The following is a 72,089-nucleotide window of genomic DNA, read 5'->3' on the forward strand; positions in this document are numbered from 1 at the left end:
TTGAGGGGCAGCTCTTGGGGAACTGTGTGGGGGATCTTGGAGGGCTGATGATGGCCTGTCGGTTGGGGGCTTGGGCCGGTGGCTGATGGGATGGCTGGTTCAGGTCCCCGTTTTTGACCTTATGTGAGATCTGTAGACGTGTCCTTGAGCAGAGTGTTGACCCTGGTTGCTTCAGTGTGTTGCTCTGGGTGGGAGTCTGTTAGATGACTAATGTGATGTAGTTGTTGAGCGGCTTCACTGCAAGTATATTGTATGTTTTAAATATTAATACAAAATTATAAATAAATAAATTAATGACCTTTTCCTCTGCAGCAGAGGTATCTCTGGGTCTTCATTTCCTGTGGTGGTCCTCATGAGCGCCATGAGAGCGTGTTTAGCACTAACTGAAGTTTATTTAGTGGTTCAGACAAGCATGGATTAGCTTTGCTGCATCATTTTTGGACAAAACATTTCAGATTTTTGCAATGTTATGAAGATGCTCGTCAGAAAAGATTAACGCAGGCGTCCTTCACTGTTTTATTTAAGATGACTGTACAGCCATCAAGATTAGTTGTCAGATCAAACAGCAGATGTCTTTGTTTCTTGGGACCTAGAACTATTATCTCTGTTTAGTCTGAGTTTAAAATAAAACAAATGGCTGCCATTTCCTTATGTCTGAAACACAGGCTTCCAGGTTAGGCAATTTTAGGGCTTCACCATGTTTCATCTAAATGTACAGCTGTGTGTCGTCCGCATAGCAGTGAAAGTTTAGATTGTGTTTCCGAATGACATCGCCAAGAGGTAAAATATATAGTGACAACAACAGTGGTCCTAAAACGGAACCTTGAGGAACACCAAAACATACAACTGATGTGTCAGTGGACAAACCATCCACAGAGACGAACTGATATCTTTCAGACAGATAAGATCTAAACCAGGCAAGAACCTGTCCGTGTAGACCAATTAGGCTTTCCAATCTCTCCAAAAGAATGTGTTGATCGATGGTGTCAAAGCGGCACTAAGGTTTGGGAGCACGAGGACAGTCTGGTCTGATGCCATTAAAAGGTCCCATACCACATTCACGAATGCAGTCTCAGTACTATGATGGGATCTAAAACCAGACTGGAGCATTTTGTATACATTATTTGTCTTCGGGAAGCCAGTGAGTTGCTGCACAACAGCTTTTCAATGTTTTTTTTCTGGAATGGGAGATTCGATATAGGCCAATAGTTTTTTTTTTTTTTTTCCGGGTCACGGTTTGGCTTTTTCAGGAGAGGCTTTATGACTGCCCCTTTTAGTGAGTTTGGTACGTATCCGGAGGACAGGGAGCCATTTATTATGTTCAACATAAGAGGGCCAAGCACAGGAAATAGCTCTTTCAGTTCCCTCCTTAGAATAGGGTACTAGGTCCTGGCGGTTCTGTGCCAACCCAGGACAAAACTCAGGAGTTTTGGAGAAATATGTAGATTCAAAGAGGAGTCCGTAATTTGCTTTCTAATGGTCATGATCTTTTCATTTAAGAAGTTAATGAATTCATCACTGCTGAAGTGAAGAAGAATGCTGCTTTTTAGTTATTTTTGTGAATGTATCAAAAGCACATTTTGGATTGTTTTTAATTCTCCTCAATTAGGTTAGAAAAGCAGGTTGGTTGAATTGGAACGTCGACTGTGAGCCAGGCCTGATTGCCCAACATCAGTGCCCGACCTCACTTATGCTCCTGTGGCTGAATGGAAGCAAGTCCCCGCAGAAGTTCCAACATCTAGTGGAAAGCCTTCCCAGAAGAGTAGAGGCTGTTATAGCAGCAAAAGGGGGGAACAACTCCATATTAATGCCCATGATTTTGGAATAAGATGTTTGATGGGCAGGTGTCCACATATTTTAGGTCATGTAGTGCATCATATGAAATGGGTGATGGACATCCACAAATTAATACATACCAATAAGAAACGTAACCTATCTGCTCAGATCCCAACCAAGGATTATAAAAAGCTGCGCTATAAATTCCCTTCCAGACTCCCTCCATCTACCCAGTTATCCACCTAACCAAGGATCTAAATGTAACCTTGCTTAATACCCTAGATGCAGTCACACCTCTAAAAACAAAAAAATGAATGAAAATAAATGAACAAAAATGAACAAAAAGAATGTCATTGTATGCTGTAGCATTAAGATTTCCCATCATTGGAACTAAGGGGCCTAGCTCGAACCATGGAAAACAGCCCCAGCCATTATTCCTCCTCCACCAAACTGGGGGCAAGTAGTGTTCTCCTGGCATCCGCCAAACCCAGATTAGTCTGTCGGACTGCCAGACGGTGAAGCGTGATTCATCACTCCAGAGATTGCGTTTCCACTGCTCCAGAATCCAATGGCGGCAATCTTCACACCACTAGAGCCAACGCTTGGCATTGCGCATGGTGATCTTAGGCTCATGAAGCTCTCGACGAACCGTTATTGTGCTGACATTGCTTCCAGAGGCAGTTTGGAACTCAGTAGTGAGTGTTACAACCGAAGACAGACACTTTTTATGCACTACGTGCTTCAGTACTCGGCGGTCCCGTTTTGTGAGCTTGTGTGGTCTACCACTTCGTGGCTGAGCCGTTGTTGCTCCTAGACGTTTCCACTTCACAATAACAGAATTTACAGTTGACCGAGGCAGCTCTAGCAGGGCATAAATTTGACAAACTGACTTGTTGGAAAGGTGGTATCCCATGATGGTGCCATGTTGAAAGTTACTGAGCTCTTCAGTAAGGCAATTCTACTGCCAATGTTTGTCTATGGAGATCGCATGGTTGTGTGCTCGATTTTATACACCTATCAGCAACAGGTGTGGCTGAAATAGGCGAATCCCCTAATTTGAAGGGATGTCCACATACTTTTGTATATATAGTGTGTTACAAATTACAATTCATATTATATGTTATGAATTTGCTTAGTGTACAATATGTTACGAATTTGCTAAACTTATGATATGTTACGGGTTAGCTAAAAGGGTTAGGGGAAGGGTTAGCTAACATGCTAAGTATTTGCAAAGTAGCTAAAAAGTAGTAAGTAGTTGAAAAGTTGCCAATTAGCTAAAATGCTAAAGTTGTCCGTAATGTGACTCAAACTAAGTAACCTATGTAACCATCTGTCTTATGTAACCATACTAAAAGTAATAGAATTCTTCTAAATAGAGTAATCATATTTACTTTTACTATGTTACATCTCGTCTATGAGACCAGGCTAGACTGACAAGGAGCAATGCTGCACTACGAACAAAAGCATTTTAGGCGGGAAAGAGGTGCTCTTGAAATAACTACTTTGTTACTTGGTTAAAATGACTAGTATTTTATAACAGCAGCATACCTCATCTTGAGGGAAGAAACACCATCCCTTTATTGGTTATAAGAACATGTCTTATACAAGATTACCAAACTTTAATAGCCTATAGGCTAAGGCTGCCATAGGCTGTATAGGATCTAATTGTGGGTGTATGCCATAACCTTTGTTAAAGGGCAAAAAGCATACCTCTTGTTGGCTCAAGCATCCAGAAAAGCAACAGCATCATTATCCTACTTTAGTTATTTGTTCACTATCTACCCACCAGAGGGTGCCATTCATGCACATACTCTATCTCCCCATGCAGTACCAATGTGCACCTTCCATTCATCTCCATTAAATACATATACTAAGTCACTCTTCCCCTTATTTGGCAATATTTTCATAACCCAGTCTGAGAGCCAGCACAGTCCTCCCTTAATAGGCAGTGGGTTTCTGCTAGAGTGAGGCTACAGAGACACATGGGAGGGTTACACTGGGTCTTTAACAGCTGCAAGTACTGTCTCTTTAAGACAGTGTCCGACAATTTCACCAACTGTAGTTATTTTCAATCTTCAAACTCACAACAAATTGACAATTTCAAGGAAACATTTATTGAGTTTTGATTCACATACTATTCAGACCCGAAATGCTCGAAGACAATTGCAACATCTTACTTACTAAAGCAAACTACTTGGTTGGTTGTTGGTTGTGACATACTGCAATCTAGCATTACTGTATCTGGTTCTGGCTCTAATGCAAGGACAGCTTTCTATAGAGAGTTCATTTGGCTTTCTTTTGCTCACATATTTGTTCTGCTGTCAACGATTCATTTCATAATTTCTGAGTCAGTGAATCCTTACAGGGATAAAACTTACAGTGTCTGATAATACTGAAACAATCACTACTAAAGTAAAAACATTGTCAGCTTCATTGCGGGATATTTCTGTTTCCAGTGCTAACGCCTTAGCTTTAGCTCAGTGAGATAACATTGTCTTCAAAGATGGGGGCTTCAAGCTATTGGGCTTCAAGGTTCCATTCCCTGTTGGATACAGGGTACAGTTAACATGTATCAAGATCAAAGTGTAATAAACAGCCTGCTCATGCTAATGTAATACATAAAGTAATTCAGACACACACACGTACACACACACACACACACACACACACACACACACACACACACACACACACTGGAGTTGTTCTCAGGGTCAGTGCCAATGTAATTTGAGTGGCATGAAGCACTTCTGCAGCTGACTTCCCAGCTAACTGGCCGGCCAAGATCGTTTGTGACACCAGCTGGGCATACCACGCCAAGCCCTTCCAACCACCACATCAGGTCAACGTACAGCCAATACCAATTCACTTCTTACCCATTCCCCATGGCCCTAACACTAAGATGTTAACAGATCTGAAGGATCTGTATACAGTAGGTGTAAGCAGTGTGGGGGAGCTTCCACCTTACAGACCTGTGAATGGTGTTAGGGCCAAGTACCCACTATTGGACTGATATACTGAGAGAGCTTTTAAAATCAGATGGTGATCATGCTTCATCTTGTTCATATCACGGGGAAAGATTCACTTCCTGTTTGCTTCTTTTCCCTAAAGCACACAGCATGCACGGTGCTTTCATTGTGACATTTAGTAAAGTTGTCTTTAAAGGTATAAACCTTTTCACACATGGTATCTGTTTCTCACTTTAATGCTTCCAAAATGTAGCACTAAGCTGACTCAGTTAGCTAGTACGTGTATGGCAGAAGACTCATTGAGGCCATGAATAGCTCTAAATAGTTTGGTGCAGACTGGAGGTCCCCTATTGTTAGCTCCACAGTTCTAAAAGGAGAAAGCCTTGCTCAGCAGCTGTTGTGAGTAACTAGGGGTAGGAGGGGGGATTTGCCCCCACCATAGGAACGTTGAAGCCTGTCTGCTGTGGGACATGACTGAGGCGGATATGAACAAAGCACTTGGGGTTTACAATGACTGGTTCCCTTTATTTGTTCCCTAAATAAAACTGCTAGGAAATCAAGTTCTAACCACAATAGAGGGAGAACGATTAGCAAGCTATTGGAAGTGTACTTCTCTGTATTGTCCATTACCACAGTCATACCGTAGAGTGTCTGGAGCTATATCTACTAAGCATTTACACCAGTGTTGTTCTTTATTCATCCAGGAAGTCCCTTAAGGCTTGACACTTCCAATGGAACAAGTTATATTCTAAAAGGTATTCTAAACACAAAAAGTTGAAGGTAAAAATAAAGATTAAGAGATGAATAAGGAAAAGTTCACCAAGACATTTTCATGTTTTGACTTCCATTTGCATTGCACTAGACTAGAGCAGAAGCTTAGCAAATCAGTTTCCCAATGTACTAATCAACACACATCAACCATCAAACATATCATGCCCACAACTGACCAACATGAATTGAGAAATGTACATACAGATTTGAATATACAGTTGTTCCATTTGATTTCAATCACTTTTTGAACTAAACTTTCTATACATATTTGCCCATGGTAGAAGTGTTCAGAAAGTGGCTTTCAGGACCTGAATGCAAAAACAATTAGGAGATATATGTGCTCAAAGTTGACCTGTTTTGCATACCCCACCCTCCCGAGTGTCGCAGCGTTCTAAGGCACTGCGTCTCAGTGCAAGATGCGTCACTACAGTCCCTTGTTCGAATCCAGGCTGTATCACATCCGGACGTGATTTGGAGTCCCATAGGGCAGCCACAATTGGCCCAGCATCTTCTGGGTTTGGGCGGGGTAGGCCGTCATTGTAAATAAGATTTATTTTATTTTATTTACCATGAGACATCCATGTCTTCATCACTGGAACAATTAAACGGTTAAGTTTGATATAATTTAAAAGCTTACAAACAGAGTTATATTATTATTTATCTATCATCTTTAATGTCAATTATCTAAACATGTGTAAAAGAAAGCATACTCTTGTAGACCGAGGGGGTAATTTCAATCATAGAAATAGCATTCATAGAATGGACATACAGTGGGGCAAAAAAGTATTTAGTCAGCCACCAGTTGTGCAAGTTCTCACACTTAAAAAGATGAGAGAGGCCTGTAATTTTCATCATATGTACACTTCAACTATGACAGACAAAATGAGAAAAAAAATCCAGAAAATCACATTGTAGGAATTTTAATGAATTTATTTGCAAATTATGGTGGAAAATAAGTATTTGGTCAATAACAAAAAAGTTTCTCAATACTTTGTTATATACCCTTTGTTGGCAATGACAGAGGTCAAACGTTTTCTGTAAGTCTTCACAAGGTTTTCACACACTGTTGCTGGTATTTTGGCCCATTCCTCCATGCAGATCTCCTCTAGAGCAGTGATGTTTTGGGGCTGTTGCTGGGCAACACGGACTTTCAATTCCCTTCAAAGATTTTCTATGGGGTTGAGATCTGGAGACTGGCTAGGCCACTCCAGGACCTTGAAATGCTTCTTACGAAGCCACTCCTTTGTTGCCTGGGCGGTGTGTTTGGGATCATTGTCAAGCTGAAAGACCCAGCCAACCCAGCCATCTTCAATGCCCTTGCTGATGGTAGGCTTTGTTACTTTGGTCCCAGCTCTCTGCAGGTCATTCACTAGGTCCCCCCGTGTGGTTCTGGGATTTTTGCTCACCGTTCTTGTGATAATTTTTACCCCACGGGGTGAGATCTTGCGTGGAGCCCCAGATCGAGGGAGATTATCAGTGGTCTTGTATGTCTTCCATTTCCTAATAATTGCTCCCACCGTTGATTTCTTCAAACCAAGCTGCTTACCTATTGCAGATTCAGTCTTCCCAGCCTGATGCAGGTCTACAATTTTGTTTCTGGTGTCCTTTGACAGCTCTTTGGTCTTGGCCATAGTGGATTTTGGAGTGTGACTGTTTGAGGTTGTGGACAGGTGTCTTTTATACTGATAACAAGTTCAAACAGATGCCATAAATACAGGTAACGAGTGGAGGACAGAGGAGCCTCTTAAAGAAGAAGTTACAGGTCTGTGAGAGCCAGAAATCTTGCTTGTTTGTAGGTACTTATTTTCCACCATAATTTGCAAATAAATTCATTAAAAATGTGATTTTCTGGAGAAAAAAAAATTCCTATGATGAAAATTACAGGCCTCTCTCATATTTTTAAGTGGGGGAACTTGCACAATTGGTGGCTGACCAAATACTTTTTTGCCCCACTGTATCCCTTCAGACCACTACAATTTAGCTGGTATAGAATTTAAATTGAATCGAAATATTAACTTCAAAAGATAGATTAACTACAAAGGTGACCACCGGTCAACCCACCATTGAATGTCAACTTAAATGGGAATGTATATTCTAGTAACTGTATGTCTATGATTTCAATAGGTTTCCTATAGAAGATTGACACTGTAGATTAAAACAACATTTTCTGATGTGGTGACCTCCAATAATCTTTGTGCTACCATTTTAAAGTTGAAATGTTATTCCCATTTTAGTACATTTGTCAGCCAAAACATTACACCCAACATGAAAACAATCTGATGATGTAAAATAATTGAAGTTAAAATAAATTATTAAGTTGTTAGCAAACCTTTCTCGTAAGCTTTTAAACGATACGAGACTCAACCTTTAATCTTTTCCAGAAATGAAGGAATGGATGTCTCTCGGTAGGGTCAGGTATGCAAAACTATCGACCACCTCCATCCCCTAAATGTTTTGGAATTCCAGTCCAAAAAGTTACTTTCTGACCACTTCCACCAGTGTCAAATACGTATAGAAAGTTTTGTTCAAATCAAAAAGGGTGCAGTCAAAAAGTGATCGAAATCAAATGGAACGACCCCATACATAACATATCACACAATGGAAAACTGCACTAGACGAAAACTTAACATACAACACATTCAAAGCCTTTAAACAGGCTTTATTTCCACCACTGCTTCCGAGACCTCTGGGCATAAAACAGTACACATCAAAACACATGTTAAATAATATAAATATATATAATAAATAAAATATATATTTTTTTTTACAAACAGGCAACGTTATCCTTACTCATTGAGTTCTTCTTCCTCGTCGTCGAATGTCTCTTCCCCGTCATTAGCCGTGGCCTCCTGGTACTGCTGGTACTCAGACACCAGGTCGTTCATGTTGCTCTCGGCCTCTGTGAACTCCATCTCGTCCATGCCCTCCCCGGTGAACCAGTGCAAGAAGGCCTTGCGGCGGAACATGGCCGAGAACTGCTCCGAGAAGCGCTTGAACAGCTCCTGGATGGCCGTGCTGTTGCCGATGAATGTGGAGGCCATCTTAAGGCCGCGGGGCGCAATGTCACACACGGCCACCTTGACGTTGTTGGGGATCCACTCCACGAAGTAGCTGCTGTTCTTGTTCTGGATGGCCAGCATCTGCTCGTCCACCTCCTTCATGGACATGGGCCCTCGGAAAACAGTGGCCACGGTGAGGTAGCGGCCATGGCGCGGGTCGCAAGCTGCCATCATGTTGCGGGCGTCAAACATTTGCTGAGTGAGTTCGGGCACTGTCAGGGCGCGATACTGCTGGCTCCCCCTGGCGGTTAGTGGTGCAAAGCCAGGCATGAAGAAATGTAGGCGGGGAAAGGGCACCATGTTGACGGCCAGTTTGCGAAGGTCGGCGTTGAGCTGGCCAGGGAAACGCAGTGAGGTGGTGACACCGCTCATGGTGGCCGACACCAGGTGGTTGAGGTCTCCGTAAGTGGGTGTGGTCAGTTTTAGGGTACGGAAGCAGATGTCGTAGAGTGCCTCGTTGTCAATGCAATATGTCTCATCCGTGTTCTCCACCAGCTGGTGCACAGAGAGCGTGGCGTTGTACGGTTCGACCACCGTATCAGACACCTTGGGTGAGGGCATGACGCTGAACGTGTTCATGATGCGGTCGGGGTACTCCTCACGGATCTTGCTGATGAGCAGGGTCCCCATGCCTGAGCCCGTGCCCCCACCCAGGGAGTGGGTGAGCTGGAAGCCCTGGAGACAGTCACAGTGCTCACACTCCTTCCTCACCACATCCAGCACAGAGTCTACCAGCTCTGCTCCCTCAGTGTAGTGGCCCTTGGCCCAGTTGTTCCCCGCACCCGTCTGCCCTGCAAGGACAGCAAAAAGGGATGAAAATGTTCAGTTAAATCCTACACCCCATCCCTTAGGCAAGAATGTAGGTTGAGTCTGGCATTTGTACAAGCTTCATGTTCTGTCAAATAGTTTTCCATTGTCTCCCCGTAGCTGCTAATGTAAAGGTAAATGACTAAGGCCATGTATCATGCATCTTCTGACAACTTCTGCTGGGACCGCCCCACTTGATCCATTCCAGTCTTCATTAGGTCATGCAATGGAGAACTTCTAAAAAATTAAATGAGTGTTTCTTATTGGACAAACCTAGGTAGTCCCTCCCTGTTTCACTCAGCTTTTTTACATTTGATGCCTAATGGTGCCTAATGACTATATCCACCTCCTGAAAAATACCGCTGGCACCACCACACTTGAACCCAGGTAGGAATGTTTGTACTGGGACTTCGAACAGAAGAAAACTGTCTGTGAGGGACTTCCTTCACTTGTCAGTTCTCAATTGCAGAACATTTTAAAACGTTTTCCAATTGTGTGCCCTAATGAAAACAACTGGACTAGGACAACATATGGATTGATGTGTGCTGATTGAACGATTTAATTCACAACTGTAGATCACTTAATTCCATTTTGTTTTTGTATGACAATCATGTGTAGTTTAGAGTCACGTCATATATTTGGTTTGTACTAGACAACACAAGATAGCACGCAAGTCCTTGATGTAGATTGACAATCAGTTGTTATGTCTGTAGAGGATCCCATTTTAACAGCCTCACATATTCACGTTTACCTCACATATTGCCCATTCAAGTAAGCTTAAACAGTCTGTATATGCTGCTATCAAATCCTTGAAGGATTTCCCTATCGTTACCAATTAGAGATGGGTGAAAACGTGCAACTAAAGTAAATACCCTCCTAAGAAACAACCTGCCATCCATTTTGAGAGCACTGTTCAGAACCAAAACATCCATTGCTTTGATGCCATGGCTCATCTAGGGAGCTTTCAGGGGCTTTGTGTTATAAACTTGATCAATTCTGATCCCCAGGGCCCAGTTTTTCAAAAGTTATCGGATTTAGACAATCAGACAGGATTAAACGTCAGGTTTAATTGGGTTTTTCAAAACTGAAAATGTTGATTCTGATCCTGCAGGTATGGATTTGGATTTTGTAATCCAATTTTACCTTTAATCAGGATTAAATGTTGTTTTTTTGCCTTTTTCAAATAAGTTTTGATGCCGAAAATCAGGATTATCTTGATCCCACTGGATGGCTGGTTTCAGGTTGTATTTAGAAAGGTTAAAAGCGCCTCAACCAAGACATTGCAATGAAACTAAGGAAAGGCTAAAAATAAACAGTATTACATTTGAAAACCAAAGGTTAATTGGGTTAAATTGACAGCAGTTTATGTATGTGGTCAGTTGTTATATTGAGAAGTATCAAATAAATGTATGTACTTACTTGTAAGTGATATGCAGGCTAATTTATGTTTTATTTCTATCTCAGGTACCTTTATTTGTGTAGTTTACTCCTCTCTGTTTCCCTATGACAGTGTAGAAGTAGTACCATAACCTGTCCAGTAGATGGCAAGGTGTAGGTTTGTTCGAAAGACTGAGAATCCGTATTCTGTGATCTTGATATTGTGGTATCTGGATCAGAATGATATTTCCGATTATGTTCTGAAAAACTGGCTCAAAAACAGCCAGCACGATCTGATCCTGGATTGCAAAAAAGACAAATACAGAATCTGGAACATTCTGATCCAGATTAAACGTTTTTCAAAAACTGGGCCCAGTAGACCTCACGTGACCGCCGCAAAACCTCATGCTGTGCGTCTTTGATATCGAAGAAACAATGAAAACACTTAATGGTACACATACCTAAAAACAGCCATTTTGAATCAGTAGGGAAAAAATATGTGTTTGCTACATAGAGACAAAATAAGCCATATAATAGGATATTATAAATGCTCTAAGATGCATATAATACCTAATAACAATGCATTATTTAGCTGTTGACTTTAAGTAAAGTGTTACAGTGTCCACTTACCAAAGATAAAGTTGTCAGGTCTGAATAGCTGTCCAAAAGACCCCGACCGGACACTGTCCATGGTCCCAGGTTCCAGGTCCACAAGGATTGCTCTGGGGACATACTTGTGTGCTAGAAAAAAGACAACCAAACACCAAATACAGATTGGAATACATTTCAAATGTATCTGAATGCATGGTATTCTACTGTAGGCTGTTTCACAGGCAAGACTTCGTCAGGTATGCCTATAACCTATTACCTAAACCACATTCCTTATTTTAGGCCTTAAGGAATTGCCAACAACCTGATAACATTTCCCTTTTCAATGCGGCCTGCCATCTTTCCCTCACACTGAATATTTCAGTCCTAACTAACACTAACTTTAAAGGCTGAATGAATACAAAAGGTGTACATAGATGCGTCAGAAATAATGTATTCACATCATGCTATATAAAACAGCCTGGTCTCAGACTATACTTAACATAGTAAATAACAATCTAAGCAACATAAAAAAAAGCGATAGATTTTTGCATTGGATGCATCTCAATCCACCGCATCGGCCTATATCGCACTTCCGTATCTGCGGTGAAAGGTAGTAGAGCTAGAGAGGTGTTTGTCAGGCGATCGGACGTCCCAAAAATCGGACTTTTCACAAAAACGTCTGTAGCGTCCGAACGGTTTTGCTCAACGACCCCCACAGGCGTCAGTTGACTCGTCTGACGTCGGTACCATCGATGTGCCAACTTCTGTTTGTAGCGTCCGAAAAGTTTGGGCTACACACTAATCTCCCCTAATGTCAAAGGGAGATTCTCACAAACACGATGGTGTTCTCAGTTTCGCTTTACGACCCCCATAAGTGTCACGTGAGTTGTCGAAAGGTCCCCAAAAAATATATGGAAGAATGAAGGTCGTTTTGTGCCTACCCAAAAAATGGGTTAAATAAATATCCCAGCAAAAAAAAGAAAACAACTCACTGTCAACTGCGTTAATTTTCAGCAAACTTAACATGTGTAAATATTTGTATGAACATAAGATTCAACAACTGAGATATAAACTGGACAAGTTCCACTGACATGTGAGTAACAGAAATTGAATAATGTGTCCATCAAAATAACAGTTAGTATCTGGTGTGGTCACCCGCTGCATTAAGTACTGCAGTGCATCTCCTCCTCATGGACTGTACCAGATTTGCCAGTTCTTGCTGTGAGATGTTACCCCACTCTTCCACCAAGTCACCTGCAAGTTCCCGGACATTTTTTGGGGGGGGGGAATGTCCCTAGCCCTCACCCTCCGATCAAACAGGTCCCAGACGTGCTCAATGGGATTGAGATCCGGGCTCTTCGCTGGCCATGCAGAACACAGACATTCCCGTCTTGCAGGAAATCCCGCACAGAACGAGCAGTATGGCTGGTGGCATTGTCATGCTGGAGAGTAATGTCAGGATGAACCTGGAGGATGGGTACCACATGAGGGAGGAGGATGTCTTCGCTGTAACGCACAGGCTTGAGATTGCCTGCAATGACAACAAGCTCAGTTCGATGATGCTGTGACACACAGCCCCAGACCATGATGGACCCTCCACCTCCAAATCGATCCCGCTCCAGAGTACAGGCCTCGGTGTAACGTTCATTCCTTCGACGATAAATGCGAATCCGATCATCACCCCTGGTGAGACAAAACTGCGACTCGTCAGTGAAGAGCACTTTTTGCCAGTCCTGTCTGGTCCAGCGACGGTGGGTTTGTGCCCATAGGCGATGTCTGGTGAGGACATGCCTTACAACAGGCCTACAAGCTCTCAGTCCAGCCTCTCTCAGCCTAATGTGAACAGTGTGGGTACTGATGAAGGGATTGTGCGTTCCTGGTGTAACTCGGGCAGTTGTTGCTGCCATCCTGTACCTGTGCCGCAGGTGTGATGTTCGGATGTACCGATCCTGTACAGGTGTTGTTACACGTGGTCTGCCACTGCGAGGATGATCAGCTGTCCGTCCTGTCTCCCTGTAGCGCTGTCTTAGGCGTCTCACAGTACAGACATTACAATTTATTGCCCTGGCCGTATCTGCAGTCTTCATGCCTGCCTTCACACAGATGAGCAGGGACCGTGGGCATCTTTCTTTTGGTGTTTTTCAGAGTCAGTAGAAAGGCCTCTTTAGTGTCCTAAGTTTTCATAACTGTGACCTTAATAGCCTACCGTCTGTAAGCTGTTAGTGTCTTAACGACTGCTCCCCAGCTGCATGTTCATTAATTGTTTATGGTTCACACACACACACACACACAATTGAAGTTGGAAGTTTACATACACTTAGGTAGGAAAACCTTGATTTTCAACCACTCCATAAATTTCTTGTTAACAAACTATAGTTTTGGCAAGTCGGTTAGGAAATCTACTTTGTGCATGACACAAGTAATTTTTCCAATAATTGTTTACAGACAGATTATTTCACTTATAACTCACTGTACCACAATTCCTGTGGGTCAGAAGTTTACATACACTAATTCCAGAAAATTATGTCATGGCTTTAGAAGCTTCCGATGACTCAATTGAGTCAATTGGAGGTGTACCTGTGGATGTATTTCAAGGCCTACCTTCAAACCCAGTGCTTCTTTGCTTGACATCATGGGAAAATCAAAAGAAATCAGCCAAGATCTCAGAAAAAAAATAGACCTCCACAAGTCTGGATCAATTTCCACACACCTGAAGGTACCAAGTTCATCTGTACAAACAATAGCACCCAAGTATAAACACCATGGGATCACACAGCCGTCATACCGCTCAGGAAGGAGACACGTTCTGTCTCCTAGAGATGAACGTACTTTGGTGTGAAAAGTGCAAATCAATCTCAGAACAACAGTAAAGGACCTTGTAAAGATGGAGGAAACAGGTACAAAAGTATCTATATCCACTTTAAAATGAGTCCTATATCGACATAACCTGAAAGGCCGCTCAGCAATTAAGAAGCCACTGCTCCAAAACCACCATAAAAAAGACAGACTACCATTTGCAACTGCACAAATATTGTACTTTTTGGAGAAATGTCCTCTGGTCCGATTAAAAAAATAGAACTATTTGGCCATAATGACCAGGAGGAATAAGGGGGAGGCTTGGAAGCCGAAGAACACTATCCCAACCGTGAAGCGCAGGGGTGGCAGCATCATGTTGTGGGGGTGCTTTGCTGCAGGAGGGACTGGTGCACTTCACAAAATAGATGTCACCATGATGAAGGAAAAATATGTGGATATATTTAAGCAACATCTCAAGACACCAGTTAAAGCTTAGTCGCAAATGGGTCTTCCAAATGGACAACAACCCCAAGCATACTTCCAAAGTTGTGGCAAAATGGCTTAAGGTCAACAAAGTCAAGGTATTGGAGTGGCCATCAAAGTCCTGACATCAATCCTATAGAAAAAGCGTGTGCGAGCAAGAAGGCCTACAAACCTGACTCAGTTACACCAGCCCTGTCAGGAGGAATGGGCCAAAATTCACCCAACTTACTGTGGGAAGCTTGTGGAAGGCTACCCGAAACGTTTGACCCAGGGGAAACATTTATTTAATACATTTTAGAATAAGACTGTAATGTAGGAAAATGTGGAAAAGTCAAGGGTTCTGAACACTTTTGAATGCACAGTATATTTCCGGAGCTTTCTTATATCTCCTAGATATAGGACAGACACTTCAAGAGCTTGTTTCTTATGATTTTTGTTTTTGTCATTCATGAATGGGTTATTCAATGCATTTCTCTGGGCTATAGTAGTAAAAGGCTAAATTCAATATTATATCAAATCATTTGTTCATATATATTTTTGGGTACCTAAAGGAGTCCTTAATTCAATAGCTAAATGATCCATAGTATGACCATCTTAAAATAATTCCATTGTTAGAATCCCCCCCATTGTCGTGCTATTCCTCTGCGTCATCCTTAAGTTTCAGCATGATAATGCACGACCCCATGTTTCAAGGATCTGTACACAATTCCTGGAAGCTGAAAATGTCCCAGTTCTTCCATGGCCTCCATTCTCACCCATTGAGCATGTTTGGAATGCTCTAGATCGACGTGTACAACAGTGTGTTCCAGTTCCCGCCAATATCCAGAAACTTCACACTGCCATTGAAGAGGAGTGGGACAACATTCCACAGGCCACAATCAACAGCCTAATCAACTCTATGCGAAAGAGATGTGTCACGCTGCACGAGGAAAATGGTGGTCACACCAGATGTGGACTGGTTTTCCTATCCACAGCCCTACCTTTTTTGTTAAAGGTATCTTTGACCAGATGCTTATCTGTATTCCCAGTCATGTGAAATACATAGATTATGACATAATGAATTAATTTCCATTTACTAATTTCATTATATGAATGGTAACTCATAGCATTTTTGAAATTGTTGCATGTTGCGTTTATTTTTGTTCCGTTTAATTGGAGTGTTCCGGATTTACATTTACTGTTACGTCTACCACTGAGTTCAGGTTGCAGCAAAAGTTGGCAAAAGGGTTATGGCAATTTATCAAAGCACCAGAAGTAAGGACCCTGTAGCAGGCTACGAGTGCGCTTATGTTACATGCTCTATGCCTTTAACAATTGGGAACAACTTGGAAGCATGATGACTAATTCTACCACAGACACACTTACCGGACGCTTCGTTGTAGTACACACTAATCCTGTCGATTTGAAGCGATGAGTCACCCACATAGTTTCCTGCCGGATCGATGCCGTGTTCATCGCTGATAACTTCCCAAAACTGTCGAGTTATCAACGTGAGGGAAAAAAGGTTACAGTTAAATATCCTAAAGTTATCAGGGCATCATGAAAAAACGATTGGACATTGTGCATCCTTCGGTCTTATTTGATGACTGAAGCACACTCAACTGCTGAAATTGATAGACTCACACAGCGCGAATTTCATAGCACTCCTTGGCTGAACGCTAGGGACCGTTCTGAAGTTTGTTAAAGGCTAAATAGATTTGTAATTAAGCGATGGCAATTTACATTTTCAAAAGGCAAAGTCGCAGCATATGACCCAAAGCATGGGGTCATATGCTATACAACACTGGCCTACAATTAGCCTATAATTTGTCACATCAGCTTCTAAAAATGTGGGCTAATGCCACACACGGTATTTTCGGAGTTAAAAGACATTCCGATCATTCGTCATCCGTTGTCATTCATCTGGCAACGGATGATTCCCATTGAAAAAACATTGGCGGCAGTAACAAAAAATATTGGACAAAATCCGTGTGCGATGGCATAATAAAGTTAAGAAATTGTTTTTCTACACAAAACATGCAAGGTGTTAATTCAAATAAAAAAGAAATTCTTAATGAAAAAGTAATTCAGTTCAATGGTCTCTACTTGCCTTGGTGCCAATCTGATTCCCACATTGTCCGGCTTGTATGTGAACTATTTCTCTCATTCTGTCTGTGTGCAAAGGTGTCTTAGCGGCTGGAGTGTGTATGCAGCCTGGTAAACTCAACTGATTAGCAGGCGCGCTAAATTCCTGTTCACCTCTGCCGAACTTCCACGCCCAGTAGGGCTGGACAAGTGAATGACACCCCAGCTGTGCAATAAAATAGTGAACCGTTATCTTCCATCCCATCTCCGTTCTCACAAGAGAAGTAAGTATATTATCAGGCTTAGTTTGTTGAAATAATGTATCAATTCAATTGTGATAGAGTAGCAGAGGCTGTATTTGCTTTAGGTCTTGCACCATTTCAAGTTTTAAAGTTAGAAGTTGAGCTCACTACACTCATTCATTATGAGTGTAGTTCACTTGGGTACAAAAATATCAAAATACACATAATATACCTTCAGGAGGTACACATATGATCTAACATGGTACTGTTTGGTACATTTTAGGGTACGTATGCGGCTAATCTAGTAATTGTACATTTTTGTACCCAATATTTTGAATATAAAAAAGGTATAATTATTGGGGGTGTGATTTTGTTATTTTTGACCACCCGTGAGTTGAAGTGTTGTACCAGTTTAAGTGGTCTGTTATATTGCAAGTTTGAGCATGTCTGCTGACAGTTCTGAAATCTTTATATAGACTTATGTAATTTTGTAGTGAGCTTAACCCAACACTGAGCAAGTACAGACCTCTTGGTGTAATGGTTAAGGTGTTGGCTTGACAGTCGCTGGACCCAGGTTCGAATCTGAAAAGGTACAAACTGCAAAAAGGTACAATACCTTACAGGGTGTGACAAGAAACCCATCACCCATCACACATGTTGCACATGTGAACCGTTTCAGGAAACTAGGTGTATGTCGCAAGTCACAACTCTGGAACTTTCATGGATGCCATCTGTAAATACGAATAAAATTGTTAAATTTACGAGCCTTGTTGGTTAAGCCACAGAAAAAGGTAGCTACCATCCCACTAGCCATGATTGGCTGAGATAATGAGTGGACTGGACATGTCGAAAGAGGAGTTCGGATTGGTCTGCCAAATAGAAGGCTGCGTTGGAAATCCTGTCGAACGCAGCTTTTTTTGATGTATCGTGCAGTGGAGCTGCATAAGTGTTGCTCTCCACTTTCTGGAGAATCAAATTTTGAGACGGAGGAAGAAAACAAAATGGTTACCTGGACTATTTGCATTGTGTGCCACCCCCCCACCTCAATAAGACTAACAGGTGTATATAGCCTTGCTACTCTTTTTTTTCAAATGTATTTTTACGTTTTTATTTCTTTACTTACCTACACACACACACACTTTTTCCCCCCGTACCATTGGGTTGAGCCTGTAAGTAAGCATTTCACTCACCTGTTGTATTCGGCGCACGTGACAAACTTTGATTTGAAAACATCCGTCTATGGATTACATCTTCAAACTAAGGGCATCTGTGACAGGGAGACGCGTCCATCATGCATGATATTTTATACGGGTAAGATAGTCAAGCTAGCTACATTTTCAGATAATACACATTCTAATTGACAGAAAGTGGTTTCATTTCAAGCTAAAGTGTACTGTTAGCTAGCTAGTGTATGCCATTATTATTCGTATCCCAGAGCCATTTGCTTTGCTAGTTAGAGCCTAGCAAGCTAACATTGAACCTGGTTGGTATGCTCCCAGCAGATTCATGCAGGGTATGTGTGCCAAATCATGTCATTATGTTCATTGATGTTTATCTAACTTTAGCTGGCCAGCTCATTAGCTAACATTGTGTGTGATCTTACACATTGTTTAGCTAGCTAGCTACTGGTCTTAAGCTAAAGTGTACAACACCCGTTGAATATGGCCTGTGTCAGTAAACTTCAACAAAAAAGCATAATGAAATTGCCAGCAGAGCTGGTCTGCTGTTTGTTATCCGGAGTTAAACAAATCGCGCCAAGTGTGCGCTCTGAACGCACAGAGAGCGAAACGAGATGGTGGGGCTAAAGCTTAAGAGGGTGTGAGCAATGCCATATGGGTGTAGACAGAGCTCTTCTCTAGATACCAAAAGATTCAAAGGCCACTTTCTCAATGAGTTTACAAGTTTATCAACTTTCAAAGCAGAGTTACATTCCCACTGTTCCTCAAATGCAGTGAATGATCTACATTTTTATAGCTCTGAACAAACTTTTATCCAAATGTTAAATAAAAAACATTTTCACATTTTTCACACTAAATCCAGGTGGGGAGTCACGCACACCAGACTGAAACAGGGGGACTAGATGGGTTGTATTCATAGGACTCAACAAGCTAGTCTTGGACAGGTATTTGTAGTCTGTCCATTTTATGCCATTTGGTACAGTGTCCCCTTATGAACACAACCCAGAATGTAGCCTACTACCCTTAATTCCCCTGACTGCTGACCATGAATAGATGACATTACTGCAAGTGTCAAGACTAAAAGGATCAAATTACCCAATTGAGGATATCAGAAGTGTGGCTTTCACACTGCTAACTTTGGACTGCCCATTTAGGAACTAAGGCCCTTGGTTCAGGAGGGTGCAACAATATACAGATAGAATAGTACCATGTAGAACAAACAGGATTGATCAGTCATGTATTGGGAAGTGTCCACGAGTAGTCTGAAAGATTCTAAATGCCTGTTCACAGAAATGTGTCTATTGCTCTGGTGAAGGATATGTAAAAGTCTGTGGTTACCCAGCAGAATTAGTGATAATGTACTGTACCATGTGACCACCCATCACTAGCACACAGCTCAAATGGATTTAAAATAGCTTATGGCCGACAAAGGAAATCATGGCAGTCTGCAAAATGACTGCAGCTAGGCTCTGACTGAAGCGTAGGAGCCCCAATGTCCAAGTATTTGACATCACCCACAGAAAATATACACATCATTGACAAACTAATAGCTTGCATCAAGTCAGATGACACTTTTTACAAAAACCTTTATTTATAGATTTGACAGACAGGGCAAATATTCAGTGACATTTTAGTTTGAGTGCTTCCAAATTGAATGTTTTTGTACTTAGACAATGCACAGTCCCAGACAGTTGGGCTTTCAATTGGTCCTGGAGTAAACCCCATTTTAGTCATTTAGCAGATGCTCTTATCCAGAGTGACTTACAGGCACAATTAGGGCCTTGCTCAAGGGCACAGTAACATTTTTCAGAGTCAGCTATTCGAACCTAGGCTACCTAGCGTTGGGCCAGAAAGTCTTTGCCTGATTCCTCACAACTTCAAAACTCATTGGAGGACAAGATCTGAGGCGATCTCCTCCAATGCAATTTGAGAAGATGCATGGAGAGGAAATACTCGAGATTCACGCTAGTAGACTGCTATTCTGATGGGGAATGGAATCACTCAAAACAGTCACCACGTCAATTCAAGCGACTTTTCAGGCATACATTTCTCTTTAAAAAAAAATACGACACAAATGGGGCCATCCAGATTACGGGATAGTTTAAGAACATTGATATTTTGCGACAGAGGCCAACCAGATTTTTTTTAATGACTTTAAAAAGCAACAAAAATCACATCCCAACTAGAGATGCATGCAAGTCGGTATGTGTTGCCCATAGTAAAAATGTGCATATTGTATTTATGTCCTCCAGCAGGGCAGTGCTTTTATTTGATGTGTATCAACATTGTTTTTACATACATTTGCAATGGCTCAACGAAACCAGCCGGTAACAAGGCCTACACGCATCTCATGAAGGAATTTTCCCAGTTACTTAGTGAGACAAAATGGCATTCAGGAGGCCCTGGACACTTTTCACCTGGTTCATTTTAAAGAGCTCAAACAGGGCCTTGAAACTTTGATCACGTCTTAGTAGTCATCGTCCCCAATGTACTGCAGTATGTACGAGGAACCACACAGGAGCAGCTGCCCCGCCACTCTCGCCACAGACGTCAGACAACGCAGAAGAGCTCTAAAGAGAATGCGAAAAGGCAGAGCTGAAAACTTCCTAAAAACAGTCAAAGCACATTCTGTTGTTATCTCAGAACTTGTTCAGTGAAGACCAATTTGTAAGCCCCAACTTGTTCATGTTAAAAAAAACTGGAATCTTCAGATATCCTTGCAGCCAACCCACTGGACACAAACTGGTAGAATAAACATTGTTTCTATGTAATTTAAACACCAACAATTGTCCCATTTGATGACGTTGAATCAACATGGAAAACTGGCAAAGGAATTTAAATCTTTTTTACTTTAGTCCAATGACATGGTTCAATTTCTTGTTGGTTTCACATTAGTTGCCAACACCATTAAATGTAAATCAGAACTAGATGTTTAACTGACATCTGTGCCCAGTGGGAAGGAATTAACAAAAACACAATGACCTGCCGACTGAATATTTCTCTGCTAAAATATTTTACATTTTGAATAGTGCCTATAAAAAAAAATGTACAGTACCAGTCAAAAGATTTTTATTTGTTTTATTTTAGCAATTTTCTACATTGTAGAACAATAGTGATGACATCAAAACTATGAAACACATGGAATCATGTAGTAACTAAAAGTGTTAAATCAAAAAAAATTATATTTCAGATTCTTCAAAGTAGCCATTATTTGCCTTGATGACAGCTTTGCACACTGACATTTTCTCAACCAGCTTCATGAGGTAGTCACCTGGAATGCATTTCAATAAACAGGTGTGCGTGTTAATTCCAGAAAGTTAATTTGTTTAATTTCCTTCTTAATGCATTTGATTCAATCAGTTGTGACAAGGTAGGGGTGGTGTGCAGAATTTATTTGGTAAAAGACCAAGTCCATATTATGGCAAGAACAGCTCAAATAAGCAGAGAAATGACAGATGATCTGGCCTCCGTAATCACCCAAGAGATGGTTTGGGATGAGTTGGACCGCAGAGTGAAGGAAAAGGAGCTAACAAGTGCTCAGCATGTGGGATCTCCTTCAAGACTGTTGGAAAAGCATTCCAGGTGAAGCTGGTTGAGAGAATGCCATTTGTTTAACACTTTTGGCAACTACATGATTCCATGTGGTATTTCATCATTTTGAAGTCTTCACTATTATACAATGTAAAAAAAATATATATTTGTTAAAGAAAAATCCTTGAATGAGTAATGTCCTAACTTGACTGGTACTGTAAATCTGGTACTGTACTACTTCACCTGACATTTTAAAACCCCACCCCCCCACAGCCCCCAATAATGTCCCCTTGAGAGATGGTGTGGTAGTGTACTCACTTCAAGATACCCTTGGCCCTGGTGCATTGAATGTCGTACGACAGTGTGTAGATTTCATAAAGAGTTGCTTTGATGGTTAGACACCCGATGAAGTCCTTGGGGTTCAACTTGTACAGGTCAAAACTCAATTTACCGATTCCATTTCTCTTGGGCTGGCTGGAACTTGGTAGGACCTGTACAAGAATTGACAAAGGTCAGTCTAAGACAGGACTATTAAAATCTGGCAAGTTGGCAGAGTTACACTTCTGGTTCATTCTTCCCTCTAATCAAGGCATGATTTAGACAGTGAATTCAGAAAGTATTCACACCGACTTTTTCCAAAATTGGTTATTTTACAAAGTGGGATTAAAAACGTGTAATTTTGTGTCAACAATTACACAAAATACACTGAAAGATCCAAAAATAAAAATTAGATAATTATTCAACCCCCAGAGTTAAGAGATCACCCGAGGCAGCGATTACAGCTGTGAGTCTTTCTGGGTAAGTCTCAGAGCTTTGCACACCTGGACTGTACAATATTTGCCAATTATTTGTTTAGAAATGCATCAAGCTCGGTCAAGTTGGTTGTTAATTTCTAGACAGCCATTTTCAATTACTGCCATAGATTTAAGACGATTTAAGTCAAAAACTGTAACTCCGCCCATTCCATAACCCCACCATGGGGTACAACATGTTCACAACGTTGACGTCAGCAAACCACTCGTCCACACACACGTTCTGCGGTTGCAAGGCCGGTTGAAGATACTGAAGTTCTAAAACATTGGAGCCAACTTAGGGTAGAGAACTTTACATTTCCAGGATTTTATTTCAGCTCATGAAACATGTGACCAACACTTCCATGTTGCGTTTATATTTTTTGTTCAGTGTATATTTAGCCTTGAGTTTTAGGTAATAGTCTTGCTGAACGGTGAATTGGTCTCCCAGTGTCTGTTGGAAAGCAGACAGAACCAAGTTTCTCTAGGATCTTGACTGTACTTAGTCTATTTCGGTTGATTTTTATTTGAAAAAAAACTCCCTAGTCTTGTCGATGACATGCATACCCATAACATGATGCAGCCACCACCATGCTAGAAAAAAAAATGTGGAACTCAGTGATTGTTTTGTTTGGGGAAAATACACATTTGTATTCAGGACAAAAAGTTAATTTCTTTGCTACATTTTTTGCAGTATTATTTTAGTGCCTTATTGCAAACAGCATGCATGTTTTGGAATATTTTATTCTGTACAGGCTTCCTTTTCACTCTCAATTAGGTTAGTATTGTGGATTAACTACAATGTTGTTGATCCATCCTCAGTTCTCCTATTACAGCCATTAAATTCTGCAACTGTTTTAAAGTCACCATTGGCCTCATGGTGAAATCCAGCAACTGCGTTTGGAAGAACACCTGTATCTTTGTAGTGACGGTGTATTGATGCACCATCCAAAGTGTAATTAACAACTGCACCATGCTCAAACGTATATTCAATATCTATTTTTTTTTTTAAATGATTCCCCCCCCCCCCCCCCCCCTCATCTACCAATAGCTGCACTTTTGTGAACCATTGGAAAACCTTCCTGGTCTTTGTGGTTGAATCTGTGCTTGAGATTGACTGCTCAACTGAGGGACCTTACAGATAATTATGTGCGGAGTACATGTTAAACACCATTATTGCACACTGAGTCCATGCAACTTATTAAGCACATTCATTCACTCCTGAACTTATTTAGGCTTGCCATAACAAAAGGGTTGAATACTTATTATTAAATCAAGACATTTCAGCTTTTCATTTGTAAACATTTCTAAAAACAAGAGGGCCACACTTTCACATCAAACCAGGGAACTCTGGTTCCAGACAGCTACTTGGAGATCCCTGGTTTGATGTGAAAGTGTGGCCCTCTTGTGGTGTGTGATAATACAGCAAGTCTCCACATTTGGGAAACGTGACATCCAAAAATGGCTAGTCAGTCCTACAACAGAAGTACGACACGGCCAGCCCTCATTTGATATGAACTTGCAGCAGATAGTGATCTTCAAATGCTTTCCCAAGGCAACAGTATGCCTAGCACTAAAGTTAAATTCTGTGTGCATGTACAGTCAGGTCGATAAATATTTGGACATTGTTATTTTAGCCGTCTACAACAGAATATTGGAGTTGACATGAAATAATGAATATGACTTTCAGGTTTAATTTGAGGGTATTTACATCCAAATCAGGTGAACAGTAACAGACCAAAAGTAATTGGACAATTGGCTGCTCAGCTGTTCCATGGCCAGGTGTGTGGTTCACCTTTAGGAGCAATTTCCAAACGCCTGACGGTACCACGTTCATCTGTACAAACAATAGTATGCAAGTATAAACACAATGGGACCACACAGCCGTCACACCGCTCAGGAACGAGACGCGTTTGATGAGAAAAGTGCAGATCAATCCCAGAACAACAGCAAAGGACCTTGTGAAGATGCTGGAGGAAACAGGTACAAAAGTATCTAAATCCACAGTAAAACAAGTCCTATAGACATAACCTGAAAAGCCGCTCAGCAAGGAAGAAGCCACTGCTCCAAAACCGACATACAAAAGCCAGACCATCTTTTGGAACTGCACATGGGGACAAATATTGTACTTTGGAGAAATGTTCTCCAGTCTGATGAAACAAAAGGGAAAAAAGGGAGGCTTGCAAGCCAAAGAACACCATCCCAACCGTGAAGCACAGGGGTGGCAACATGTTGTGGGGGTGCTTTGCTGCAGGAGGGACTGGTGCACTTCACAAAATAGATGGCATCACGAGGGAGGAAAATTATGTGGATATATTGAAGCAACATCTCAAGACATCAGTCAGGAAGTTAAAGCTTGGTCGCAAATGGGTCTTCCAAATGGACAATGACCCCAAGCATACTTCCAAAGTTGTCACAAAATGGCTTAAGGACAAGAAAGCCCTGACATCAATCCCATAGAAAATGGCTATGTGATTGGGCTACAAACCTGACTCAGTTGCAAAAGCTCTGTCAGGAGGAATGGGCCAAAATGTACCCAATCTATTGTGGGAAGCTTTTAGAAAGCTACCCGAAACATTTGACCCAAGTTAAAACAAATAAAAAGCAATGCTACCAAATACTAATTGAGTATATGTAAACTTCTGACCCAGTGGGAATGTGATGAAAGAAAAGCCTAAATAAATCACTCTATTATTCTGGCATTTCACATTCTTAAAATAAAGTCCTAACTGACCTAAAACAGGGAATTTTTACTTGGATTAAATGTCAGGAATTGTGAAAACTGAGTTAATGCATTTGGCTAAGGTGTATGTAAACTTCTGACTGTATGTATGTATGACTGTATGACTGTATGTATGTATGTATGTATGTCTGTATGTATACGTACCCGAGTCCACGTCTCTCCCTTCTGCAGGACCATGACTGGAGTATTGGCTGGCAGTGACTGGAAGAAGGCCTCAGAGTCCACCACTGTCCCATCTTCCTCTAGCACCAGGATGAGGAACTGGCATGTCAACAGGAAGGCACTTGCTGTCTGGGTAGGACCGGTGTCATAGCACACACTATGAGATCTTCAAATGGTTTTATTTTTAATTTTCAAAAAAATAAATTATGCTAAAAGTAGGCAACAACGATTTTGTTCAATCAACAATTTTAACATTGTGTTTGTGGAGAACTTCACTTTTACAGATGACATGACATGCCAGGTGACCATCCTTGGAAGATCAACCATACTAAAAAAAAATTTAAAAAATTAAGTAATGTCCCTTTTTCAGCACCCCGTCTTTCAAAAGAGAATGCGTAAAAAAATCTAAATAACCTCACAGATCTTCATTGTAAAGGGTTTAAACACTGACCAAGCATGGGAAACAAACCATAAACAATTAATGAACATGCACCTGTGGAAGTCGTTAAAACACTAACAGCTTACAGATGGTAGGTAATTAAGGTCACAGTTATGAAAACTTACCACACTAAAAATGCCTTCCTACTGACACTGAAAAATACAAAAGAAAGAAGCCCAAGGTCCCTGCTCATCTGCGTGAACGTGCCTTAGGATAGGATAAATAAGGACCGCAGATGTGGCCAGGGCAATAAATTGCAATGTCCGTACTGTGAGACACTTTATACAGCGCTACAGGGATACAGGACAGACAGCTGATCTTCCTCGCTGTGGCAGACCACGTGTAACACCACATGCACAGGATCGGTACATCCGAACATCACATCTGCGGGACAGGTACAGGATGGCAACAACAGCTGCCAGAGTTACACCAGGAACGCACAATCCCTCCATCAGTGCTCAGACTGTACGCAATAGGCTAAGAGGGCTTGTAGGCCTGTTGTAAGGCAGGTCCTGACCAGACATCACCGGCAACAACATTGTCCATGGGCACACACCCAACGTCGCTGAACCAGACAGGATTGGCAAAAAAGTATTTTCACATGTTAAGTTTGCTTAAAATAAAAGCAGTTGACAGTGAGGACGTTTCTTTTTTTGCTGAGTTTATATATCCATTTGTGAATCACATACTGTAGGTCATTTGCACAACATGAGACTGGGTTGCGTTCAGGAGGGCAAAACATTCTGCCGATAGAAATGTCTTGCATATGATTCCCTGAACATTTCACTCCACTGCACTCCGAACCCCAAGTCTCTCGGGTGAGGTTACTCAATTGCAACAAGCAGCGTCACCTTAACAGGGTCAGTAAACCAGGAGTGTATTAAATGTGTTGAAATGGTCATATTTTATTTAACATTTGGTTACAGAGTTGCCTGTCTAGAAGCAGTGCTTGCAATTTTGTGTATATTAACTTCACAAGGTAATGCAACCTGTCCTTGAGGACATCTCATTAGCAGGAAGTTCCACCTCACATTCCTCCTCTAATTAGACATTACTTTTTTTTTTTTTTTTTTAATTACACCAATTATTTGGTGGGGTTGATGTAAGTGTTGAAGAGTGATTTTTTTGTCCCCATGAAATGGTTCTCTGAATACTTTAAAGACTGACATGTTGAATGACAACCATTGTGAATACCCAAGCGGCACAAACAGTATGCAAACGTTGTAGATCGAAATTACATCCAGAGCTGAATACATTCATATTTTAGTCAGACACTTTAGCACACACTCCTATCCAGGGTGACTTCCAGTTGGTGCCTTCATCTTAAGATTGACAAGTAAAATAAGAAATCACTTAGCTGAGGTATGTTTGTTCTGCGAAATATATTTGTATCTAAACGCTCCACAACGTTGTCCTGCTGAACGTAGCCCAGGAGTATGCATTTACCTGGTCTAGGAGGTCATCCAGGGAGGCGGCCATTAACCCTTTCCTCTGCCTTCGGCTCTGGGTACAGAGCCTGAAGGGACGCGGCTGGGGTCGGGGAAGGATCCGGCGTGAGATTGTTGTTTGGATAGTTGACACTGACCTGTCAGTATAGAAGCAAAAATGACAAAAAAAAAAGGAAAACTAGCTTAGTTCAAGGTCGTGTTCAGTAGAGCACAATGTGTGTTCAGGACAGGTAATGTCTTCAGTTAAGACTTTTAGCCCGTTTTGTGCCTCGCTTCTTAGTGTGGAGTGATACTACCTGCTGGACTTCTTACAGAGACATACTCTACGTCTACCTCCTTGTTTTACCACATCTCCGCAGCGAGGAGACAGCATCTCAAATGTTGCATTAGGATCATCAGGTTTTAGCAGAATAAGTATTAGAGGTCGACCGATTTATGATTTTTCAAAGCCGATACGGATTATAGGAGGACCAAACAAAAAGCCAATACCGATTGATTAATATATATATATTAAACAATTACAACAATACTGAATGAACACTTATTATAATACATAAATAAAATCAATTTAGTCTCAAATAAATAATGAAACATGTTCAATTTGGTTTAAATAATGCAAAAAGTGTTGGAGAAGTAAAAAAAAAAGTGCACCATGTAAGAAAACTAACATTTGAGTTCCTTGCTCAGAACATATGAAAGCTGGTGGTTCCTTTTAACAGGAGTCTTCAATATTCCCAGTTAAGAAGTTTTCGGTTGTAGTTCTAGGACTATCTCTCTACCATTTGTATTTCCTACACCTTTGACTATTGGATGTTCTTATAGGCACTATAGTATTGCCAGCCTAATCTCGGGAGTTGATAGGCTTGAAGTCATAAACAGTGCAATACTTGAAGCACAGTGAAGAGCTGGTGGCAAACGCAGGAAAGTGCTGTTTGAATGAATGCTTATGAGCCTGCTGCTGTCTACCACTGCTCAGTCAGACTGCTCTATCAAATCATAGACTTAAATATAATAAAAACACATACGAGCCTTTGGTCATTAATATGGTCAAATCCGTAAACTATAATTTCAAAAACATTTATTCTTTCAGTGAAATACGGAACTGTGCTGTATTTTAACTAACGGGTGGCAACCCTAAGTCTAAATATCAGGTGTGGACTCGAGTCACATGACTTGCAACTCGACTTCCACACCAATGACTCGTGACTTGAGCCTTATGACTTGACACCCTCCAAGCCCAAATATTTAAAAATTATACAATAAAAAAATTGAAGGGGACAGCACATCAACTCTTCATTTAATGGTTTACAGTTGGAGTCGGACAGCAGCCAATCAAATTGTGCCAGCTGAGAAAAAGTTGTGCGTGACGGTGCAGAGGAACGTTGGTGGGTGAATTCAGATGGAGCACTTGAAAAGATGATACCCCAAATTATTATTTTCTGATATAAAGACAACGCTGTTCCAACAAACAGATTGAAACTTGCAGGAAGAAAATTAGACAGAAGCAAAACAATTTCCAACTTTGTTTGAGATCTGAAGCTGCACAAAGAAAGGTAAGTTGTGACTCATAGCCGACAGCTATATATTTTATTACTTTACTAGTGTATAATGTAGGCTAACGTAACGTTAAATTAATGAGCCTCCTCAGTCAGTGCGGGAACGTGATCATTGCACCCAAGATGGAGCTACAACTGGCTAGGCAGTTGGTAGCCCTAAATCCTGCCTGATGTTACTGCTGTTCCTAAAACCATTGACATACATTAGCCTACTGTAACCACACAGAGAGAGCGTGTGTTAATGCATAGGCAATTGTGTACAAGCCTACGTTGCCCGATAGCGATCCTCGATTACTATTGGGGGGGGGGGGGGGGGGGGGGGGGGGGTCTTTCATGGCTACCGATGTATTTCCATTGAAATACAACATTAATTTGGAAAGTAGTAAATATATTTTTAAAAGCATTCATGATTTGCACATGTAATATACTATTACTCTTGTTAAAAATATGAAATGGTATTACATTTGGTGAAGAGCACATTATGACTTGTTTAGGACTTGAGACTTGTCGGTCTTGCCTGTCTTGACTTGGGTGCTAAGACTTGAGACTTACTTGTGACATGTAGAACAATGACTTGGTCCCACCTCTGCTAAATATTGCACAACCTTCAATATCATAATTATGCGAAATTAATTAGTCTTTGTTAGGAAGAAATTATGTTCACACATTTCGCAAAGAGCCAGGTGGCCCAAACTGTTGCATATACCCTGACTCTGCTTGCACAGAACGCAAGAGAAGTGACACAATTTCCCTAGTTAAAAGAAATTCATGTTAATGGGCAATATTAACTAAATATGCACATAATTTCTCAATAATGTAAGTTTAATGCTAGCTAGCAACTTACATTGGCTCCTTGCTGCACTTGCTTAACAGGTGGTCAGCCTGCCATGCAGTCCAAAAATGCAGATTGTTATGAAAACTTGGCTATGCCGATTAATCGGTCGACCTCTAAAAAGTATTCAGTGAGATTATAGAGCAAGTGGAACTTTAAAATATATGCAAAGAATAACATCTGAATTATTCAGTTATGCGTTTCAAACTAAAGCTAACATTGGAAGTTGGCTAGAGCAACCGGCTTTGTTCACACTGCAGGCCTGATTTAAATAGCCTCATTGCTGGTCAACAAATTGACAGACAGTTGTGCAGAACTGAAATTGAACATTAAAAAGAAAAATCATATTCATATAAACTAGTTAACATTGCACGCCTAGTTTATCAAATCGGTTTTGGAATAATGACTGTCCAAACAGCAAGTTACAAGTGACCAAATTGTGTGTGTGCGCGCGCGTGTTCAGAGAGCAATCATTTGCTGACATGTCCATGCTATTTCTCATAATAATGACAGGTGTGTGTGCAGTGGTGTAGGCTGATTAGTGATAGGAAGCAGGAGCACCACCAAAGAAGTTATGTAGCAAGTTAAGGTGACAATGGCTGCCATGGACATTTCCCAGTCGCTTTGAATGTTCAAAATTATAGTGTAAGAAAAACTTAAAAAAATGTATCCTTTACATTTTTTATTATATATTTTTAAAGATAAAATGATCCAACTTTCAATACAAGTCCTTTTTGGCTAGCCACAGCAGTCAACTAGCTAGTTAGGTTTCTCAGGTTTATCCGTTTCTAGCACATTCACTAATTTGTTTGTTAACAATTAACAAGTTAGTTATCCTATCATATGTTCTTGTCAAAATGTCAACCAGTGGCGGTCAGTGACGTTTAAGATGAGGACAATTTCTCATGAGCATGGCCTTATTTCTATTACAGCATATTGGATGACTAATTTGTATTACATTCATCCAGTTCAATGTAACAGCGATAGTTAGGCTACAAGAAACTCAAACTTTCCCCTATACCCATCATGAGGTTTCTATAACCGACCCTATGAATGAAAGTTTACAAAGTAGGTGCACAGGTCGAGAGAAATTTGAGTGACACATGGACAGACAGTGACATTCAACACCGCCTTGCACACTCTTGCCTGCAGCTAGCTGATGTAGGGCGTAATCATTAGTTCAACAGTTGCAAATTAGTTTCTATTGGCCAAATTCAGGTGTTGTCCCTGTTTTTTCCATTTGAGAAACGTTTTAACAGAATCAGTGGAATTAAGACACCCCTGATGACGCGTGCAGTAACATTAGTGCAGTCAGTAGCTGTTACACCGGCAGGCACAGTGACAAAGAGTTTGGTATTACCAATTTAACTTGGAAAGTCATAGCCAACTAGCTAACATAGCAATCTCTGTTTGAGCATGTTGTTGCAGTAAGCTAAACTTGCTAGCTGCATTTGCTAAGTAAGTGAAACAGAAATACAATTAAAAAAAAAAAAAAAATCTTGTTTCTCCTTCATTTCAGAATAAATAAGTGTTAAACTATTTGATTTCTCTTTGAGTCAACTACTCACCAAATTATGCACTGCAGTGGTAGCTAGCTGTAGCTTATGCTTTCAGTACTAGATTCATTCTCTGATCCTTCGAATGGAGGGACAACATGTCAGTTCATGCTGCAAGAGCTCTGATAGGTTAGAGGACATCCTCTGGAAGTTGTCATAATTACTGTGCAAGTCTATGGAAAGTGGTGAGAACCATGAGCCTTCTAGGTTTTGTATTGAAGTCAATATACCCAGAGGAGGACAGTAGCTAGCTGTCCTCCAGCTACACCATGGTGCTACCCAACTGAGGGCTGTTGAAGCTACTATAGACCTTTGCAAAATAGTGTTTTAATCAGTTATTTGGTGATGTGATTATATTTAGTATAGTTTTATCTAAAAAGCATAACTTTAAACATTATACAATTTAAATTTATGAAATTCCCTGAGGATGGTCCTCCCCTAAGGAGCTTCCACATAGTCGCTAGCAAGCAAGATATGCCAAATAAGTCTAAAAACCACTTGAGGGCAAATACATCATATGGCCAGCAACCAGATTTGCATCTGATTTCAAAGCACCTACAAAAGGTGGTTTGAAATGTGGCTTGTAATATCCAATTCCGTGTGCTTTTTGGATGTTCAGAAAGTAGGAAAAAAGAACAGATTCAAACATGCAAAGAAACAGATTTTTTGTCACTTCAAACTGCCAGTGTGAACAAGGCTTTAGAGTTGTTAAGTCTGAACAGGTTGTTCTCCCAGTGTCAGCTGATCAAGAATTGAGTTTCATGCCTAATCACATAACTATTGACAATATCCATTAATTAAAAAAAAAACTTTAGTCCTATCATATTGTAACATCATTACACTGCCAATGAGGGGAGAGGGGAGGTAGACCTCTGTGGAAATGTATGACAAAGGGCACACCCACAGGCATTAGTGAAATCACAGAAGTATTAACACTACTTGACATATTTTGCTTTCAGCCTATATTACCATAATTTTATTCAAGTTCAGATGTTTGAGTTTAAGAGTTTTAAAATGGCCATTTAAAAAAAGTCTTACTAATTTGGAGCAGGGCCACACAGCTGTGGAAATGCCATGACTAGGGTGGACATGATTCCTTGTTCTACATGTCAGATAGGCATGTTTGCTCTACATAACACATCTGAACTTTCAACTTTGAAAATACCATTCTGCATGATCTAAAGACGCACCTGTGAAGCGTAGGCTATATAATTAGGATTTGCCAATTAGTCATGGCCCTGTTGCGCGTTCAACAGGGGGTATATTCATTAAGCCGATTCTGTTGCAAACCAGTTTACTCAAAACAATGTTGAGTTCGGTTTTGTTCTTAAACGGTAGTTGCAGTTCAGTAATGTCTATTTAAAAAAAGAATTATGCTGTCTGGAAGAAGGCTGGTCTGCCTCGCACGGGGACATAACTCATTGGCAAATCCTAATTATGTAGGCTACGCTTCACAGGTGCGTCTTTAGATGATTCAGAATAGTATTTTCAAATGTTTGGTGGCTTAAATGCAGTAGGATATGGGGGAGAGCTGGGACGAAAGTAAAACATTTTTTCAGATAACACAGAAGCTAAAATTACGCAGTGAAATCAGCACATTCCTATAGGAGGATGAACTCCCTGCAACCCCCCAAAATAAAACAGCCCAGTCTGACCATGTTACACCAAGTTAAGTGGTTTTGAGCAACGCAAGTACAAAAAAAAAGTAAGTCACTGCATTGAAAATTGTGAAAAACAAAATCCTACTACATTCCCATTAAAGTGAGATGAGAAAATTGTGGTTAATATAGCGGTGTTCCATTTGTCATTAATATTGCAAGGCAATATTGTTTGCTAAACATTGACGTTGATTATTTTTCATTGCTTAACAATGTTGATGTCAAACCTATAGCAAAATCATACCAATTGAAACATGAAATTATGGCTGATACTTTCAACAAGTGTATTGACTAACGAGCATTACAAACCGGACATAAGAGCGATATTGATATAGAACAACATGCACTTCGACAGCTTTTACTTCTGTAACAATGCTGTGTTATTCTCGCCCGCCGGCAGTTAGAAGTAACTTCGCATAGGTCTGTTCAAGGTATATTTAATTTACCCTAGAAAATGAAATGACAGTTGTTAATGTAGAGGACACAGACTAAGCAGTTTTTCATAAAATATGGAGTCGCTACTTCTATCGATCAGGGTAATCAGGAGACAAAAAAAGTGTTACTTTCGTCCCGGTTCTCCCCTGCTTATAGGTGGAGCTCTAAATAGGCTACCTATAATGCTGGAAAATTAAATAACACCTGGGTAGTTTATCCTTACCTCACCCAAAAGTCCGGGAGAAGGGTTTTAGCATAATCCACACTTGAATGGATAGACAGTGAAGCCATTGTTTAAAATCAAGTGCAATCGTTGTTTTTGCAAGACTATCGAAAATCAATTGGGCTAGATGAGAAAATAAAGTTGTCGCGCTATTCCCGGTTCTTGCCCGCCTGTGTCCTACCGGTGGTCACTGGCCCTGCCAACGGAAGCGAATAACCGAGGGTTCACTTTACGCCTACTACGTCAGGTGATCAACAATAATAGTGATGCCTTTTTAGAAGGTTGCCCCTCACGCGATTGGTCGCTTGTTAGTGACAAAAGCAACACCATGTGCCACAAGTTGTCCCATCATCGTAATAATCAATTACCCCCCCCCCCCCCCCCCCCCCCCCCAAGATACAGGTAGACCTTGTCCTAGAATCAATAAAAAATATATAAATAGCCTGAGATGCCTATAAATAATTAGAAAACCACTGGCACCCAGCTTGCGCTTAATGCATTACCCGTTGTCTTACCAAGGCTAAGAGACAATGTATGGTTCATCTGAAAAATGTGGTCGGAGGCGCCATATGGAAAACGTAACACAATTTCAAAGTCTCCAGGGGCCACATTTAGCGCCATACCTCATTGCTGTGTGACTCTCAAATGTTGTAACATTGCAGAGGGCTCCTCATTGACATGATTTGTTCACTTTAGGTGGGGGCGGGAGGTCCTGTATAAACAAAAACTCACTTCCTTGACAAAGGCTCTGTACTGCTCTGCAGAGGCAGTAACACTGTAAATGCTGCACAGCCAATGCAGACAGCAGATTGACCATGTAGCGCCTGTAAGGGCTCAGACACACCAATATCGTTTGCAGGCCTATTTTAGTTAAATTCGCAAGTGGCTGAAACTACACTTGATATACACAAAAGTATGTGGACACCTCTTCAAATTAGTGGATTCGGCTATTTCAGCCACACCAGTTGCTGACAAGTGTATAACATGGAGCACACAGCCATGCAATCTCCCTAGCCAAACACTGGCAGTAGAATGGCTTTTACTGTAGAGCTCAGTGACTTTCAACATGGCACTGTCATTTTTATTTATTTAACCTTTATTTAACTAGGCAACTCAGTTAAGAACACATTCTTATTTACAATGACGGCCTACCAAAAGGCAAATGGCCTCCTTCGGGGAAGGGAGCTGGGATTAAAAATATAGGACAAAACACACATCACAAAAAGAGAGACAACACAACACTACATCAAGATATACCTAAGATGACAACATAGCAACACAGGACAACACAGCATGGTAGCAACACAACATGTCAACAACATGGAAGCAGCACAAAACATGGTACAAACATTATTGGGCACAGACAACAACACAAAGGGCAAGAAGGTAAAGACAACAATACATCAAGCAAAGCAGCCACAACTGTCAGTAAGAGTATCCATGATTGAGTCTTTGAATGAAGAGATAAAACTGTCCAGTTTGAGTGTTTGTTGCAGCTCGTTCCAGTCGTTAGCTGAAGCGAACTGAAAAGAGGAATGACCCAGGGATGTGTGTGCTTTGGGGACCTTTAACAGAATGTGGCTGGCAGAACGGATGTTTATCTCAATATTTAAAAATGTCTAGGTAACAATTGGCCTTACTGTGATTGTTTAATTAAAATGGTAAACGTCTTAGCAAATATCAATTTCTCAAGCAGGAACATTGCTAGGACTGTCTGGCAGGGTCTGCGTGGGGAAGGCAAAAGGGAAAAACTAGCTGTTATTGGCAGAGAGGTTTAGAACTCTTTCTTATTGGTCTATTAACTAATTTACTGCCTGTCCTACTTCCAACCAAAAGCCTCTGGCTTGTCTGATAAGTCAATGTGATTTTGTTTAACTGATTATCCATCTGTATATTTGGTTAATGTATCTGGCTGGGCAAATAAGTGGTGGTGTAGTTCATTTATTTGCTCATCTATCACTGATCAGAAATACTTAGCATGCAATAATGTAGCTTATATTATCTATCATTTTGCTATTGACTCACATAGTGTCACTGGTGTAGAGATGTGTAGGCAGTTGCAGGTTTAGAACTAATTTATTTCTTTAAGCACTACAGAACAACGAGGGATGAAACCCAAACGCTGTTGTGCTCAAAATATATATACATAAACAAAAAGGCACAGGGCGAACCCAAAGTGCAAAATATAAAGTACTCAGGAAATAGTAGAAGAGATTTATGCTGCAGTAGTTTATGTGTCGGGGGGGCTAGGGTCAGTTTGTTATATCTGGAGTACTTCTCCTGTCCTATTCGGTGTCCTGTGTGAATCTAAGTGTGCGTTCTCTAATTCTCTCCTTCTCTCTTTCTTTCTTTCTCTCTCTCGGAGGACCTGAGCCCTAGGACCATGCCCCAGGACTACCTGACATGATGACTCCTTGCTGTCCCCAGTCCACCTGGCCGTACTGCTGCTCCAGTTTCAACTGACCTGAGCCCTAGGACCATGCCCCAGGACTACCTGACATGATGACTCCTTGCTGTCCCCAGTCCACCTGACCGTGCTGCTGCTCCAGTTTCAACTGTTCTGCCTTATTATTATTCGACCATGTTCTTGGCCATGTTCTGTTATAATCTCCACCCGGCACAGCCAGAAGAGGACTGGCCACCCCACATAGCCTGGTTCCTCTCTAGGTTTCTTCCTAGGTTTTGTCCTTTCTAGGGAGTTTTTCCTAGCCACCGTGCTTCTACACCTGCATTGCTTGCTGTTTGGGGTTTTAGGCTGGGTTTCTGTACAGCACTTTGAGATATCAGCTGATGTACGAAGGGCTATATAAATACATTTGATTTGATTTGATTTGATTCCTCCCAGGAAAACAAGTAACATTTACAATGACCGACAAAGACAAATGGCAGAGGGAGTATATACACAGTGAGAGTGGGGATTGGAACCAGGTGTGTGTAATAATGAGACAATTCCGGGGTAGGTGAGTGAAGGGCGTTTTCCAGTAGCTAGAAGGTCGGCAACGGCGAACGCCTGAGCTGGACCGGAGGGGGAACAAAAGCGAAGGCTGGTGGGACAGTACCCCCCCTGAGGCGATGCTCCAGCAGCGGGGAGCCGCCAACCTTGGGGACCGCCCCGGCAATGCGGTATGGGTCGATGCCTGTAGAAGTCCCGAATGAGAGAACGATCCAGGATGTCCCGCGCCGGAACCCAGCACAGCTCTTCGGGACCGCACGCCTCCCAGTCGACCAGGTACTGGAGAAGCCCCCCACGACGCAGTGAGTCTAAAAGACGCCCCCTTGACATCCAAGGGAGGGGGAGGTGCGTTGTGGGGTCCAGCACTAGCCAAGGGACCAGCTGCCACCGGCCTGAGGAGATATACATGAAATGAGGGTGAGATATACATGAAATGAGGGTGAGATTCGGTAATTGACGGGGAGCTATAATCTGTACATCACCTCATTGACTCTCAGGACTTTGAACGGCCCCACAAACCGTGGACTCAGCTTTTGGCAGTGCAGGCGGAGGGTCAGGTCCTTCAAACAAAGCCAAACCCTGTGAAATACCGGGGCCACACTGCGGTGACAATCGTCCTGCGCCTTCTGTCGGAGGACAACGCACTGGAGATGGGTGTGCACGGTGTTCCATTCCTCCTGGGCGTGCTGGAACCAACTGTCCACAGCAGGAGTCTCGATCTGACTCCGGTGCCAGGGTGCCAGTGCCAGCTGATTGCGAAGAACATGATGAATGAAAGGGTGTGAGGTTAGTGAAGGAGTGATGAAGGAAGTTTTGTGGGTATTCTGCCCAAGGCAGAGATGTAGCCCACTCCCCAGGCCGGTTCTGACAGTAACTACAAAGGTACCTCCGCAGTTCCTGATTTACCCTTTCCACCTGCCCATTTGATTGGGGACGGTACTTGGAGGTGAGGCTGACAGCGACTCCCAGTCGTTCAATAAAAGGTCTTCCAGACACGGGAGGTGAACTGAGGACCACGGTCAGACACAATATCCTCCAGGATCCCGTAGTGCCGGAGGACGTGAGAGAAGAGAACCTCCACGGTCTACAGGGCCGTAGGGAGACCAGGCAGTGGAATCAAACGACAGGCTTTGTTAAACCAGTCCACAATGACAAGAATGGTGGTGTGCCCCTCCAAGGGGTGCCCCCTCCAAGTTCCTGTGGTCCGTCCAGACAATGAATTGGTGTTTAGCACCCTCCAGCCAGTGTCCCCATGCTTTCAGAGCCTTCTTGACGGTCCACAACTCACAAACCCCCAAGTCGTAATTCCGCTCTGTGGGAGACAGCTTCCATAAGTAGAAGGCCCATGGATGGAGTTTAGGCAGCTATCCAGTGCGTTGGGAGAGAACAGCCCCTACTCCAACCCCAGAGGCGTCCATCTCCACGATGAAGGGCAGAGACGGGTCAGGGCGAGCCAGAACAGGTGCGTTAGTAAAACGTTCCTTGAGTGCACAGTATGCTTTGTTGGCCTTCCCAGTCCAGCGCAGCTGTTGAGGACCTTCCTTCAGGAGGGAGGTGAGAGGAGCCACCACTGTGCTGAAACCCCTAATGAAATGACAGAAATAGTTGGCAAAAATCAAGGAAGCCCTGCACCGCCTTGATGTTGGATGAAATAGGCCACGACCGTACTACATTGACCCTGCTCTCCAACACCAGCAGTGGATATCCAATAGCCCAGGAAGGAGACAGCCTGCTGAAAGAAAAGGCACTTCTCTGCCTTGGCGTACAGTTGATTCCCTATCAGCCTCTCGAAACGGACCTGACATGAGAGACATGTTGCTTGTGTGTAGTGGAGTACACCAAGATGTTGTCTGTGCACACCACTACATAGTGACCCAACATGTCTCTCAACACCTCATTAATGAATGATTGAAAAACCGAGGGTGCATTTGTCAGGCCGTAGGGCATTACCCTGTATTCGTAGTGCCCGGTGCTGAAGGCGATATTCCATTCAGCCCCCTCTCTGATGCGCACCAGGTTGTAGGGACTGCGTAAATCCAATTTAGTAAAGTACTTAGCACCGTGCATTTGTTTGATCACAGTGGGTATGAGAGGCAGGGGATAACTGAATTTAACAGTAGCCTTATTCCGAGTCTGGTAATCGATACAGGGGCAAAGACCTCCCTCCTTCACAAAAAAGAAGCTGGAGGTGGCCAGAGAGGTGGACGGACAGATGAATCCTTGGGCCAGCGCCTCCTTGATGTAGGTCTCCATGGCTTCGGTCTCTGCATGCAAGAGAGGGTAGATGTGCCCCCGCGGGAGGGTAGAACCAGACAGTAGGTTGATGGTGCAGTCCCATGGGCGATGTGGGGGCAGGCACATGGCACGAGTCTTTGAAAAGGCCGCCTGTAGGTCCCGGTACTCCTCCAGGATAGGTATGTGGGTGGCCTGTTCCGGACTTTCCATGGAGGTGGCACAGATTGACACCGAGAGACGCCTCCCTTCATACTCCTGCGTTCAACCCAACAATCTCCTCTCTGTCCACAATATGCTGGGAATATGCAACTGTAGCCAGGGGAAACCTACAACTACAGGGTGTGCAGGAGAGTCTAAGATGAGGAAATTGATGCATTCATGGTTGTTTTGAGTAACTGAGGGAAATGAGAATTGTGGTCTGGCGCACCAGTCCTGTTCCTAGGGGACGGTTGTCTAGGGCAAGGACTGGGATAGGGGGTTGTAAAGGGACTAGAGGAATGCGTAATGATAAGGCCACTGACCAGTCTAGGAAGTTGCCTGCAGCACCTGAGTGCACTAGGTCAGGACTCAGTGGGTGGCCAGGATAGTCAGGGAAGGTGATAGGGAGGAGGACGGGCTGGGTGGACAGAGAGGAGCAAGGCACGTCCACGCCTACCTGGGAAGGTGCAGGAGCGCTCCTCTGCCTTTCGCTTCCTCGCTTGGTTTTCCTCCTGGGACAGGTGTGGGGTGGTCCGACTCCCCACAGTAGGAGCAGAGACCCTGTTGACAGCGGCGTTTAAGTTCCTCAGGGGGAAGGTGCGTCGTGCCTACCTCCATGGGCTCAGTATCGCGGAGGTTCCTGGGAGAGACCCGAATTCCTGGGATGACGGGCAGGCAGGAGATTTCCAGGCTGACGGCCATGGCGAATAGCTGGTCCAGCATGAGGTTCTCATCGCGACAGGCCAGCTCGGTCTGGATGTCAGCCTGTAGCCCGCTGCAGAAAACCGTCAACAGGGCCTGGTCATTCCAGCCAGTTGACGCAGCCACCTTCCAGAAATACAGAGAGTACTCCGACGCTGTCCTGGACCCCTGGCGTAGACGCAGGAGATGCTCACCTCCCTCTCGGCCCTCTGTAGGGTGGTCGAAGACGCCACGGAAGAGTTGGGTGAAGCGCTCATAGGACTGCACTTCTGGTCCATTCCTCTCCCAGATGGCGTGCGCCCACTCCAGAGCCCGGCCTGTCAGCACCGAGATCACCAAGGCCACCTTGCCCGTCTCGGAGGCTACCCTGGCATGACAGGCCAGGTGGAGGTCATACTGCAGGAGAAACCCCTACAATGTGCTAGGGTTCGTCAAACTGCTCCGGGAGGGGCAGGTGGATGTTGCTGAGTGGACCGGGTGATGTAGATGGTGATGGGGTGGCTGGAACGACTGTGGGGAACTGGGAAGGTGGTGGTGTAGCCTGCAGTAAGTGTAAGGCCCGGAACACCTCATCCATGGCAGTCCCGAGGCACTCCAGGCACGAGTCGTGGTGGTGGACCTTTGATCCTTCACCGGAGATGGCGGGATGTCCTGCTGCATCCTGTTTTCTTGGGTCGGTCATTCTGTCACTGATTTAGAGAGGAGTAGGCAGGAGGCAGTCGCAGGTTTAGAACTACTGAATTTATTTAAGCACCATAGAACAAAGTGAGATGAAACCCAAATGCTGTTGGCTCAAAATAAACCCTGCAAAAAAAGAATCGTCCCTTTTTCAGGACCCTATCTTTCAAATATAATTCCTAAAAATCCAAATAACTTCACAGATTTTCAATGTAAAGGGTTTAAACACGTATTCAATAAACCATAGCAATTAATGAACATGGAATGGTCGTTAAGACACTAACAGCTTACAGACGGTAGGCAATTAAGGTCACAGTTATGAAAACTTAGAGGCCTTTCCACTGACTCGAAAAACACCAAAAGAAAGATGCCCAGGGTCCCTGCTCATCTGCGTGAACGTGCCTTAGGTATGCTGCAATGAGGCATGAGGACTGCAGATGTGGCCAGGGCAATGAATTGCAATGTCCGTACTGTGAGACGCCTAAGACAGCGCTACAGGGAGACAGGATGGACAGCTGATCGTCCTCGCAGTTGCAGACCACATGTAACAACACATGCACAGAATCGGTACATCCGAACATCACACCTGCGGGACAGGTACAGGATGGCAACAACAACTGCCCAAGTTACACCAGGAACCAACAATCCCTCCATCAGTGCTCAGACTGTCCGCATTAGGCTGAGAGAGTCTGGACTGAGGGCTTGTAGACCTGTTGTAAGGCAGGTCCTCACCAGACATCACCAGCAACAACGTCGCCTATGAGCACACACCCATCGTCGCTGGACCAGACAGCATTGGCAAAAAGTGCTCTTCACTGACGAGTCACGGTTTTGTTTCACCAGGGGTGATGGTCGGATTCGTGTTTATCGTCAAAGGAATGAGCGTTACACTGAGGCCTGTACTCCGGAGCGGGATTGATTTGGAGGTGGAGAGTTCGTCATGGTCTGGGGCGGTGTGTCACAGCATCATCGGACTGAGCTTGTTGTCAATGCAGGCAATCTCAATGCTGTGCGTTACAGGGAAGACATCCTCCTCCCTCATGTGGTACCCTTCCTGTAGGCTCATCCTACATGACCCTCCAGCATGACAATGCCACCAGCCATACTGCTCATTCTGTGCGTGATTTCCTGCTAGACAGGAATGTCAGTGTTCTGCCATTGCCAGCGAAGAGCCTGGATCGCAATCCCATTGAGCACGTCTGGGACCTGTTGGATCGGAGGGTGAGGGCTAGGGCCATTCCCCCCAGAAATGTCTGGGAACTTGCAGGTACCTTGGTGGAAGAGTGGGGTAACATTTGACAGCAAGAACTGGCAAATCTGGTGCAGTCCATGAGGAGGAGATGCACTGCAGTACTTAATGCAGCTAGTGGCCATACCAGATACTGACTGTTATTTTTGATTTTGACCACCCCCTTTGTTCAGGGACACATTTTTCCATTTCTGTTAGTCACATGTCTGTGGAACTTGTCCAGTTTATGTCTCAGTTGTTAAATCTTGTATGTTCATGCCAATATTTAAACATGTTAAGTTTTCTGAAAATGTACGCAGTTGACAGTGAGAGGACATTTCTATTATTGCTGAGTTTATATCTTCATAAACAAAAGGGCACAGGGCGAACCCAAAGTGACAAATATAAAGTACTCAGTCAATAGTAGGTGATATTCCTCTCAGGAAAACAAATAACATTTACAATTACCGACAAAGACAAATGGCAGAGGGAGTATGTACACAGTGATAGAGTGGGGATTGGAACCAGGTGTGTGTAATGATGACGAGACACGTCCAGAGTTGATGAGTCAAGGGCGTTTGCCAGCAGTAGGTTCGGCAGCAGCCAGAAGGCCGTCGATGCCGAACGCCTGAGCTGGACCGGAGGGGGAGCCAATGCGAAGTATGGTGGGACATGGGCAAAAGGCTATATTAGCCTTGTAAAAATTGCTGCCCAAATAAATGCTTCACAGAGTTCAAGTAACAACTGTTCAGGGTAGACTGCGTGAATCAAGCCTTCATGGTCGAACTGCTGCAAAGAAACCACTACTAAAGGACACCAATAATAAGAAGAGACTTGGTTGGGCCAAGAAATATGAGCAATGGACATTAGGCTGGTGGAAATTTGTCCTTTGGTCTGATAAGTCTGCATGTGTGGTTCCCAACATGAAGCATGGAGTAGGATGTGTGATGATGTGGGGTTGCATTGCTGTTAACACTGTCAGGGATTTATTTAGAATTCAAGGAACTCTTAACCAGAATGTTTACCACAGCATTCTGCAGCGATACGACATCCCATATGGTTTGCGCTTAGTGGGACTATCATTTGTTTTTCAACAAGACAATGAACCACACACCTCCAGGCTGTGTAAGGGCTATTTGACCAAGAAGGAGAGTGATGGGAGTGCTGCATCAGGTGACCTGGCCTCCACAATCACCCAACCTCAACCCAATTGAGATGGTTTGGGTGAGTTGGACCGCAGAGGGAAGGACAAGCAGCCAACAAGATCTCAGTATATGTGGGAACTCCTTCAAGACTGTTGGAAAAGCATTCCAGGTGAAGCTGGTTGAGAGAATGCCAAGAATCTGCAACGCTGTCATCAAGGCGAAGGGTGGCTACTTTGAAGAATTTGTTTAATGTTTTTTTGGGTACTACTGATTCCATATGTGTTATTTCATTGTTTTGATGACATCACTATTATTCTAAAATGTATAAAATAGTACAAATAAAGAAAAACCCTTGAATGAGTAGTTGTGTCCAAACTTTTGACTGGTACTGTATATAACTCCGTGGGGAACGATTTGCGCAAGGCTCCCCAGTCCCCACGGTCATCACCTGAGCAACACGACAACAGCCTGGAACGCACCCTTCATGGAAAGGGTGGTGCAAATGCCTTAGCCAATGGTGAAGGACAACGAAGGTCAAGGGGAGGGTTCAATATTGTAAACAGCTAATTCATTTCGCTGGATTGTCTTGAACATCCAAGTTATTGTATTTTGGACTGAAATTACCAAACTGTCATGGCTGTGGCTTTACGGAAAATTTCTCCGTGGCGATTTGTCAGGTAAGATTAGCTATAAAGAATCCCATCACTTGCAATGTAGCCTATGTTGCACGGATTTGAGGTCAAACCATAGACATAGTAACAGTAAATTAGCCCGGCTAATTTAAGTAGATTTTTAGTTTAGCTGTCCTGTATGACGGGAGCTAGTTAGTTTAGCTACCGTTATAACAGTAGCCTAATCGTCATTGCGAATAGTTATTATTGTATCTTCACCATGCAGTTTTGGCTGGTTGGCACGAGAGTCTGTTAAAACTCTGCCTGTATTTAAAGGGTGTCATGTTCTGAACGAGCTAGGGCTGTCTGTCTTGCTTGAAATTAAGTTTAGCTTGCTAGGTTAGCTCAAGTTAGCTATCGCTCAGCTGTTCTAGTGTGCTTCCGTATCCCTGACGAAAATAAGATTGCAGTCAGAGTGCAGAATAACTGCAGTTATTCTGCAATTCTGCCGTTTTTACGTACAAAATACCACAGTCGACTTCAGTTACAGCAGCAAATGACAATATAAAAACAGGATGTTCATGACCTAACATTCCAACGTATCAGCTACCACGAAAAACACTTACACGATGACCTGTTGCTAGGATGTGGGGCAAAGGGCATAGCTGGTTGTTGAAAGGCTAGTTACTCAGTTAGCCGTTCAACAGCTAGCTATGCCCTTGGCCCCACATCCAGACGGAGCTAGGTTCCGTGTCTATCCAAAGACCCACTCTAAGGTCTAACTAGCTACCATGAATAAAAACCAGAGGAAAGGTCACAACTCATTCTTGATGGCCCATCCAATGCTGTCACTACATTGTATCACAAACTGTACTGTAACTCCCAGTACATTATCTTTCGTCCTGTTCCTGATCCTGCTCATATATAATACCACAAATTATTTAGAAAGGCCACTGTAGGTGTTTGGATCTAGTTTAATGCCGTCAGCCAAGTTCAGTTCATTTGTGCTTGGCTATTTAATTGAAACAATTTGGCTTATAATATTATTTAGTCTTTGTGGCAGTCAGTAATTGTTTTTGAAACCGTACCACTTATGTCACTAATTTGACCTGAAATCATCTCTTCAGGGCAGTCCAAGTCACGCACATTCCCACTCTGAAGCTGCACATGACTGGTTCTATGATGGGGGCGACGGTGGAGCAATTCAATCATGCCAAGAGTCAGATGGGAACGCTGAAGGAAGATCCTGGCAATGAGGCCAAGCTGAAAATCTATGCTCTCTTCAAACAGGTTAGAGGTCATTGTGCTTTAGTCTTAGCTACTTGGCTGTCATGTTTCTGAACATTGAGCAATGTTCCCTCTAATCTTTTTCAGTAATGAGCAAATTTCAGGTCTGCTGAGCACAAACTTTAGTTGTGAAAATTCGGTGCAACTTCTAGTGTGCTTTTACTGTGAACCCTGAGGCTGTACCCGCTATAAGTTACAGTTTTAAATGGTCAAGTTGGCTACTGTGGCTATTTGATAACGTAGGCCTACCATCAAAAACAGTGGATAAAATGCATCCCATAATATTTTAACATGGAAAAAGCTATTCTATCATTCAGCAGCAGCAAATGTGTGGTGTTCAATGTAGGCCTACATTCCATGAGAAAATAACATGCAGGGAGTGACATTAACCTGTTTATCCACATGTCCTTCAGACAAGGTGACTGAAAATGTTGTCGTTTGATGCAAGAAACCACTTTACAAAATAAAATGCATTATTATTCCAATACCCTTATTACAGAGAATCAAACAAATAATGCTACCCTCTGCCTATAGGCTACTTAACTTATTCAAGACCGTCTTAAAATACAACACGGGCCCTTTTTAAGAAATTTTAAAAAGCTCTTTAACTGACTAGCTCTTCAGATGGCTAGAAATGCACACATTTTGTGCTCTTATATGAAACAACCACTCCCTCTTTGTTAACTAGAAGTTAGCTATAACTGGGATAATTACTCACTAACTAGCAAAGAATATGAACAAATGTGCACAGGTGGCTGGCTACATGTAGCTCTCGCTTTGATCTGAAAACAAGCGCATCTACTTGTGACCACTCATGCTGTAAACACAGTCCAGTTCAAAGTGAATGGCACAGATCCATATATGGCAATGTCTATTTGCATATAGGCCTACTGCAGCTCTGATTGCTTATGGCGCACCGGTCTGTGTCGACGACTGGCGTGAGTCATGCCTGTCAATGCAATAGAATCTTACTCTGATGCGCTATGCCTACAAGCAAATCTCTTGCACAGGTAGTTTTGCATATTAAGTCTTGCATAGTTCATTTTGTTTTTGTATGCTACATTGAAAGTGGTTAATATTGCATTGATTCGAGCACCGTTTCCACAGTAGAGCGAAATGTTGACAATGTTAACTAAAGGGGAAAACTCTTGAAGTTCAATTTTGTGCTTCTCTGCACTGGCTGATATTTCTTCTGCGTAGCTTAGAGGGAACATTGATCAAGAGTATGATAGATAGAAGGGGTGCTCCTTTTTTATTTTGCTGTGTCACAGTTGTATTGAGTAGCATATTACTGAAGGAAGCTTTGGGCTTATAGCGGTGGGCCAGTAACTGAAGGGTTGACGATTTCGAATCCCAGGGCTAACAAAAAAAATCTTGAGGGTTGCTGGCATCATCTCGGGTGACTCAACTTACTTCAACGGACTCTGTGCGGCTCTTAGGCTGTCTGTGTGTGTGGGGTCGGGTGCTTGCATGTTTGATGCTGTTTCAGCAAAAATACAAGTTTTCATTGTACTGTACACAGAAAATTCTCCAGTGTTAAATCAACACTGAAAGAGGGGGACCATATAGATACTGGAACCAGTGTTAAATTAACACACTGCTTAGTGTAAAACCTTATTTGAATATTTCCTAGAGTGCCATGCCTTTCGAGTGAATTGTACATTCTATAGCTAGAGCACTCCTGACATCTCCAGGAGTGATAAGTATAATTTTTTGTCTTTATCTGTTGTGGTTTAGTACTTTTTTTTTGCTAGCTAGGGCCATCTACTTTAAGTTCTACCTGTCTTCCTAGTTGCTTACTTAGTGTGTGAACTGCTGATTGTTCATAATATGCAGATTGTTGTTTACACATCAACCAGGATAAATGGGCAGGGCAATTTGTGACTTGTTTTGGTAATCAATGGCTGTATTGGAGGGGGAGTGGTTTCACCTCTGAGGCAATCAGCAATTGGTACAGGGATATGTGCTCTCCACCTCGGCTAGGCATTAGCAATTAGTTCTTCTGTCTCCCCTGGTATCTCAGCCGCGGTTGTGTCAGTGGTGGTTTTGTCGCAAAACTAAGGCCGTTGCCGAAATGAGGACTGTTCTGCTGAGTTATTTGAGGAAGGAAAGAGAGGAGGTTCATCACACCACTTTCTCACTTGAGTATCTTACCTAGTTATTTACAGTTGCTCTAATTGAGCTCTTTTGTAGCCTTTTCTATACTTGTTTGCGCCTCCCCATCCCTTGGCTGCAACCCTTCTAATTTAGTCTACCCTGCACGCACAACACATGTGGAATTCTGGGTCTCTGGCATCGTTTGGAATTGGCACTGATCACGGCACTGATCCCGTAGAGGTTAAAGTCATGATGGACTGCTGTTTCTCTTTGCATATTTGAGCTGTTCTTGCCATAATATGGAATTGGTCTTTTACCGCCCCTACCTTGTCACAAGTGATTGGTACAAACTCATTAAGAAGGAAATAAATTCCACAAATTAACTTAACAAGGCACACCTGTTCATTCAAATGCATTCCAGGTGACTTCCAGGTGATTTCACCTCAAGGAGCTTGTTGAGAGAATGCCAAGAGTGTACAAAGCTGTCATTTAAGGCAAAGGGTGGCTATTTTGAAGAATATAAAATATATTTTGAACTTTTTTGTTGTTGTTGGTTAATACATGATTCCATGTGTTATTTAATAGTTTTGATGTCTTCAGTATTATTCTACAATGTAGAAAATAGTAAAAATAAAGAAAAACCCTGGAATGAGTAGGCGTCTAAACTATTGACTGATACTGTACATATTACTTCAGTTAGCTTGACTAACCTGGACCCACGCACATTGACTCGGTACCGGTACCCCCTGTATAATGTACATAGCCTTGTTATTGTTAAAATTTAGTAAATATTTTCTTAACCCATATTTTTTCTTAACTGCATTGTTGGTTAAGGGCTTGTAAATAAGCTACCACCTGTTGTATTCGGCGCATGTGACAAATAACATTTGATTTGACTTGAAGTCCATAGGACCGAAAATTTTGTGAACGCAATAACCATGCTTCTGTCACTCACTAACAAATAGTCATTGGTGGTAACTAGAATTAATTTGAAAGGCAAGGCACTCTGGGAAATAATTGAATAAGGTCTGACACTAAGCAGTGTGTTAATTTAACACGGATTATAGTGTGTATATGGCCCCACACTTTCAATTTTGATTTAACACTGGATAATTTGCTGTGTATGTTTTAATGATTAGAAAGCTATCCAAGGTATCACCCCCTGTTTCAATCTGTTTGCTTCCATCTGATATCTAGTGAAAATGACCTAGATTGTTCACCTGTCAGAGTTCATGAAGGAAACAGGACAAGTACAGTAAGGCCTTAAAGTGTACTAGAGACACCGGCTGTATCTCATTTCAGTATCTCCTCTTCTCTCTTTTGGTGTCTTACTAGGCTACTCAGGGACCCTGTAACACCCCAAAGCCAGGGATGCTCGACTTTGTCGGCAAGGCCAAATGGGACGCCTGGAAGTCTCTGGGTTCTGTATCTCAGGTAATCTACATTCCAACATTGCATATACACGGAGTATACAAAACATTATTTTTATTACATAGACTGACCAGGTGAATCCAGGTGAAATCTATGACCCCTTATTGATGTCACTTATTAAATCCACTTCAATCAGTGTGGATGAAAGGGAGGAGACCGGTTAAAGAAGGATTTTTAAGCCTTGAAACAATTGAGATGGATTATGAATGTGTGCCTTTTCAGACTAGGCAAGAGAAAAGATTTGTCTTTGAACCGGGTATGGTAGTAGGTGCCAGGCGCATCGGTTTATGTCAAGAACTGCAACTCTGCTGGGTTTTTCACCCTCAACAGTTTCCTGTGTGTATCAAGAATGGTCCACCACCCAAAGGACATCCAGCCAACTTGACACAACTGTGGAAAGCATTGGAGTCAACATGGGTCAGCATCCCTGTGGAACTCCGTGTACATAACACCACTCATACATCTTTTATTAAGATACCCAGTTGTCCATTTTAAGACTATTCTTCCCTAGTTTATTAAAAACAACAGACAAACACATGACTTGCGAGCAATTTCAAACACAGACAAAAATGATAGTAGTTAAAAAACAAAACCATATTAGAATCAGCCATTCTTACTGAATGTCACCCAAAGCCAATAAAAGAACACTAAAAACTCAGTTGTCATCACGATGTGGAGATGTGCCATTGTCTTCACACAATGAAATTGACAGACAGGAATTAATACACTGTACATCTCCTTTTTCCCTTCCTCTCAGGAGGATGCCAGACAGCAGTATGTGGACCTGATCGATTCTCTGCTGGCTGCCGAGGGGCCTGCGGTAGCCGCACAGCCCACTGGGAGCGCTGCTACCTTTGATACGCTGCTGGTCTCCACGGAGGACAACATCACCACTATCCGCCTCAACAGGCCACAGAAGAAAAACGCCATCACTGTGGAGGTATTTCAAATGAATACATTTATTAAGCATTCGTGTCATAGTCTATTTCCCACCGCCCAACATCAGCGGCAGTCTAAATGGTAGACATATTTTGTAGATGGGTTTCACAGTAGTAAGTACTACACAACATTGTGAAACCATAGAGTATCCTAAGGCTAAGTGTTACCGACGTTGTGGTATGATTTTTGTGTTTCATCAATGAAATGCCTTGTCATAGTGAACGATTTGCTTACTGTCTATGAGAAGAGCAATTACAAACATCCAGTAATCATCCAGCTCTTCAATTCTGTTATTTAAAATGGTTTCCCTCTTGATATCCAGATGTACAACGAGGTCATCAAGGCTTTGGAGCAAGCTGGCAAAGATGACTCTGTCATTACTGTAATCACAGGTAAGAGCCAAACCAACCAATTTCTCCAATGGAAGTCATGAATGCGTTATGGAGAGACTATCAGTGATATGAATATGCACTCTTTTGCTGGCCCAGAAATGAAACGCTAGGAATAAAGAAAAGCCACCACACAGTATATTATGGTGCATGGAAAAAAAGCATGTGGGAGCAAGATTTACTGTGTTTCGGCTTTTCTTTCTTTCGACCTCCAAGGCTTTGCCGTGATACAGTAACTTGCACTGCTCCAGTCTTCTCAATTGCTCTAAGTGGCTCTCCCTAATTGACCCCCTCAAGGTAGTGGAGACTTCTACTGCAGTGGCAATGACCTGACAAACTTCACCAAAATCCCAGAGGGTGGAATCGAGCAGATGGCAAAGGATGCAGGCGAGTTGCTAAGGTAACGTCTTTACCCAAGAGGAGCAGGCAAAAGTTTACCTTGAAGGAACCTTTTTCCTAATGCTGTTGATATCATCTGTTGACAAATCAGTGTGTGTGTGTGTGTGTAGGGAGTTTGTCAAAGCGTTCATCGACTTCCCTAAGCCCCTGGTTGCAGTGGTCAATGGTCCGGCTGTGGGCGTGTCTGTCACTCTACTGGGGCTGTTCGAGATTGTCTATGCCACAGAGAGGGTAAGGTGGTTTGTCATGTCCACTCATTGCTGGCTAAGAACACATTTATATTGTATCTCTATGAGAGGTTGACCGATTAGGATTTTTCAACGCCGATACCGATTATTGGAGTACCAAAAAAGCTGATACCGATTTTTATATGTATTTGTAATGAACAATACTGAATGAACAATGGACACTTATTTTAACTTAATACATAAATAAATGTAGTCTCAAATAAATAATGAAACATGTTCAATTTGGTTTATGTAATGCAAAAACAGTGTTGGAGAAGTAAAAGTGCAATATGTGCCATGTAAAAAAAACTAACATTTAAGTTCCTTGCTCAGAACATGAGAGAACAAATGAACGCTGGTGGTTCCTTTTTAACATGAGTCTTCAATATTCCCAGTTAAGAAGTTTTTAGGTTGTAGTTACTATAGAATATTACTATTTCTCTACCATTTGTATTTCATATAACTTTGACTATTGGATGTTCTTATAGGCACTATAGTATTGGCAGCCTAATCTCGGGAGTTGATAGGCTTGAAGTCATAAACATTGCTAAGAGCTGCTGTTTGAATGAATCCTTGCGAGCCTGCTGCTGCCTACCATCGCTCAGTCAGACTGCTCTATCAAATATCAAATCATATTTTAATTATAATATAATAAACACACAGAAATACGAGCCTTTGGTCATTAATGTGGTCAAATCCGGAAACTATCATTTCGAAAACAAAACGTTTATTCTTTCAGTGAAATACGGAACCGTTCCGTATTTTATTGAACGGGTGGCAACCCTAAGTTTAGATATTACTGTTACATTGCACAACCTTCAATGTTATGTCAATTATGTACAATTCTGGCGACTTAATTACAGTCTTTGTTAGAAATAAATGGCCTTTCAACAGTTCGCAACGAGCCAAAACAAACACAGACAGGAACAATCACCCACGAAACACTCAAAGAATATGGATGCCTAAATATGGTTCCCAATCAGGGACAACGATAAACACCTGCCTCTGATTGAGAACCACTCCAGACAGCCATAGACTATACTAGATACCCCTACTAAGCCACAAACCCAATACCTAACAAAAACCCCAAGACAAAACACACCACATACAAAACCCATGTCACACCCTGGCCTGACCAAATTAATAAAGAAAACACAAAATGCTAAGACCAGGGCGTGACAGGCCTGATGCGTGGTGCTGGCACTGGTGGTACTGGGCCGAGAACACGCACAGGAAGCCTGGTGCGGGGAGCTTCCACCGGAGGACTGGTGTGTGGAGGTGGTACAGGATGGACTGGACCGTGAAGGCGTACTGGAGAGCTTGAGAGCAGGGCTGGCACAGGACGTGCAAGGCTAGGGAGGTGCACAGGAGGCCTGGTGCGTGAGGTTGGCACAATCTTCACCAGCCGACTAACACGCACCTCAGGACGAGTATGGAGCGCTGACCCAGGTGCCATCAAATCCCCGACACGCTCCGTTGGGCGAATTCCGTACCTAAAGCACCAACACAGCAACTCCCTCATAACTCTCTCCTCCAATTTCCCCATTAACTCCTTCAGTCTCTGCTTCGCTCACCTTCAACACGGCTCTGGTTCTGGGCTCCTCCTTGGCTCCTCACGATAAACAGGGGGAGTTGGCTCAGGTCTGACTCCTGACTCTGCCACACTCTCCCTGAGCCCCCCCCAATACATTTTTGGGGCTGACTCTCGGGCTTACGTCCGCGCCGCCGTGCTTGTCTCTCCAACTCCATTCTCCTATACCCCTCTTCGCACTGCTCCAGCGAATCCCAGGCGGGCTCCGGCACTCTCCCTGGGTCGACCGCCCACCTGTCTATTTCCTCCCAAGTCGTATACTCCAGACTTCGTAGCTCCTGCTGCCGCTGCCTGTCACCACGCCGCTTGGTCCTGTTGTAGTGGGTGATTCTGTAAGGGTTTTCCTGTGGTGAAGGAGAGGCGGACCAAAATGCAGCATGGTAATTTTTTATACTTTACATCTTTAATAAAGATGAAACAATGAACAATACAAAAACAAGAAACGTAACACGAAAACCTAACAGCCTATACTCTGATTGAGGACCACTCCAGACAGCCATAGACTATACTAGATACCCCTACTAAGCCACAAACCTAATACCTAACAAAAACCCCAAGACAAAACACACCACATACAAAACCCATGTCACACCCTGGCCTGACCAAATTAATAAAGAAAACACAAAATACTAAGACCAGGGCGTGACATTATGTGAAGATTGATTGTTTTTTTTTAATAAGATAAGTTTAATGCTAGCTAGCGACTTCCTTGCAGCCACAAGGTCCTTTTGATGCTGCACTCGCGTAACAGGTGGTCAGCCTGCCACGCAGTCTCCTCGTGGATTGCAATGTAATAGGCCATAATCGGCGTCCAAAAAGGCCGATTACCAATTGTTATGAGAACTTGAAATCGGCCCTAACTATTCGGCCATGCCGATCGGTCAATCTCTATACATGTCTGTTAGTTGATGATAATACGATATTAGCATTGGTTTATATCAGGGTTGGGGTCAACTTCAATTCCAGTCAATTCAGAAGGTAAACCCAATTCCAAATGTTCCTCATTGAAAAGCATTGAAGATAATTGGAATTTCAGTGTACTTCCTGATTTACCTGGAATTGAACCCAAACCTGGTTTCCAACTACACTCCTGGAGAGATACTGGGTCCCCAAGCTTTTGTTCCTGCCCACCAGCACTAATATACCTGCCAAGCTTGGTCACGATTGTTGTGACCACTACGCCCTTACCACTACGTCCACATTGCCATTCTCCACTTCCATGCTTCACTATACTCTGCAGTAAGAGGGTGGGGGTGTTCCTGCCTAACGTATGCTTCTTCCCCCTCCAAACAGGCTACATTCCACACCCCCTTCAGCCAGCTGGGACAGAGCCCAGAAGGCTGCTCCTCTTACACCTTCCCTAAAATAATGGGCAATGCAAAGGTATGGATGCACAACCTTGTTCTTTTGCTGCAAATGTTGCACTTCATAGAGGGGTATTCTCAGACAGTTCTTCTCAGTTTCCCTTTTTCTAACATCAATGCATGATTGATGCAAAAAAGGCAAAGTTTCAGATATGGATCAACTATTTTTTTTATACTTCTGTATTTTAGTTGAATGTATTTCATTTGCAATTGGAATTGAATGAAATTACACTAATAGACATTGCCATGCTCTGTGACTAGGCCAGTGAGATGCTGCTGTTCAACAAGAAGCTGAGTGCCGTCCAAGCTTGTGCCCAGGGCCTGGTGACCGAGGTCTTCCCTGACAGCAGCTTCCAGACTGAGGTGGCCACCAGACTCAAGGCCTATGCCAAGCTGCCCAGAAATGTGAGTCAAAGCCCCAGTAAATATTGAAAGTCAGACGTTTGTGCATTTTGTGGAATATATTCCTGGAACGTATCAAAATTGATGAAAGCTGGTTGTATTTTACAGAAATTCCTTTTGAATGTTCCAGGAATTTTGAATGATGTTATTATTGGCCGTAGTTGCGCTTCAGTGGACCAGAGGGTGCCAAATCGTGCAAATTGAAGTTCATTGACACATTTTTCAACAAGTCCCAAGCTGATCTGATGGACAGCGCAGTTGAATATTCAAAACTGTCACCAGTATATGATATGGCAGTATATCTAGACCCCAATATTACATAATCGCTAACATAAGCAGAGAAAATTTTACAGGAATGCGTCATTAAGTCTGCATGGCAATGATGGCAAGGCTACAATATTTGCACAATTGGCAATGAGTTACAGACAACTGGGCCATTGTATAATGCTTGAAGATTGTTTTGCTTCAGATCGGTAGAAGAGCTGAGCCTAAAATTGTTTGTCATGCATGCCAAAATATATTTAATCTCATAGTAAGCCTTTGATTCTGCTTTGTGCTGTTTAGGGGGTATCGTTCCCTTATTATTGTTACTACTGGGTGAGGCATAACCAATACACAATGTAAATGTATACAAATCATTCATAAATTTGCAGGTTTGATGCCTTCGTTGCATGCGAAAATGAACAAATGAAAAAAGATTGTATTTTTCCCTACCTATACCTGTGGATGTATTTCAAGGCCTACCTTCAAATTCAGTGCCTCTTTGCTCGAAATCCAAAGAAATCAGCCAAGACCTCAGAAAAAAATTGTAGACCTCCACAAGTCTGGTTCATCCTTGGGAGCAATTTCCAAACACCTGAAGGTACCACGTTCATCTGTACAAACAATAGTACGCAAGTATAAACACTGTGGGACCACACAGCCATTATACTGCTCAGGAAGGAGATGCGTTCTGTCTCCTAGAGATGAACGTAATTTGGTGTGAAAAGTGCAAATCAATTCCAGATCAACAGTAAAGGACCGTGTGACGATACTGAAGGAAACCTGTACAAAAGTATCTATATCCACAGTATAACTGTAAAATAGTCCTATATCGACATAACCTGAAAGGCCACTCAGCAAGGAAGATGCCACTGCTCCAAAACAGCCATAAAAAAGCCAGACTACGGTTTGCAACTGCACATGGGGACAAAGATCGTACTTTTTTGAGAAATGTCCTCTGGTCTGATGAAACAAAAATGGAACTGTTTGGCCATAATGACCATCATTATGTTTGCAGTAAAAAGGTGGAGCTTGCAAGCCGAAGAACACCATCCCAACCGTGAAGCACGGAGGTGGCAGCATCATGTTGTGCAGGTGATTTGCTGCAGGAGGGACTGGTGCACTTCACAAAATAGATGGCATCATGAGGAGGAATATTTTTTGGATATATTGAAGCAACATCTCAAAACATCAGTTAGGAAGTTAAAGCTTGATCACAAATGGGTCTTCCAAATGGACAATGACCCCAAGCATACTTCCAAAGTTGGTGCAAAATGGCTTAAGGACAACTAAGTCCAGGTATTGGAGTGGCCATCACAAAGCCCTGACCTCAATCCTATAGAAAAATTTGTGGGTCGAACTGAAAAAGCGTGTGCAAGCAAGAAGGCCTACAAACCTGACTCAGTTACTCTTGCCCTGTCAGGAGGAATGGGCCAAAATTCACCCAACTTATTGTGGGAAGCTTGTTTAAGGCTACCTGACATGTTTGTCCCAGGGGAAACCTCCTATTTAATCAATTTTAGATTAAGACTAATGTAACAAAATGTGGAAAAGTCAAGGGGTCTGAACACTTTTGAATGCACAGTATATTTCTGGAGTGTTCCTATATCTCTGGTGGGGCGGCAGGGTAGCCTAGTGCGTTGGACTAGTAACCGGAAGGTTGCAAGTTCAAACCCCCGAGCTGACAAGGTACAAATCTGTCGTTCTGTCCTTGAACAGGCCACTGTTTCTAGGCCGTCATTGAAAATAAGAATTTGTTCTTAACTGACTTGCCTAGTTAAATAAAGGCACATTTTTTTTTAATAATAATTAAAACAAATCTCCTAGACAGACACTTCAAGAGCTTGTTTCTTATGGTTTTTGCCATATATGAATGTGTTATTCAATGCATTTCTCTGGGCTGTAGTAAAGGCTAAATTCAATATTATATCAAATTATTTGTTCATATATATATATATATATATATATATATATATATATATATATTGTACCTAAAGGAGTCCTTAATTCAATAGCTAAATCGTCCATAGTATGACCATCTTAAAACAATTCTCCATTACACCAGCTCTGTCAGGCGGAATGGGTTACCTACGGATCCGCATGAAACCAAAGACACATTTCCGCATTTTGTATGAACACTATAAAGTTTTTCTAATCCTATCTATTTGACCTCTACTTTCTTCCCATGGCTGTTCCCTGGCTGCCCAGTCCCTAGCCCTGTCCAAGCAACTGATCCGTGGGACAGAGAAGGAACGTCTCCACACTGTCAACGACCAGGAGGTGGAGCGCCTGGTGGAGCGCTGGCTCTCAGATGAGTGCATGCAGGCCATCATGAGCTTCTTCCAGGCTAAGGCTAAGCTGTGAGGAGATCCTCCCCCAGAGACCCACAGACAGAGCGCCTAACCAGAGTCATGCCCATTAGGTATCAATCGGGAAAAAATGGACCGAAACACGCTCATTTACATTTTCCGTTGTAAAACATTTTAAAATGTATTCTGTCATGTGCCCTAATGAGCATGACCCACATCACACCAACCTGTACCCCCCCCCCCTTTCCTCCCCTAGTACAGCTCCAGCATAGATTCACTAACATGTAAGAAGAGATGTCAATGGGATAAAGCCTGTAACCATGCTGAGCCTTGAGCTGATGCCTTTTTTTCCCCTTCAGTTTTATCAGATGGTTTTGTAAATTAAATATAATATTATTAGTATTATTATTGTACCGTATGAACACCCAACATCCCGTTCTGTAGATTTTTAACTGTTGATCTTGATCGTTTTGCAATTAACATATCTGGGCATTCCATGTTTTGAAACACCAGTGAAGTTAACTGCCAAAATAAAGGAAACGCCATCATGAAGTGCCTTTTAATAGGGCGTAGGGTCACTAACTCAGGAACCACACCTGTGTGGAAGCACCTGCTTTCAATATACTTTGTATCCCTCATTTATGCAAGTGTTTCCATTATTTTGGCAGTTACCTGTAACTTACATGGACTAAGCTTCCAAGAGGTGCATATGGTAAGTTGAAGGTGGGTAGTGCCTTACAGTCCAAAAAAACTGAGCTGATCAAAGCGGATTGTGTTTTGCACTGTCCAATGGTATTTTATATGCACTCAAAAGTATTCTTGGAGATGGCATCATTGTTTCACACATCTATATCTGTTTGATTACAGTAATAAATACATTTGAGCAAAAAATAAAAAAAAAAACGTCAATGTGTCTTTGTCAAACTTATTTGACAAAAGGATGATAATGATGGTTAAGGGTTGTAGGATAGTTCTGCCATTTAATTTAATATCCTGTAGAGGGCGTACTGCACCAAAAAACAAGTGCAACAGCTCTGCAGCCTTCATGCCAGCAAAATGTAGATAGTAAATCAAAAGGGACAAAGGACGATTAGTTGCTAATTGTATACATGACATTTTGGTTTGAATGTAAGTGTACTTAAATTATATAATATTAAGACTTGTCTTATCTCATGAAACCTGTATTATTTTGCTCATTGGTATGGGGAGGTGTACCCCTGTGTCCAGTGAGCTGAATTCAGGACAGTATTTCTGTCCATTTGGAGTGGCCTCTTTTGGCCCAAGGGCACCCCAGAGGCACATTCCAGTACTACTTCTATTCACACCATCTGCACTAGATGACATACAGTGCCTTGCGAAAGTATTCGGCCCCCTTGAACTTTGCGACCTTTTGTCACATTTCAGGCTTCAAACATAAAGATAGAAAACTGTATTTTTTTGTGAAGAATCAACAACAAGTGGGACACAATCATGAAGTGGAACGACATTTATTGGATATTTCAAACTTTTTTAACAAATCAAAAACTGAAAAATTGGGCGTGCAAAATTATTCAGCCCCTTTACTTTCAGTGCAGATAACTCTCTCCAGAAGTTCAGTGAGGATCTCTGAATGATCCAATGTTGACCTAAATGACTAATGATGATAAATACAATCCACCTGTGTGTAATCAAGTCTCCGTATAAATGCACCTGCACTGTGATAGTCTCAGAGGTCCGTCAAAAGCGCAGAGAGCATCATGAAGAACAAGGAACACACCAGGCAGGTCCGAGATACTGTTGTGAAGAAGTTTAAAGCCGGATTTGGATACAAAAAGATTTCCCAAGCTTTAAACATCCCAAGGAGCACTGTCCAAGCGATAATATTGAAATGGAAGGAGTATCAGACCACTGCAAATCTACCAAGACCTGGCCGTCCCTCTAAACTTTCAGCTCATACAAGGAGAAGACTGATCAGAGATGCAGCCAAGAGGCCCATGATCACTCTGGATGAACTGCAGAGATCTACAGCTGAGGTGGGAGACTCTGTCCATAGGACAACAATCAGTCGTATATTGCACAAATCTGGCCTTTATGGAAGAGTGGCAAGAAGAAAGCCATTTCTTAAAGATATCCATAAAAAGTGTTGTTTAAAGTTTGCCACAAGCCACCTGGGAGACACACCAAACATGTGGAAGAAGGTGCTCTGGTCAGATGAAACCAAAATTGAACTTTTTGGCAACAATGCAAAACGTTATGTTTGGCGTAAAAGCAACACAGCTCATCACCCTGAACACACCATCCCCACTGTCAAACATGGTGGTGGCAGCATCATGGTTTGGGCCTGCTTTTCTTCAGCAGGGACAGGAAAGATGGTTAAAATTGATGGGAAGATGGATGGAGCCAAATACAGGACCATTCTGGAAGAAAACCTGATGGAGTCTGCAAAAGACCTGAGACTGGGACGGAGATTTGTCTTCCAACAAGACAATGATCCAAAACATAAAGCAAAATCTACAATGGAATGGTTCAAAAATAAACATATCCAGGTGTTAGAATGGCCAAGTCAAAGTCCAGACCTGAATCCAATCGAGAATCTGTGGAAAGAACTGAAAACTGCTGTTCACAAATGCTCTCCATCCAACCTCACTGAGCTCGAGCTGTTTTGCAAGGAGGAATGGGAAAAAATGTCAGTCTCTTGATGTGCAAAACTGATAGAGACATACCCCAAGAAACGTACAGCTGTAATCGCAGCAAAAGGTGGCGCTACAAAGTATTAACTTAAGGGGGCTGAATAATTTTGCACGCCCAATTTTTCAGTTTTTGCTTTGTTAAAAAAGTTTGAAATATCCAATAAATGTCGTTCCACTTCATGATTGTGTCCCACTTGTTGTTGATTCTTCACAAAAAAATACAGTTTTATATCTTTATGTTTGAAGCCTGAAATGTGGCAAAAGGTCGCAAAGTTCAAGGGGGCCGAATATTTTCGCAAGGCACTGTAGGTCCTCCTATCCATTGGATAAGGTTTGACAGGCCAACACAGTAGATCTCAAGGCATGAATGATGAGTTAATTTTCCAACACAACTGGGACGAGGGAAATATATTATGTCATCCACTGATGGTGGGGCCCCCACACTGGGCTGTCACTAACCCACTTAGGGGCCCTGCTTTGCATGTTACACCTGGTTTGCTTACCCTTTCCCTGACCGATAGCAGCTAGGCCTACATAACTTGTTTTTGCCAAGCAAAACACTTGTAGCGATAAAGTGGTCCCCAAAGGTTACCTTTTCCGATCTGTGGGCTGAACATTCAAATGGCTGTGAATGGATATGGAACGTGATAGCTTGGATGAAACACTAGTATAACATAGGCTTACAGTTTGAATTACGACATACTAGACTCTTGGGTATTTAGAATGGTGTAAATTCAAACAAGGATGGCTGTAAGGTTATATATACCACACTACCACCTTTCGCCAGTTGCTTTGAATAGCTAAGCCTGTTCAAGTAAATCAGTGGTGTTAGTCAAAGAATGATGTTGACTCATTTGATTATATTCAAATGCCATCAGCACTGAACAAACCTAGCAAGGAGATTAGAAATCCTACAGTCAACCGACATTGAGGAAGCAATGAAGTTGAGTAGATATATAGAATAGCCTAGATATAGCCAGGGAGAGAACATTTGCAGTGATATGTTTTCACTGTCACTGGCCGTGATGCGGCACACAGCTCTTGGAGGTCATTAGCAGTACGTGAGCATTGTCACCGAAAGGCAGTTGTTGAAACACCAGTCTCCTTTGTTCAGGGAAATAACCACTCTTTATCTCCCAACTTTCCTCTCCGGGCACTGAGCGCCCCTTCACGGTTAGGCTACGCTTCACCTACCGCCCTCTCAGATGCGCCATCCAACCAAATGTTGGCATTTCCAGAAGTGGCTGGGCAATAACGCTGATAATGTTCCCCTGACGCCACAGTGCGAGGCCCACACACACTAAATGTTGAATGGTGCTCTTGCCGCTGCGACCCAGGCCAGTGTCCCCAAGGACAGGAGGATGGGAAGGATTATACCCGTATGAGATTTTTGGGGGGAGAGTTAAAAGGGAGAGTTAAAAGCTAGACGGCAGCTCCCTTGTCGCTGAATCATCTGTGTTTCAGTGGGTAGGGCCCGGCATAATGGACTGTTGTGGTTTTGTGGTAGAATGTGCAAGGCGACCATCGGGGCCCCTACGGATCTACAACTGCTGTGAGACGAAGTCGCATCGAAAAGACATCCGACTGTGTCATGTTAATTTTGAGTCACAATAATTATTTAAAATCAGAAAAAGCACATCTCTTATTCAGGACAGTTATTCTACCGTGTGGAGTGGAGGCCTCTAAAACCCGTTTCTATTTTCCTTTACATGGTAGTTGGCATAACAAAACAGCTCTATGATGGAATGAGGCAGATTATTCATCTTTGGCCTGCCTATATGGGGCCACAGCATAGAAGCTGAACCCAAGCCCAGACAGACTTCTCCATCCTCTCCCACTCCACTCTGTGTTTGACAGACAGCAGTTAAGCACAGCCTTTCACACTGCTGATGAATGAGCCCTCCCCAACAGGGTCTGGCAATCAGGCCTCTGTGTAGTATTATCACTGATACTGGAGGCACAGCCATGGGGAGGAAGTCAAACGGATACAAATAGAGAGAGGCTAGTGCATCCAAGGACCCTGTGAGAGTGAGGGGGAGGGGTGGAAATAGTTGTCAGACGTCTGGGAGAGCTGCTCTGCTCTTGCAGGTGCACAAGAATTTGCTAACAGGTCCTTTGCAAATGGAATGACACTCAGAAGGAACCTATTCACTTTTGTCGCTGACAAGGTAATTAGTCAATTGGTGTCTTGATTGGCTGGCAATTTCACACACTTGCTATTCAGCCTAATTCAGGGAGAGTATTATTCATTCTTATTATAAGGCAAAGATGAACACAACACATGCTAACATTTTTTTTATTTTTGAATATACTGCTTCGGGCCTTGGTCTGCTTCACATTAGTATTCAGAGTGCCTTGGAGACACTACATAATATGGTAACATAAAGTTATCTTCTCCATGAAAAGTCTGGTCTGTTTTTTTCCCTAAAGAACAATGATTCCACAGGCACTATAATGGAAGAGAGCCAGATCTGTCAAGGTGGACTTCAGTTCCTACTCATCACGTCCTTCCTGTGTTACATGCCGACCGCAGAGTAGGGATACATCGAACCAACATCTTTCCTCCTTAAATATTGTCCCCATATCCCATGTACATTTAGTGTGGTATTATCCATAATGTGCACTTGGTGAGTCACATATTTCACTATTACTGTGCATGCAGTTCCTCCGTGTCCAGTAAAAAAGGATTCAGAATGTATCCTATTGCTAATCCAAGGAGAACCTCCAAAGGTCGTAAATAATGTGTCCTAGTGACTCCGTGATATAAACGTACACTAGGGTTGTAGCTGGCATCCACCTGGTCTTTAGGTTTCCTGGTAGACTCATCTCGCTCCATTTACCTCATTCATTTGAGCGCTCGGATACAAGCATTCAACGTACCCTACATGCGCGTAAGCGTCCCACGTGTGACATTTTGTTTATAGGGCGCGAGGAGATAAGGCCCGTGGACATTCACCATGTGGAAGGGGGAGCGAAGGGGCTGTGGGATTTTAGGAGTGAGAGAAAGGGAAGAGAGAGGAAGGCCCATGTCAGCTGGAGTGGTAGACTGAAGGGTCCCGAGACGCCCCTGCCACGAGATGAGTGATGTTCCCCAGGGGAGATCGCCTGTCTGACCCCAAGCAAGGCCAGCCTAAGCTGGGAGTCCTGAGTTAACATTTAGGTGGTGGTGGTCGGGGGGAGAAATGATGGGCCTCCAGGTGCTTCAATTAGGACAAGAGGGAAGAAGAGGGGAAGAACGGAGGATAATATGAGAGGGCCCCGGCCCTAGAATCCCTGGTGCTGAGTACCGTCTCACATGAGGACCATAGCCGTCTAACAGGAAGCCCTTGGCGTGAAATGTTCATTATCTCACGAGTGCACTTTGGGGGCTTGGGAAATCACACAGGCATGGGCTGCTGACTCTCAATGTTTCGCATTTCGTGTCGTATAGTAAAAAGAAAAGATTCACACCCCCAACTTCTCAAAGGAAGGAACCAATGATGAAAAAGGGGGTGGATGTTTTGCTCCACCTTGTGTATGCTGTCTGCTCCCTAGACTTCCCTTTCATTTCTAATTGTAAAATACATTTGATTGAGTTGACTATGATAACATAGATTTCACTGAAGGACTATTCGCCTAAGGAGAGTTCAGTGAACTGAAATGGGATCAGGATTACATTTTAGGCATGAAAAACAGTTTAGTGGTTTGTCTTATGGATGTTGCAGCTCCACACTCAAACAGCAATCCCAAGTTAAGTACCTTATTGAGAGATGCTGAGAAGATGAGAGGGTTGGACCTGGTGCGGTTGGGAGGTTTCACCAGGTCACTGGATAATCTGTGGGTTTTCAGTGTACAATATCTGCATAATGAACCCAGATGTTCAATGGCTCTGAGCCATGACCTCACTGGGCTGTTACAGGGAAAGGTTTAAAGTGCCCCAGTGGGCAAAACTGGTTGTAATTACATCATTGTGATGTCTTTCATGACATCATAGTCAGGTTTGCAAAGTTAGTGTTTTAGATGTTTTTGTATGGGTCACATTTAAATTTTTTAGCTTTGGATAAAATGCTTTCATTTGAATATAAACTGTTGTCTCTGTTTGGGTCAGTTATATTTGCACTGTACTTCTAAGACTTAAGTTTTACTATCATGTCTTGTCAGGTTTTGACTATGTTATTATCAGTAAGAAGTGGGTTTTTGTAGAGAATTAACGTACTGTAGCAGGTTTAGTAAAAGGGTTAGTTTTAGGGTTGCTAAAATGTAAAAAATTCTCCCTGAAGCGACTCCAACATGCAACTTCATTACCATACCTGTATACCATCTAGCCACAGCCATCTCACAGGCAGACCAATTCTGATCTTTTGCCCAAAAAGTTGCATGTGCGGCTCGCGTCACGAATACAGGCCAAGAAGTACATGTAATGTTTTTCTTTTTCTTTTTACGTTCTTGTCTTTGGCACATTACTTTGAGGAATTGAAAGGAATAGCAAGGAAGTAATCTGGAAAAGGTATTATTTTCCAGTTATTTTATTGTAAGTATATCAACATAGCAATACTAAAGTAACATCAAATAAATAACCCCCAAAAATATGATGTATCTTGACACTAGACTATGTTTACAGGGTAAAAACATCTGGAAAACTTTGATTTTTGGAGTGTACCTTTATGACATATTTTTCCCACTGGAATCCCTTTTACCATGGGGTCACGAGTTGACTCTCGACAAAGCCCTGCTTAAAAATATCTTTGGAGATGGGAGTCATGTTACAGTAAAGTCTCCCTAATCCATATGATTGATTGCAAGTCATAATGTACATATGAAATACAGATAAGTGAGTAGCTACAGTACATGAATTTGTTAATAATTTCACTAATACTGTACATCCTGAACTGATTAGTACACCTGCGCAACTATGCTGGTCTTGTGACAATACAAATCCAGCAACTTGCTGGTTTACATATTAAATATCCACAAGGGTTATCCAAGGACTTCGAATTCAGACTCATTGAAAGCCCCTTATTCCACCACACTGCTATACATAAGCCTAGACCACTTAGATTGCATTTTTGAGAATGGACAATGGTGACAATCAATAAGAGGTTTGTGTCGTGTCATGATCGTGTCATGATATCTTTAAAAAAAAAAGTTTGATCTCCATTACATTTTCCTCCCTGGCATAAACTTGAATGAACTTCGTTGGTGCATTCTTTTTTAAAGTATGCACTGCAGTCTGCCCCCTTTTGATATGACCATCAATATTTCCTAAGATTCCCAACTTTTAATTTTGCAAACTCTTCTCAGAAACCAAGTGAATTCCTTGGTTTTTAATAAATCTACTTAAGACGTGAGTCAAGTTCAGCGAGTAAAGCCTGAATACACACTCCAACATATCTAACCTACAACATACAAATAGAGACATCATTTGCTTAATACACCCTTTAGTCTTCCCAAAAATACTTTCCCAGTGGACAGAAATTTGGAACGAGAAGTGATAATGACAGCATTTTCTAGTTGAAATAAAACATTTTCTGGATAAAGTGACATCAGATTACAACTTGTTACAAGAGACAAAATTCACAAATTCTACAGCACAACGGTGGAGTCATGTCTTAAGTGTAAAACTAATAATGACGCAGGCAGTAAAATTTGATTTTTAAAAAACGTTTAAAAAAACACCTTATGGAACAGCGGGGACTGTGAAGCAACACAAACATTGGCACACACACACACACACACACACACACACACACACACACACACACACACACACACACACACACACACACACACACACACACACACACACACACACACACACACACACACACACACACACACACACACACACACACACACACACACACACTATACATACACATGGATTTAGTACTGTAGATATGTGGTAGTGGTGGAGTAGGGACCTGAGGGCACACAGTGTGTTGTGAAATCTGTGAATGTATTGTAATGTTTTTGAAATTGTAATAACTGCCTTAATTTTGCTGGACGCTAGGAAGATTAATGGGGATCCATAATAAATACAAACACAATACAAATAAAAATCCATGCTTTCTAGGAATGCTTTCAAGTCCGGAATTTGTGGGTAGCTGTCAGACGTATTACAATGTCAACATGCTTTTAATCCGTCTGTCTGTATAGTTCAAGAAATGGCATATGGCGTGTAGTGAAATACCCAATGGGCTGGACGATTCTTTTCTCATCATTCATCTTGAAAAAACATATATTAAAAAACTCGGAAATACAATTAATCCGCCATCCTTAATACAATGGAAAAATCAAATGATTTATTATTAAAATATTGAAATGCCAAGAAAAACAAATTGGTTCAATTTAAGGCCAATAATGCAGGCACTAGGCATGTGAGCATGTGGGTCTGGCCAGAAGAAATGTAGTTGTTGTTTGTGTGCAACTGTAAGTTGTTGTTTGTGTGTGCATGTTGGTATTTTGTGTGAAAAAAAATAAAGACTACAACTAGTTAGAGGCCCAGTCTAGTATTGTCTTGTCTTTTCAACATGGAAAACAAGATTCTGAGTTTACCCATGATGTTGTGCAAACGTTTTAGTCTAGTTACAATTGTTTTAGTAGAAATATAGATCAAGACCTTTGCTCTGTCTATCAAATAATTATTCTGGTTGAGGCACATTCTTTTAGTGCAATAATTTGCAAAACATTGCACAGCTCATCCTTTCTTCCCACTGCAGTGGTAGTGTCTGTATGTTCCTATTACACGGGACTCTCTTAGAGTCACTTTACTCTAAAGAAAACAAAAGAATCCTCTGACTTAAATCTATGTACTCTAGAATGAATTAGGGCCCATTGTGGTCTATATTGTGACAGTTGATGGAGAGGTATTTCCAGGAAATGATGATCCTCTGTTTCCAAAAGAGACTGACTGGTGCTTTTGTAGCGCAATAAGTGCAAGAGACGAGGCTGTCCACGTTATGTGAACCATTGGGCCATTGCAGTGTAACGTCAGCCACTTCTCTGTGTGTGTGTGTGCATTTAATTTAGTATTTACCAGATGTTGAAAACCAAAGCATTTGTATTCGTTAACAGCCTAGGCGCCAGTATCTGCCTCATAAAATTAGCCCACCCAAAAAAGTAAGCTTCATGAATCCTCTCCTGGTGTGTGCCTCTAATATGTTTACTGTGGCAACCAGTTGTATTACAACACGCACGCACACCTCGACCACATTACAAGCTGGGACAATAAGATCAGCCCAGCTGGGGTAGTAGTAGCTGAATGCTCAATGGCAGTGCTGACTAATCAATGGTTTTTCAGGTGTCTTCACTTTTGCCTTTCTGACAAATCCTTATATGGGCATTATTAAAATAGAGGACGCTTTCTCTCCCAGTGATGTCATTCTTTCATGTCAAGGGCTGTCTGCTTCTATTTTGTGTTTACTGACTAAGTGAGCTTTCAGCTTTTATAGCTCAAAGAGTCAAAGTGAAAACCTTAAGCTGCACTGCTGTTCATCACTTCTGCTTGTTTGATCTGGAGCCCTCGTCAAAGTGTGGGCTTTGAAATGTGCAATGTTGTGGTTTGAGGCTGACACACAACAGTGAGAACATACACGAGGCAGAGCGTCTGTGGCCTCAGGGCCAGAAAAGTGAGTCTGTTTTCTATGGCTGCATTAAACCACTCAAGCTGTGGGCCCACTAGAGTCCAATGGGGTTTCCTATAGAAAACAGCTCTTAGATATCATTATTCATCAGAACAATTTTGACAGTAAGGGGATGTGGAGCAGAATAAATATACTAATAGCAGTATCATGCTGTGATACAAATGTTTACCTGCTAAACCCCCATTGACTTTTGTGCTAAACAAGGTCATAATACATGTTATTCAAACCCCCCGTTACTTTTTTTTTTACCCTTTTTTCGTTATATCCAGTTGGTAGTGAGTCTTGTGCCAACTCCCGTATGGACTTGGGAGAGGCGTAGGTCAAGAGCCATTCGTCCTCCAAAACACGACCCCGCCAAGCCACACTGCTTGCTTAACCCGGAAGCCAGCCGCACCAATTGTATAGAGAAAACACTGTACAGCTGGTGACCGTAGTCAGCATGCATTCACCCACCCCACCACAAGGAGTCACTAGAGCACGATGGGACAAGGGCATCCCAGCCGGCCAAACCCTCCCCGAACCCAGTCGATGCTGGGTTAATTGTGTGCCGCCTCATGGGTCTAACTGGTCAAGGCTGTCTGCAACAGCTTGGGATCAAACCAGGGTCTGTAGTAACGCCTCTAGCACTGCAATGCAGTGCCTTAGACCGCTGCGCCACTCGGGCGGCCCTAGTTCATTATATTTTGAGGGAGATTTGAGGCTGAACTTTTAAAGAGGCTGTTTGGAACATTTGCTGTTGAGCCAAAAGGGGTCCCCTAAAACTCTCATACTGTATCTTTAACAGCATTGGTTTAACTTCAAGGGCAGCCTCTATTCTTTGTCCTGTGCCTGGTATTAGTAGTTATTGAAGCATGTCTGGGCCGGCCACAGACCGCCAGCTCCATAACCATTATAGAGGAGGTGGAGTCTGGACCTCCTCCAAAGCTAAGAGAGTTGTCCAACTTTCCCTAGGCTGCTGTGGAAACATTGAGACGGAAATGTTGGATTATTGCACAGTCTTCGCACCTCATTCACCTCTACCGACACCATTTATATTGCAAAAGCGGGAGCCACCTCTGCTCTCCTGGGCTCTCTTTCCCTTCACTTGTTCATTTCCAAAAAGCAGGAGTGCAGGTTTATAAGTTATTTGTCCAGAGAGCTCTGTGCCCCGTGCACCGTTCACGCCAGACAGGCCGAAAGTACCAGCGTTCCTGCTCTTGGGAGGCTGAGAAAGAGGGGGGAGAGACACGGTTTTAAAAAGTGGCGAAAAAATGCAACGCGTGAAGATCCATAACAGTTTTTAAGTGCTTTGGATTCCGATTCGAGGGCTATGCAGCTCACGTTAACACTTCCAGTCTCCTGTTGCAGGTATTATTCAGAGGAGTTTGGATGAGGAGACATAAATTGACATCTTGGCAGTGACAATTTACATGTGTATGGCTTGGGAAAAAGCAATCCCTTTAGTCGTCTCAATCTGACCAGGGCCACACAGAAATCGAGAAGACATATTTCCTGGAACATAGTCTGAGTTTTGGCTAACTTGTCAGGGACACACATTGTGACTAAACTCCAAGTGCAATACTCTAAACCATGACTGATATGCCACTGCGGCTTCTCTTAAAGACCTCTGACTTATTCCACTTCTACCACTCTATTAGGGATTCTCTCTTACAATGAAGCTACAGTTTTGAAGAAGCATTGCGGCTCTAGATGCTTTCAAGAGCTGGGAAAACGTTCTGTTCATTTGAAATTCAGGTCTGCAGAGAGCCACAGCCCTACCCGTGACAAGTCGTCAAATAAACAGGAATCCCAATGTGCAGCTAAAATGGAACTGCTGGTAGGAAAGTGAAAAATAACCTGGACATTTTCGGGAAATTACGACGGGTCATGAATAATTTCATTCAGTTAGTTTCCAGTGATCTTTCAAAAAAAAAATCTAATGGCTGCACAAAAAAGGCAGAGCATAGTTTTGGAAGTAGTTTGCATTAAAGGAAATAAAGTTTTTAAGTGGCTGTCTAGACACGAGACATGCCTTTTTGGGTCAATTACATTGGGAGTGAAGCGGATGCACTCGGTTAAACACTCGCCACGGCGATGAAGTTGAAAAAGGGAGTCGACCAAATTATAATTATGGGATTTGATTCTGCGTTCTCTAATTCATCGACGACAACAAATAGACTTCTTTCATTTGCGACATATGTTGTTTTCTTTGTCAACACCCCTCTCCCACTTCATGAAAGACACTAAAATGAGAATATTGATATACTATTCTTTCCATGGGGCTATTAAACAGTGTTTATCTACGTACATTAAAGACGCTATAAAAAAAAACGTTAAACTCTGGGGGTGCTGAGCCAAAAGAGTTCACCTCAACGGATATAAATATTTCCCAGAAATGACCTTATTGAACAAATAGGGGCACACCTCCCCACACCCGAAAGAATATTACTGTTTGCCTAAAACTAAGATTTTGGAGGCTTCATGAGCTAAGAAATGTATTAATGTTGCATCATATGTTTATATGAACTGCAGGCAACACATTTGAAGGTAAATCATTAACAACTAAACTTCAATAGAGCCTCTTTAATATACTGCTGTTGTAAACTGAAGAATGACACTTCAATCACAATCTATTTTGGAATGAAAGGCAAAAGTTTCAAGACGTTTTTTTTTACAAGCATCCCCCCAAACATAATTTTGATCTCTGGCTGGTCAAATAAGTAGAGGTGATCAAACACATTCAGCATGCTATAATGTAGCATAAATCAAGTGTGTTATTTAGCTATTGACTCACGCATAGGCATGAGAAAAGCCAGAGGAGGTTGTGAAATATAGTAAATATAGAAAATGAAGATTGCTATTATTTTCTGTGCATATCATGAAAGAAGATCCATTTTTTTTTAAAGTTCTAATTTAACACCCTACTCCTGCTCTCTACTTATTAGCTGTAGAAGCTACACCCAGGCGTAGGTCAAAGAAGGGCATACACCCAGGTGGTGTAACAGGTATCATTTTTAGGTCCGGCGTAAAGCACATTTTACATCGGATGTAGAGTCACAACCCGCTTACGACCAACTGTTGCAACCGGACCCAGTTTTGGACAGGACAAAAACATTTGCATAAGGGTGCCCACCACTGTTTTACACCTTGGACAAAATGTAGAATGTTATTAAGAATGAATTGTATATAGCCTCTTTGGTGTAAAGTAGACCCTATGTAAAAGAGTGAACTGCCTCAACTTGTACCTTGTGTTAAATTAAAGACGTTGAGCATCTAAAAAGAGCTTTCCCCACTTCTTGTGGACTAGAGTATATGTATGAAATGAAACCTTTCATCCCTCTCTTCTCCAACCACAGTTTATCAGATGTGGATGTATTCATGGGCTGAATCCTACCTTCCTGTTGAGTGGCTATATAATGCCTGACCTGGAAGTACTTGAAGAAATTAGTTTGTGGTAACTGAAAATGAGATGCCAGTTGTTGGAAGGATAATAGTTCACCATCTCTATACAGTTGACCAAATGTTTTGATTTCTTTGTTGAACCATAAAAATGTGATACCATCTCTCAGAGCTTTGGATAATATGGAATGTTATGAAAAGGTGTATGTTTGCATATGGATCTGCAGTACCTTCAGAAAGTATTCACACCCATTCACCTTTTCCACATTTCGTTGTGTTATAGCCTAAATTCAAAATTCATTCCATTTAGATGTTTTGTCATTGGCCTACACACAAAACCCCATAAAGTCAAAGCGGAAATTTTAACAAATTAATAAAACATCTGAAATGTCTTGTGTCAATAAGCATTCAACACCTTTGTTATGGCAAGCCTAAATAAGATCAAGAGTAAACATTTGCTTAACAAGTCACATAATATGTTGAATGGACTTACTCTGTGTGCAATAATAGTGTTTAAAATTATATTTGAATGACTACCTCATCTCTGTACCACACACACAATTATCTGTAAGGTCTCTCAGTCTAACAGTGAATTTCAAACACAGCTTCAACAACAAAAACCAGGGAGCTTTTCCAATGCATTGCAAAGAAAGGCACGTATTGGTAGATGGGTAAAAATAAAAAAGCATGAATATCCCTTTGAGCAGTGTGAGATATTAATTACACCTTGGATGGTGTATGAATACACCCAGTCACTACAAAGATACAGGCATCCTTCCTAACTCAGTTGCCGGTGAGGAAGAAAACCCCTCAGGGATTTCACCATGAGGCCAATGGTATCACGGTTCAGGATATGACCAAGATGCGGATGGTTCGGATCTCAGAATATTTATTATCACAAAGGGTCAGGCTAAAGGGCAGGTTGAGGGCAAGCAGAGGTTCATAATCCAAGGCAGTCAACAAGGGACAGAACGGCAGGCAGGCTCAGGGCAGGCAGAAAGGTCGGAACCGGGAAGACTAGAAAACAAAACTAGAGAAAAGGTAACACACAGAAAACACGCTAGAACGACCTGACGAGACAAGACGAACTGGCAACAGACAAACAGAAAACGCAGGTATACATACACAGGAGATAATGGGGAAAAATAGGAGACACCTGGTGGGGGGTGAAGACAAGCAAAAGACAGGTGAAAGAGATCATGGTGTGACAGTATCCCTCATCCCCTCTCTAAGGGCGCCAAATGGCGTCCTAGCAGGGAACATAGACCGGGGTGTCGGCGGCGGAACTCAGCGATGAGGACTGGGTCCAGGATGTTCCTAGTGGGGACCCAGCACCCCTGCTCCGGGCCATAACCCTCCCAGTCAACCAGGTACTGGAATCCTAGACACATGAAAAGTGGGATGTAGACGGAGGGTACGGGGCAACAGAAGACAAACAGTAGAGGGGCTAAGGACTTTGGAGATGGGGACTGGACCAATAAAATGGGGGGAAAGTTTTTGTGACGCCACCTGGAGGGGCAGGTCACTGGTGGACAGCCATACCTTCTGCCCGGGCCGATAGCGGGGAGCCAGGGTCCAGTGGCGATCTGCCTGTTGCTGATACCTGGAGGTGGTCTTAAGAAGAGCGGACTGGGTTCTCTTCCAGGTACACCGACAACAGCGGACATGCATCCGGGCCGAGGGTATGCTGACCTCTTCCTCTTGCTCAGGGAAGAGCGAGGGCTGGTAACCCAAGGAAAACTTGAGGAGCAAGAGTCCAGTGGCTGAGCAGGAAGGAGAGTTGCAGGCATATTCCAACCACACAAGTTGCTCACTCCAGGTGGTGGGGTTTGCGGAGATGAGGCAATGAAGAGTAGTCTCCAGGTCCTGATTGGCCTTATTATGCACAAAGAAAAACCCTGCTCCAGCAGGGGAGGCAGAAGGACGCATGCTCCTGGCAGTTAAAGAGTCCTCAATGTATACCTCCATGGTCTTGGTCTCCGGACCAGAGAGGGAATATAGTCACCCCTAAGGTGGTGTGGTGCCCGGGAGGAGGTCAAAAGCGCATTTGTAGGGTCGATGCGGAGGAAGGGATGTGGCGCGAGCCTTGTTGAAGGCCTCCCGGAAATCCTGGTACTCCGCGGGAACGGCAGAGAGATCTGTGACTTTTCCCAAGCCCGCAGAAGGATGTCTCAGGGCAGGCTGCACCGCCTTAAGGCAATGTGCGTGGCAGAATGGGCTCCAGCCCAGGATAGAACCAGTAGCCCAGTCGATCAGGGGGTTGTGTCCATGAAGCTCTCGTCAGCCCCAGAGTCAATGAGCACCTGGAGAATTTTTGAACGGTCACTCCACAGCAGGATAGTGTGGAGAGGAGTACGAGTAATGGAAGTTTGGAGACTCCCTGTATGGCCCACCAGCATACCCGTACCTACTGATGAGCCTGTTCTTTTACTAGACAGGTGGATATGTAATGTCCTGTAGTACCACAATACAGGCAACTGTTGGATCCTT

The 72,089-nt window shown here is 42.6% G+C and overlaps 3 protein-coding genes across 3 annotated transcripts; 1 reads left to right on the forward strand and 2 right to left on the reverse strand.

Moving 5' to 3' along the window:
* Positions 1 to 3,867: 3,867 nt before the first annotated feature.
* tubb6 (tubulin, beta 6 class V) lies at positions 3,868 to 16,869 on the reverse strand. The gene is made up of 5 exons (XM_021563081.2): positions 16,716 to 16,869; positions 15,992 to 16,100; positions 11,387 to 11,497; positions 8,304 to 9,363; positions 3,868 to 4,318 (listed from the first exon to the last, which is right to left on the reverse strand). The coding sequence occupies exons 1-5, from the start codon at positions 16,770 to 16,772 to the stop codon at positions 4,294 to 4,296; spliced, it is 1,362 nt and encodes a 453-aa protein (XP_021418756.1). The 5' UTR covers positions 16,773 to 16,869; the 3' UTR covers positions 3,868 to 4,293.
* Positions 16,870 to 19,676: 2,807 nt separating this feature from the next.
* Positions 19,677 to 33,741, reverse strand: cidea (cell death inducing DFFA like effector a). The gene is made up of 5 exons (XM_021563082.2): positions 33,485 to 33,741; positions 27,223 to 27,361; positions 25,320 to 25,466; positions 21,960 to 22,132; positions 19,677 to 20,680 (listed from the first exon to the last, which is right to left on the reverse strand). Exons 1-5 carry the CDS (start codon positions 33,550 to 33,552, stop codon positions 20,578 to 20,580), a joined length of 630 nt encoding a protein of 209 aa, XP_021418757.2. The 5' UTR covers positions 33,553 to 33,741; the 3' UTR covers positions 19,677 to 20,577.
* A 9,398-nt stretch (positions 33,742 to 43,139) lies between these two features.
* On the forward strand, positions 43,140 to 56,833 carry LOC110490007 (enoyl-CoA delta isomerase 2). Its single transcript, XM_021563083.2, has 10 exons — positions 43,140 to 43,300; positions 44,362 to 44,524; positions 47,954 to 48,052; positions 48,807 to 48,989; positions 49,311 to 49,380; positions 49,675 to 49,777; positions 49,887 to 50,007; positions 52,888 to 52,977; positions 53,220 to 53,363; positions 55,830 to 56,833. Exons 1-10 carry the CDS (start codon positions 43,257 to 43,259, stop codon positions 55,983 to 55,985), a joined length of 1,173 nt encoding a protein of 390 aa, XP_021418758.1. The 5' UTR covers positions 43,140 to 43,256; the 3' UTR covers positions 55,986 to 56,833.
* The last annotated feature ends 15,256 nt before the right edge of the window (positions 56,834 to 72,089 follow it).

This window comes from Oncorhynchus mykiss, chromosome 15 (assembly GCF_013265735.2).
Source record: "Oncorhynchus mykiss isolate Arlee chromosome 15, USDA_OmykA_1.1, whole genome shotgun sequence".
NCBI lineage: Eukaryota > Metazoa > Chordata > Actinopteri > Salmoniformes > Salmonidae > Oncorhynchus > Oncorhynchus mykiss.

Excerpts from the sequence above, each read along its gene's own strand:
- tubb6 (XM_021563081.2), bottom strand. The coding sequence starts at position 16,772 with ATGAGAGAAATAGTTCACATACAAGCCGGACAATGTGGGAATCAGATT. Across the intron at positions 9,364-11,386 it reads ACCTGACAACTTTATCTTTG|GGCAGACGGGTGCGGGGAAC; the intron begins GTAAGTGGACAC and ends CTGTCCTTGCAG. Across the intron at positions 4,319-8,303 it reads GAGGAAGAAGAACTCAATGA|GGAATGGAACCTTGAAGCCC; the intron begins GTAAGGATAACG and ends TGTATCCAACAG.
- cidea (XM_021563082.2), bottom strand. The coding sequence starts at position 33,552 with ATGGCTTCACTGTCTATCCATTCAAGTGTGGATTATGCTAAAACCCTT. Across the intron at positions 22,133-25,319 it reads AGGGAGAGACGTGGACTCGG|GTCCTACCAAGTTCCAGCCA; the intron begins GTACGTATACAT and ends ATTCTTGTACAG. Across the intron at positions 20,681-21,959 it reads AGGGCCAAGGGTATCTTGAA|AGCTCTTCTGCGTTGTCTGA; the intron begins GTGAGTACACTA and ends CATTCTCTTTAG.
- LOC110490007 (XM_021563083.2), top strand. The coding sequence starts at position 43,257 with ATGGCTGTGGCTTTACGGAAAATTTCTCCGTGGCGATTTGTCAG. Across the intron at positions 48,053-48,806 it reads CTCTGGGTTCTGTATCTCAG|GAGGATGCCAGACAGCAGTA; the intron begins GTAATCTACATT and ends CCTTCCTCTCAG. Across the intron at positions 49,778-49,886 it reads GATGCAGGCGAGTTGCTAAG|GGAGTTTGTCAAAGCGTTCA; the intron begins GTAACGTCTTTA and ends GTGTGTGTGTAG.